The sequence below is a fragment of the Tenrec ecaudatus genome, chromosome 15, assembly GCF_050624435.1.
Source record: "Tenrec ecaudatus isolate mTenEca1 chromosome 15, mTenEca1.hap1, whole genome shotgun sequence".
Taxonomy (NCBI): domain Eukaryota; kingdom Metazoa; phylum Chordata; class Mammalia; order Afrosoricida; family Tenrecidae; genus Tenrec; species Tenrec ecaudatus.
The window spans coordinates 99,209,481-99,281,569 of NC_134544.1; the positions used below are offsets into that span (position 1 = coordinate 99,209,481).

At 40.7% G+C, this 72,089-nt stretch overlaps 1 pseudogene; it reads right to left on the reverse strand.

Annotated features, from left to right (window-relative positions):
* Positions 1 to 19,088: 19,088 nt before the first annotated feature.
* LOC142427635 (small ribosomal subunit protein RACK1-like) lies at positions 19,089 to 49,366 on the reverse strand (annotated as a pseudogene).
* Positions 49,367 to 72,089: the final 22,723 nt, after the last annotated feature.

Consider the following 72,089-nt stretch of genomic DNA (forward strand, 5'->3'; position numbering starts at 1 on the left):
GTCCTCAGGAACCCTTATTCTACTTATTGTCTCTGTAGATTCACCCATCCTGCACTACATAAATTGAAAAACATAGAAAAAGATATCAAGAGTGTCAAAAATGCTACCAACAATGACTAAACACAGCAGAAATAAACCCTAAATATAGCAAACAAAACTAGAAAATATTAAAACCCAGATTAATCACAAAGTATATTAAAGGGGAGATCAAATGACAAGCTTCTAACCATCCAAGTCAGATGTGTCATTTTGCCCTACTATAGTCATCCCTCCAATACCCTCTCTCTCTGACCACCAGCTTGTTCCATCCCTCAGTCATGGTTAGAGGGAAATCACTGGAGGTGTATTCCCTGTGAAGATCCTGCAAATGCGTTTGAGCTTCCTCTGTCATCCACAGCCTTCTGCATGCCAGAATCTCACAGTGTAAGCTCTGACACTATTCCCTCCTTTGGATTATATAATTCTCAATCCTTGTAAAACTCTAGAGAGCCTCATCTGTCTCCCTCGGAATGGCTGGTGGGTTTTATCTGCTGACCTTGCACTTAGCATCCCATGTGAAATCCTCTATGCCACCAGGGAGAGTGGACTGTTATATAACATTTATTTCTTTACAGTATGTATTTCTTATTTATTGCACTTTGCTTTCCTAATTATTTGCAAGGCATATAACTATAACTAAGAAATGGTATATTTATTGTATTTAAAATGTTAAATAATTTTAACAGTTTTTAAATGGTATAATTTATGATAATTTTGGTAATTACATGTGACTGACCAACATTAATCTCAATTTTCTGCACCTCACTCCATAAAAGATTTGCGGGGTGCTTTTGAGTCAATTTGACTCACAATGGTTCTGTGCACAAGAGAACAGCTAACCTGCCAAGTCCTGAACCATCCTCATTTGCTCTTAAGTCTGAGACCATGTTTGCAGCCACTGTCTGTGCATCTAACTGAGTGTTTTCCTCTATTTTGGTGATACTCTGCCAAACAGGATGTCCTTCTCTAGGAAATGGTTCCCCTAATGACCTGTTCAAAATATGTGAGAAGTCTCACTACTATCAATTGAGAATAAAGAACATTCTGAGATATTAGTTTGCAATTTCCTCCTCTTGAAACTCATTTGCTATCTTTTGGAATCAAGTTGCCCTTCCAATGAGTATTCATTTCATTGTGATTCCAATGAATGATCTTACTAATGACTCTGCCCACTAAGCAGGTCATTCCAGTTCACCTGTTCCCAATGTCATGGGGCCCTCTATGCCTGGAACGCCGTTTCTGCATACAGGGAGACAAGGGGTACCAAGCATCACTAAGGACACATCACAAATTTAGATCCATATGTCTCCACAATTATTTTCTCAGACATAGAGAACATGAGTCAACCACTACCCACAGTGCACAGGGAATAATGCAGACAGACACCTCCAGAGACCAGACCATGCACTGTAAGAGCCATGAGCTCAGGGCATTTAAAATCATGCATTGCCTTCATGAATCTGTACATGCCTGCATTTCCTTGTCAACAGATTTTGAGTCACAGAGAGTGTGAGAATGATGATCTCTTTCTCACAAAGGAAACTGAGGTTTATAGGATGAAAATGAAGGTCAGCGTCACTTTTATTATTGGTACTGCAAACAGAGAATGCTAGTTCTTCCTTCCAATCTTGCCGCAAGGAGAACATTTAGAGAAAGAGAAAAAAGAAAAAGACAAATTTTTCTCTGGGGATGTTGAGAGTAAGGAGAAAAGGCCCTCATTCTAACAGGAAATCCTCCCTGCCATCCATCTGTGCCTGTCTAGGGCTGGGTGTGTGTGCTCAGTGGGTCCTGCGCGCTCCCTGCTGCCCAGTGTCTCCCTTGCAGGGGAGGTTTGTGTCTGGCCTCACACTGACTTCTCACTGTGTTTCCCTTGTGCAGTAATAACACGACTGCGTCCTCAGTAGTCATGGAGCTCAGCTGCAGGGAGAACTGTTTCTTCGATGTGTCTCCGGTGATGGAGAGTCAGCTTTGGAAGGACGGGTTATAATCTGTACTACCCTCAGAGCATATCAATCCCATCCACTGCAGCCCCTTCCCTGAGGGCTGGTGGATCCAGTTCCAGCAGCTACCAATGCTTATGATGGAGAAACCAGAGATAGTGCAGGGAAGCGACAGCTTCTGGGAGGGCTTCCAGTCCAGGACCAGACTTCTGAAGCTGCACCTGGGACAGGACACCTGCAAACAAAATAATATTGTCCTTGTCAGTCACCTGAAGTCATAACCATCCCAATAGACCCAGGTCGCATATCTGAATTTCATCTTGGGGAACTATCACCAGGCACAGGAGAACACACAGAAATAGCATCTTTAGACCACAGCTCTGATTCCCAAGAGACCTACAGCCCTGTCTAAAGAGAACTGATAGCTTTCCCAGCCTAAAGGTGAAATTGTGCGGTTGCCTGAGAATAATTTGCGTGTGAGGGACCCTTGGCCTTATACATAGAAATTGATAGAGAACAGACTCCCCTCTTCCTTCGGAGCCATGCTAGTGTAACCCTTTGTTTGAAATCAAAAGCATGTTAGTCTATAGTGAGAGAAGATTTTCCCCAAGAGGTGTGTAGGAAAGGTAAATGGAAAGCCAAGGATTTCTGAGCCCATTGTTCTCTCCTTCCAGCCCCTCATTGCTCCTTCCCTGCCTTGGGCTCTTATGTGTTCTATGCCCTAGAGAGTGGGCAGGATATAGTTTGTTGAAACCAAAAATTGGAAATTGGACCCCAAGATATCTTCAAACCTCACACTTTCCAAAATCTCTTATATTATTCTTTTACACCCAAGTAACCTCCTCATAGCACTTGGTAGTTTTCCTTGTGTGGAAGCAACATCTTTGAGAAGCATGAACTTACAGATTAGTCCCAAGGAGTTAGGGTTGATACTTCCTCAAAGGTCCAACTCTTCTATGAAGCCATTCAGTTCCGATTCCCACCCCCTCCTCCCTTGAGGAGATCCCCTCATGCTTCTGGGTTCTGCGAATCACTGCAATGTCCAACAGAAATTCATGAAAGTTTGAGGAAATGAATTATGTGGTGGTGGGTTCTGTTCAGTCCAAATTCTGAGGGTCAGGAAAGGGTATACCAGGCACTGGGTCCAAAGGACACGCTCCATTCTTAGCTTTGCATTTTATGTATGCAATATGACCAGAAGCCTCTGCAGAATGTTTCCAGTCGGCATTGTCCCCTACTAATCTTCTTCAGCCAGGATTTTTCTGACCTTGGGCCATGATCATCACCAACCCCACTGCTCTTATAAGCAATACACACACTCCATCCCAGAGCCTGACGACTGAGGTCAACCTCAGGGCAAGTAAAGAGATTCGTGTCGTAGGGTCTCAGGGAAGAACGTGCCACCTAGAAAAGTTGGGCCCAGACAAGACTGTATTTTAACTCTGTAGCCTCTAAACATGCAAGATTCTGAATAAAGACACTGCCTTTGTTTGCTGGAATATCCACAAGAATGCAAAATCAGCAAAATCAGAGTCATGATTTTCAAGTGCAAAGATTCAGGAGAGCAGTAAGTGGAAAACAACCATTTAAAAACAGGATCAGAATACAAATAAGAGCCAAGAACAATATTTTACATCTTGAATGAAAAGACATTTTCTTGAGACCCAACGGGCACTCTCCATTAAAATTAGGTCCATCCATGCGGCTGACCCTCAACATTCAGAGAGTGAGTGCAGACACGCTTGTAAATGTTCCTTACCCAGAAGGCTCTGCTTCAATTGAAATGTGAGCATCTCCAACCAGAACAGCCTCTCCATTTGTGCTCTGGGCACAGCCCCATCACAAGTGCTCATGGGTCTCACCTTAAATTTATTCCCTAAACTCAAAGATTATCTAATTTTGGAAAAATTGTTCATATTATTGACTATAGAAGCTGTGACACTATTTCTAAACATACAGTTTTAAAGCTCAAACCCCATTCTGTTTCCTTCCTCCTAACAAAGTTAAAACATTTTCCCCAGTTTTAAGACTGACACCACTCATTTCCTGGTGAATTAGAATCTATATATTTCCAAATGAATATATATTTTTACAATGGGGAAATCCAAGCACAAGGTGTTGGTCATGTGGACTTCTTTGGCCCGAATTTGGTGAAGGGAATGCGCCATTGCTTTAAAATGAAGACACATCGATTTCACTAAATCCAGGGGTTCAAGCACAGGACACTCGCATTTTTCGTTTGGAGATCATTGAGTTGGTTCACTTTTCACATGCACACTGGCAGAGCATCACTTGATCCTGTTCATTTCACCAAACCCCCATCTCACTGTCTGCTCTTGGTGCTTGTCTGACCGACTTAAGCTTGAGACCGTGATGTTGCTGCACACGAGTTCAGGTCACCTCCATTTCTGAGTATGACTACCATGATCATCTCATAATTTCATAGCAGTGGTTGCTAGAGGTCTTAAGTGTCAACCTCATGACAGTATCCATCTGCACATCACTTTCCTAACAGGGTTGGTACACATGTTCCCAATGAGCTCCTGAGTGCTCCCTGCACTCTGAAGCAGAACACATTGAGATCTAGTGCAGATGTTCTGGGTTTGCTTTGCAGTCCCCCATCTCCTGGGGTTGGGCTTGGTCAGTCACGTAATCAAGGTGCGCTGTGTCTCTCAAAATTCTGAAAGATGGAAATGATAGAAAATATGTCCAAGGAAAATGCAATCATATTTGCTGCAATTGTCTATTGTCATACACTCAATAGGCAGACAACATTGCAGCTTAAAATTACAACAGTTCTTCATTTGCTTGTTTTTATTTGTTGCTTGGCTTCTCTTTTACTCTTTTGATGCACATAAATCTGATTTTTAGAAGGTCACTCATCCATGTTGTCTTCTTTGTGTGTACTTTCTTTGCAATGGGGCTCTTATTTGTATGCCTATTTCCTTACAGATGGTCTTTATAGATCTGGGATTTATATTTAGGTCTGTGATGATCACTTTGTGTTTGATTTTGTACATGAGCTGAGCTTTCAGTTGTCTTTCATTTTTCTGAGGGTGGCGACCCAATTGTGCCGGCCCCATTGTTGAAGAGAAGGTCGCTCTCCATTATAAAGTCCCTTGGGCCTTTGTTGAGGATGAGTTGCCTGTATGTGGATGGGTTGTTTATTAGTCTTCTATTCTGTTCCATTGGTCAACATACCTATCATTGTACGAGTGCCAGACTGTTTTGACTGCTGTGGTTGTGCAATAGTTTTGAGGTTGGTTTGTGTGAGGGTCTCTCTTTGTTCTTTTTTTTTGGGGGGGGAGGGTCCCTTGATTATTTTGGGACTCTCCATATGGAGTAATCATTTTTCATTTCTTTAAAGGATTATGATGCCATTTGGATCAGGACAGCATTGTATTTAAAGATAGCGTTAGTTATGACATTTCCTTAGTATTGAGCGTCTTTATCCATGAAAATGGCATATTGAGAATGTGAACAGACTTGCATTGGGAAGCATAAACATTCATGAATCATGTCATCTTGATGAACAAGAGAGACAGAAAACAGATTAAGACACAAAGAGAGTTCGGACCAGTGCTGAGTCTGACCTGCACACTTCCCACTGAAGATGAGAGCCATAGGGGAGCCACATTCTGCTTTAATGTGGTTTGTTCCCTACCTAGCCACCTACATAACTCTAACCTATAACTCAATGTCACAATGGGGGAATTCTATGGAAGTCTCTGCTCTCATTCTGTCCTTTCAGCAGCACAGCACCGTCTTTCTCTTCAGGCATCATTTGGAGAGTTTGAAAAACCGGTCTTTCTGATCCAATTCAAAAGCTAACCTCTGGCAGCACCCACTCACTCCATCTTCTCTAAATCTCATTAGAACAGAACCTCCAAGTTTCCCTGAATTTCTTCTGGAGCCTGATCCTTAGAACCACATGCTGAGTAATTTTCCTCCCATTACCAAACAGACTTATTTTTCTACAGAATGTTTTCTTCTTATAATACAACTTTTTAAATGTATCAGAGATAGTCATGGTAATATTAGAGAGATTCTCTGAGGGAAACCAAGACATGGAGAAGAACACCAATACCACAACAGGAAAGCAGTCCTGAACCTCCCTCCATCTGCACCTGCTCCTGGACCTGAGACCTGTGCTCTGTGGGTCTGGAGTGCCCCTGTGGGGGCCTGTTTTCTCCCTGCAGGGGAGGCTTGTATCCCCGTTGAATCTGAATCTCCTCACTGTGATGGTAGCACAGTAACACAAAGGCATGTCCTCGAATTTCATCCTGTTCATACACAGATACAATATGTTCTAGGAGTCGTCTTTGGAGATAGTGAATTGACCCTTCACAGAGTCTTTGAATTATATACCACCACCCCAGTACTAATTCTTGAGACCCACTGCAGATGCTTCCCCAGAGCCTGGTGGATGCAGATCATGGCATAGCTATTTGTAAGGTGACCAGATGTTCTGCTTTTGGTGGGACAGTCCCGATTTCTAACAATGTGTCTGGCGTCCTGTGGCATTTTTTAAAAGTCCTGATTTTTGAAAAGAATGCACAACAAGCTAGGGAACAGCGGGAGAACGGGAAGGGAATATACGGTTTTTGGCTGCCATGTGGCTATTTCGCCAGGATATGAGTTTTATATTATTTTTGTTAATTTTATAATGTTAAACTTTAATAATAACAAATAATTGTTGAGAACTGATTATCAAGAACTGCTTATCAAAGTTCGCATTGCTGATTAGTTGTTAGAATTCGACCACCATTGTTTGGACTTAATGAACAATGGCATTTTTGCCATTGGCAACGATGAAAACATTTTGTAACTGTCGTGATGTCAACAAATTAGATATGCATATAATTTAGGTAATTTATTTATTTCAATAAATACATACATTTTCTTGAATTTAGCAGAAAGTACCCGTGTTATTTATATTTTATAGTGGCGGCAAAAAGTCTAGCGCCAGCCTTGAAAGTGACACGACTTACGTTACAGCAAATTCAGAGAAAAAATAATACAAGTTAGTATTGTTATTATTTAGAAAGAAATATAGGATTAAAATTTAAATAATTTTAAAATATAGTTACTTTACAGCAATCAAATTAATTTAATTTATAACCTAACAAAATATGTTCATGTAATTATGTACCTACTTGCTGTGTTTTTAAGCAATATGTTTATAATGTAATTTTAAATTATTTTTTTGGCAAACAATGCAATCCCATTAGTTTCCTATATGTGCTATGCACGCTATATGCACATACATATTATGTGCTTTGACATGTGACATGTGAAAAATATGGTCATCTTGAAACCAGTCCTATAGGTGATGCTAAGTTTCTTTTTTTAAAGGTAGAGCAGCATTTAAAATACACACTTAGTTGCCATCCGTGCTCAAAGAACAATAGGCAGCGCCCATCTTGTGTTTGGCCATCTTGTCGTTGGTCTTGTGGTTCTGGGAGGCACTAAAGATTATGGTCCCGGCAGATGGGACTTTAGGTATTGGTAGAGCAGCAGGCTCCTCCTGATGAATTTTAAGTTAAATACTATACACAGTGTGTGTTGAATTCAGGGAAACAGAGTTCCATGGGAAGAAACTAGCATCCGGGGCCATTCATGTAAATATGAGAAAAGTTATACTTTTGCAATAAACAGAGAAACCACCAGAAAACTAGTTGCTGTCCAGTCGACTCTGACTCGTGGTGCCCCCATGTGGGTCACAGTAGAACTGTGCTCCAGGTGGGTTCTGACGGCCAGATTCTTTTATCCAGAAGTAAACCACCAGGCCTTTCTTCCTAGACACCTCTGGGTGAATTCAAACCTCTAACCTCACAGCACTGAGTGTAAGAACTATACACTCCGATTACCCCTAAATCCAAACAACAAGCAGGAAAAACACCCATCTACAACAAAAAACCCACCACCACAAAAGCCACATCTGACTTCTGGCACCCCATGTGTTGTCAAAGGAGTACTGTGTTCCCAAGCGTTTTCTTTCTTTCTTTGTGTTCCCCCAAGCATTTTCAATGGCTGATATTTATGAAGTTACTCATCAGGCCTTTCATTAAATGTCCCCAATAGGGAAGCATTGCTCTTTGTTTCGTAGAAGGCCCCATCCCTGCTGTATGCGTCCATTGACCATAGTTATGGGGTCAGCCTTCTGCCAAACTCTCAACTCTTTTAACTTCCCAACCCCTTAGCTTCTGTGCTTGTCATATCTGCTTCCTGCTGTGCACAGGTCTAAGCATGGGGACTCGTGCCCTTCTTCCTTTCCTCCGGGCACGTAACATGTGCCTACTTCTGAGCGCTTCTTCAGTCTCTCTTGTCTGCTGAGTGCCAACACACTGCATCAGAAAGTTGTGCAAACATCTATCTATGTAAAGTTCCTTTGGGTGCTAGAGGGGAAGGAGAGGAAGACAAGGATTATTCCTTCTGTTCTCAGCACCCAATCAGCAAAGATGGAACAATCAGATTATAATTGTGCGAGAAAAAACAAACCACTTACCAAGAAAATTAGGATTAAGAACAACTCTCCAAATCTGGCAACAGACCTTCAAGGAATAATCTAGAAAAACCTATGTCTGAGGCTCTTAAGTTACTGTTTTAGGCTGAAGGGTAATTCAAGACTCATCTATGTGACTGTTTATTGGACGAAGATCATGTTACTTTTTCAAAGTTCACTTGTTAAAAGGGACCTGTTTTGATCTATGGACTTATTAGGGAACACCCATTTCACTACTGTCAACTTAAAGAAACAACAAGAAAACAGTGACAGAATCACCCCAGTCTGGTTTCTCCCCCACCTCTCCTAGTTGTCCTGGAGACAGTTGTTGAATAAATAAGATAGAATATTTTTTGTTTTTTGTTTTCCCTAATATAGCTGTGAATAATAATGGCCACCTATGTTCCAGCCTAGCCAAACACATCACATCCCTGCAAGTCCCAAAGGCAGTTTGAAATTCTAAGAGGGTCAAGTGGAATGGCTGGGGCTTCTGCCAGCATCGCATTGAATGATGTGGGAACTCAGGTCTCTCCTGCCAAAATATGTTTTTAAGCAATATGTATATAATAATGTATAATATAATTTTAAATTATTTTTTAGATTTTTAACATAATGAGTAAGAAAAGAGGATGCAAATACAATGATGATCTAAGAAGTGAATTTCCTTTTATTAAAAAAAACAAAAGCGATTACCTGGTAAAATGTGAGAAATGTAATGGTGAGTTTTCTATTTCGCACGGCAGGAAGAATGATATTTCAAAGCACTTGGAGACACAGAAACATAAAAGATATTTAAATACTGCTGCATCTTCCTTCAAAATACAGGAAATTCTTTTTTCGGAAAATAACTTATGGAGATGAAGAAAAGAAATTAGCATTAGCAGAAGGACTTATGTCTTTTCATGCTATTAATCACAATCATTCCAAAAAGTTGTTCAACAAAAATTTGCCTGTGCTAGAACAAAATCCGAGGCAACTGTGTGTAATGTGCTTTCCCCATATGCATTTTCAGAATTAAACAAAAATATAGAAAATAATTTTATATCCATATATTCTGATGCATCTAATAAGGATATAAAGTTATTTCCAACAATTATTAGATTTTTTGATTCGGAAACTGGAATAAATTAAAATTTTAGATTTCGTTTCTGTGCCTGGTGAAACTTCTGAAATAATTTTCAGTTCCATTATTAATATTTTGGAAAAAAAAACAATTTAAAACAAAATAATTCAATTTTGTGCAGACAACACAAACACAAATTTTGGAGGAAAAGTAAGAAGAGGAACAAATAATATTTTTTATAAATTAAACAAAAACCTTAATCAAAATATTGGTGTTGGTTGTGCAGTGCACATAATAAATAACGCCATTCAAACAGCTGCTGATTTGTTGCCCATAGATGTGGAAAATATTGTTATTAAAATATATTCTTATCTCTATATATACACTGTGTGCGTTGAAACACTTAAAGAATTTTGTGAAACTGTGGAAGTCGAATATCAGAAAATACTTGGATACAGTAAAACACACTGGTTAGCTCTTTTGCCAGCTGTCAAAAGAATTTTGAAAATATACGATCCTTTGAAGTCCTACTTTCTATCATAGGATAAATGTCCTAGAATTTTAGAAGAGTTTTCTGAAAAAGAATCTTCAAAAATTTGCCTACAGTTGGAACACAATCAAGCAGCTCTTTTTCAAAATGCTATAAAACTTACTGAGGGTGACAAAATTTCAGTAATCGAAGTAGCAAATGAAGTTAATAATTTAACATTTCAATATCAAGAGCAGTTAGAAAATAATTTTCTCCCATTAATTATCCATAATAGTATAAGCCAGCTAGAAGAACAAGGTGCAATAAATCGTGCAGATATAATGAATCACGTTAAAAAGTTCTATAGTAACTGGATAGATTACGTAGAAGACTGGATGGTACATTTCAGTGATATTGAACATTTTCATTGGGCTACATTAAAACAACAACTTAATTGGAATGATGTGCAAAAATCATTCGATTTCGATCATATTACTCAAAATTTCCCATATAGTAATATTTCAAAAAATGATCTTTTAAAATAGGTATCATTACTTTAAAAATAAATTGATAAGGAAAAGATTAAATATGGGCATCAGCAAAAATCACAAAAGAGAACAAATGGTTAGAAATATTTTATCAATTTGAAACAAACCATGTTCCATACAATAATGCACTAAAAATTGTGGAATATGCGGACGCTGTCGTTACCAGGAACTAATGCTGTGACTGAATGCGTTTTTTTCTACAGTAAATAAAGTGTGGACATCAGAAAAATCGCAATTAAGTGTTGAGACATTGAAACCATTTTATGTGTGAAATATAATTTAACGAATTCTTGTGAAAAATTTCATGACCTTTTAAACAACAGCAGCAATCTACTAAAAAATTCACTCAAATGAGAAATATGCCAAAGAATAAAATACTATACATAATGTTTAATGTATTATATTTGTAGATATATTACAAGACTATTTTGTGTTCCATGCAAATTATTGTTGCTCCATATAGACCAAATTTTTAATCAAGAACACCCGCTCCCCCCCCCCCACCGCCCCTGTCAATGATGTTCTGCTTTACCAATGTTAAAACCTGAACACCTTATAAAAAGAGTAATACAGAACCCACAGATTGTGGGGAAATAAATCTTTAGCAGTGAGGAGAGGGAGAGAGCAGGGGAAGAGAAGAAGAGGAGATGACAACTGGACAACTGTGGCATTTTCAGGAATTCCCCATATTGATGCTCACCTGAGGAGACTTGAGTCTCAGTGCTGCAGCACTGGGAGCAGAACCTGAAATCAGTGTCTGAGTTTGAGAGGCATTCAGGTGAAAACCAGGAGAGAGATGGTCAAGTGGAGCAGATGGCATCAGATGCTGTCAAGTGTGCGTGTCTGTGGCCCTAGCAGCTGGCTTGTCAATTGGGGAAATTCCACTTGGATAGCATGCCTTCCACCCACCACTTTTCTTTTTTTGTTTTCCACCATTTTTCTTTCAGTTCTTCTTTCTGTCTGGGCTTGTGTGTTGTTGCGATTCAAATGCAAATGTGTTTCAAATGCAAACAGAGCCATCCAAAGAGAACAGGTGTCAGCAGGGTTTCCAGCCTAAAAAGATTAAGAATGAATCCATTGCCACTCCAGGCCCTGAGCCTCACCTCTAGGCCCCTCCCTCCACGTCTCCCTCAATATCTCCAGGCCCCACCCCTTCTCATAGACACCACCCGACCCCCCTCCCCAAGTGATGCAATTTCCTGCAGAACTCACTTCTGAGTGAGAAGGATCCGAGTGAGCATCCCACGACTTCCTACGGGTGAGTGAGTTTTTGTTTCTGTGCTGATCCCAGGCGCGGAATCGCCCGCAGGCCTGGCGTCCCCAGCTGTGTCTGGGTTCCTGCGGACGTTATAGATCCCGCACCTGGTGTTCCATTGTTCCAGATCGCCACGACCCCCTGGGACATTTCCAGTTAAACCCTTTCTGAGCTGGCTACAGGCCTCTGCTTTCGGGCCCGGGAATATTCTGGCTGAATTTCTTGCTCAGAGATCCTCCTGCACCCTCACCTCACACTCCAGAAAGGCGTCATTGGGGGTGGGTTCTTGCCAGGGCCCGGTCCCTTCAGTGTCAGGTCGCGGGCATGAGAGCATGGGGACCTTAGAGTGGCCTTTACTGAAAGGAGAGGGCAGCCTTGCAGGCATCAGGTCACCCCCTTGGTGACTGAGGTCTGTATTAGAGTTTAACTTCTCAGCACCTTGTTTTGCAAAAGGGTGACAATAGAGTGACAACCCCAAATAGCAGTGACAGCCCCAAATCTCGGCACAGATTAAGTCCTCACATAGATTGCAGTCCCCTCAAAGAGTAAGCCTCCATTGAATGGTTTCTGCCGAGGAACAAAGGTAGTAGGTAATTGCCCTCAGGCTTTGGAGTGTGGATTACCTTCACCTCTATACAGGCAGCCCAGGGAGAAGCAGTCTTTCTTGGAGGTTTGTCTGCCTGTGTGTGCCCTTGATGGAGGTCACCAAACTGTAGAAAGTACTTGGAGTCTCCTAAACAGCAGTCATGTGCTACAGTCTTGCCCTGACTGCATTAGTCAGGAGGCCCTGGACCCATTTGTAAACCCTCAATCTAAGGATGGAATGTCTGTCATTGTGATGCATTCATTGGCCACCAGCCATGCTTTTGTGAGTTTCCTTTGCCCTGCCCCTCCCCCAATCCCTCTTTAGCTCCCATCTCAATTGTGAATCTGGGAAGCCATTTCCTCCTCCTTTTGGTGGCTTCCCTTATTCAGATGATCTGTTTGTGTCTTTGTGCTATATTTGTCTCATAAGATTTAATAAATGTTCTCTTTAAACTGTATTTAAAATGGGGTCTCCTTTTTACTCTGTAACAGGTCTTGCTGCATGATCCTTCTTAACCATTTCTGCTTTTGGAAACTAGCTTCTGCTCCGTTTTAGACAGTAAAAGGAACTCCAATCTCAAATATAATTTAAGAAGAACATTTATTAAGTTTTAAAAGAGACAAAGAGACTACAAAGACACAGACCTGTCACTGGATGAAGGAGATCGTTAGCACAGTTTAGGGAAACATTCAAGTCGAGAATCTAATTAAGTAAGATTGCAGTGTTGTACATGAGCTGGACCAGAACAACTGAGATGTGAGATTGAAAGAAATAGAAAAGTTTATAAACAAAAAAGAAGAAGAATCAGCGCAAGGACCAGCAGCCTGAAAGGGAAAAAAAAAAAAAGCTTGGCTGGATGGTTCCCTCCTGCTTACAGACTTGGGTTTTTATAAGGTTTCATTAATCTGCTGAGCTGTACAGAAGCAGAACTTGCTGTTAAGCAGCGCAGCTGATCAAGCTGGTACAGAAGCAGACTTTGCAGTTGCACAATTTCTTGGTCCAGGATAGTTTTTTGCTGATTTTAAGAACAAGGGGCTATTTTTTTTTTTTTTTAGAATGCTGTAAGGCCTGTGGTTGCATTTTAGGACTGGGGCAGAATGTTTGCTTAGTATAAATGGCTTTACTTACGCTAACTATTACAGCAGCAGAGGAAACTGTCGCAAGTTTATGATTGGTGGAACTTCAGTACAGTATTGTTATAAATGGGACTACAAAAGCAGGGACAGGACCATAACTGAGCCACCTTCGTTGCCAGATAGAGGATTTTACAAGATTGCTCCAGGGCCATCTGACCCAGGCAGTCAGGGCTCAACTGATAAGCCATGGCTCCTGACTCTAGGACCCCCTGGACTGGCTGGAGATTGGTGAAAGGTATCAACTTTCCAAGTTCCTCTGCTCCTGGGAAAATTTAATCTATATGCTTGCTTAAGGATCAGAAAGAATTCAGTGGAGGCTTAAGCTGCACAGCCATCTATATCCCTTTCCTCACTGGAGTGCTAAGACTTTACTCTCTACTACAGCTCCTGAGATTGGTCTCTGTGATGCTATACCTTTCCACTTGGAGTGTGAAGAGCCCCACGTGGGGATGTTTCCCCTAATAAACCTCCACTCAGAGATTAGTTGTGTGAATGGCTCATCTCTATCAATGCTTTCCACCACCCCCTTTATCATCCCTTTTGACTCTTAGAGCAATGCTGGCCCAGATTTAGTGTCCACTCATTTTATCAACAGGGAATTTTGCTTTCCTTTTACATCTTTTGATTTGCAGAATCCAGAAATTATTTATTTTAGGTCCTTTTTTGTATTAATCTGGAGAAATAATAGGCTTCAGTGTCTTGGTTTTGAAAATCCACAGGGTAGTACTTCTCTGTCCTATAGGGTCACTATGAGTCAGAATTGGTATATTTTCATAGTATATGCTCTCAAGGTCAGCACTTTTTTGTTAATTTGCTAAATTTAGCTTCTATATTTTCCAACTTATGCTTAATTGAGTTGGTCCTCAATTCCCCCAACCCCTTCTCCTCACAAGACTGAGTTTGAAATCATCAGTGGTGGGCCATACATCCACATCCTAACAGCTGCATACTTTGACTGAAGGACATTAAGTCTCATTTGCTAACTTGCTGACACTCTCCTCTCTATTTTTTTATTGCTTAAGCTTGCTATTTCTGCATTGGTCCCCAGACCCACCAGATTCAAAATTTTGGTGGGCTGCTGCCCATGCCCATATTGGATACCAGCAGGAAGTTCCCTAGCTGGTCCATCCCCCTAGTCAGTGTGTACAGCTGTGATTGGAGCCGAAAGTGTTCCCACCCACTCAGGGTGTGTTGCTTTATAAACCAGAATCCGAGTGGTGCTTGGGGCCCAGATGTATTGAGAGCTAGCTGTTGCCTGTTTCTTGGCAGCTGCCTCCAGTAAAGCTTTTCATTTGATGCTTTTCGATGTGGCCCTCATTGGTCTCGAGGCCCGGATATAACAGTTTCTTGGAACCAAATTCAAAGTAGGTAAATACTTTTTATCCTTTTGATTGGTTTCATATGTTAACTGTTTCACCTTCAATTTGTTTGAATTTACTGTGCAAGAACTGTGTCCTACTAATAGCTCCTCATTTTAAAAAATTGTGTCATAACTATTCCTAATAGAAGGCAAGATCCAGACATATAGCTCATATACAGTAGATATGATCGTATTTAAAATAAGCTACCATTTTCTCTGTGCCCCACTGCATGGTAATGCTTGAATGTTGTAGCCTTTTAGCCAAGTGGTCTTGATAAGAAGCTTATTTTATTCACTGTGACCAGATTGCCATCTCATGGGCCAAAACTGCTTTCATTTCATGTAGCTGCTAATCATTTAACCACTGGATCAGTAGGACTTCTTCACTGACTAATTTAGATATGCCAAGTTCTCACCAGGCTTACATGTTTCTTATTATAGACATGGTGATTCTTAATGAGTATTGTTTTAGTTATTTAATTATATTTTCAACATAATGCCAATGTGCATACATAGACTTGAATATGCTATCATGTTTAATTTTCCCTTTGGTTTGGTACCTTGGAGCTAATTCCATCTTGTGGAAAATTCATGTGTTATAAAGCAGAAAAGTTCCATAGTGTTTCCAGAGTGTCACATTTGTGGAAGCAGATCTCCAGTCCTGTCTTCTTCCACAGTAATGCAGACTGTTTAACCCATCAATCCTCAGTTGAACAGTGCAGTGCAAGCTGTTTGTAGAACCCTTCATTGTTTCTGAGCCCCAAAACTAACTCACTGCCACAAAATCAATTCTGACTCACAGTGTTCCACTATAGGTGTCTGAGATTCAAAATCTATACCGGAGTAGACAGTCTCGTTTCCTCTTACAGAGCTGCTGGTTGCCTTGAAGTGCCAGCTTGAAGGTAGTGAATGAAGCCAGAATTCTCTATCTCTCGAAATGAAGCAAACCAAGCAGATGCCATCAAATCCACACCAACTCCTGGAGGCTCCATGTGTGTCATTGCACAGGGATGTTGCAGAAGGGGTTTCAGTGACAGGTTTCTCAAAGTGCATCACCCAGTCTTTCTTCCCTGGAGACTGAGTAGAAACAAACGTCCAATCTTTCCATGAACACCTATCCATGTTAACCATTTGTAATGCTCAGGGACATAAAAAACTAAACAAGGCACACATGCTTGCTTGTACACACACTTTGAAAAGACAGTACTGTGGTTGCTTTTTCTTTCTTTTTAAAATAATTTTATTGAGGGCTTGTACAGCTCTTACCACAATTCATACATACATTCATTGTGTCAAGAACATTTGTACATATGATGACATTATTGTTTTCAAAACATTTTTTTCTACTTGAGGCCTTGGTATCAGCTCTTCATTTTTTACCCTCCTCCCCTCATGAACCATTGATGATTTGTACATTGTCATTATTTTTTCATGTGTTACACTTACCAGTGTCTCCCTTCACCCACTTTAGTGTTGTCTGTCCCCCTGGGAGGAGGTTACATGTAAATCGTTGTGATCAGTTCCAAGGCTGAGTTTTTTAACTATAACATGAGAAACTACACACTTGAATCTGTCAAGTTTCAAGACTCAGAAAAATAAAGTCCTTCTGTTAATTTCCAGCTCTCACAAGTTTCTATGTGATTTGTACAGATATACTGTAACCTAACTGGACTCTACAGTAACTTGAGAATGAAATTAATATCAACTTTAATAGATCTTGAAGTGAGATGCTATATGTAAAATGCTTAATACTCTGAGTTTTCATGGAAGATCAAAAGGCATCCCAAAGATTTTTAAGATGTACAATATTTGAGGAATTATCAAAGATTTATTACATTATTCTGTTTAGCATAAAATATTAGGAACAGATATGCAGTGAATTCAAAAAGTTCATGGATAAATTCCATAACCTTTACCATGGAAGGGTCATGACCTTTTTGAAGGCCTTTTGTGCATTCGTGGCATAAAGGATTGGCTACCAGTAAGCTCCTTGTATTTTTCACTCAGGTTGCGGGCTGTGTAGAAACTATCATATTAAATGGAAAAATTAAGGATGTATCTGAGGTTGGGCTGAGCATGAAGGCTGGAAATCAACTCACTGTCGTCTAGTTGATTCCTACTCAGCAGCTGTTGAGAGCTAGGGTGAAAATTGCCCGTGTGTGTCCAAGGCTAGCGCTCTTCGTGGAGGTAGAACATCTCCTCTTCCTGCAACAGGGATGCACAAGTGAGCAGACATGTGAATCTCCTGTGTAACATGCCTGCATGTTTGTGTCATCTGGGCATGCAACAGCGTTCTTTGGGACTGATAAAGGCACAACACATTTGCCACTTTGCTCTGAGCCTCAACCCAAAGGTGCTCAGTTCCAGCTCCATAGATTAGCAAACCCAGCTTTAAGTGCCCAGAGACACCCACTCCACCAGTGGATTCCAGCTTATAGTGACCCTGAAGGACAAGGTAGAATTACTGACCTTGCAGTTAGCAGCTCACCACAGTTTCCATCAGGGATAATCTAGTGAATAAAAATGTAAATTCCAAGATGAGTTAATCAAAATTTAGCTATAAAAACCCTCTGAAATAAAGTTTTATGAAAATTGGGAGTTTTCAGGTGTTATATTATTTCTTTTATATTATACTATTTTTAGCACTTTTATTGTCAACTATGATAAACAAGAGGTCCATAAACTATCCATTCTTCATTTATAGGAAATGAAATCCCTGCTAATACATAGAAACCATTAGGGTTTTTTTGTCCTTCCAGTGTTCTACTGTGATCACATTTCTTACCTGCTTGGAGATTATGATTATACGCCTTTGAGAAGTTTTTATTGCAGTACATTATTATTATTATTGCTCTTATAATATGTTTCAATCTGTGTTAGTGCTGGTGGACTAGAGAAACAAATTCATAGACACTCATGTGTATAAGAAAGGTTTATATACAAAAGCAATTGAATATTGAGAAAACAGTCCCAGCCCCAGTCCAGATCAAGTCCATATGTCTGACATTAGTCCATATTGCCCAATTCCAATTTATAAAGTCTTCTTCAGACTCACAAAACACATGGAATGACACCGAATGCAGAAAGATCATAGGCCAATGGGTAGGAAGTCTTGTCGATCCCGTGGCACTGTAAGCATCTCAGTGCTGACAAGGGGTCTCCACGTGATTCTCCAGCTCAGGGCACTAGCTTAGTTCCATGAGTCTTCTCAGCTGCAATGTCTCCCAGGGAGTGAGCAGTGAGAGAGTGTTTCCACCTTAAAGGAGGAATACCAGGGCTCCCAGAACCAGGAGAAGGCCATGCCCACACAGAGGCCTCATTGTCCTGATTGATGGGCTAGACTCCACCCCTTCACCATTAATCTTCTCAAATTGATAACAGATTCTATAACTACCACACATTCAGAGGTTTTTGTTTGCTTGTTTGTTTTTACCATTTGACTATTTTGGTTTTTCAGTCATAATTTAGACAGCAGTGTGTTTTGTCACTCAACATTTTCTACACAAATTGTTCAGTGACATTGGCTACATTCTTCATCATTTGTAAAACATTCTCAGCATTTCTGTTCTTATTGTTCTCTTTTAGTTAATCTAGTTTCCCTGCTCCCTTTCATCCTCACCTCTACTTAAAAATAATTGTCCTTTGGTCTCATAGAATTAACTTTTTTAGTGGAGGAAAGTACTCACAGGCACTCTTAAAGTACTCTTATGAGCCAATCCATTATTTAGCTAAAAGGTGACTGCAGAGGCTAGTTTGGGTTCAAGGTTTAAAGAGTGTCTTAAATGATTTTTTAAAAAAGTGTCTCAACTCATTGTTTGTTGGTTTGTTTACTTGTTTTTCTTTTTCAGGAATTTGATATACTATTGGACATTTTACTCCCATTCTGTCCAGAACTTAATTAGAATGATCTGTCATGGTAACCTGCACAATCCCATCTAGTTCTGGTTTCAGGGTAGATAAAACCAGACTCGATAATGTAGACTAGATTCTTCATTGAATCTTTGACTTCTATCTTTCACTTTAATGCCAGTTGAGTAAAGACCAATAATTTATCTCAGATGGCCACTCACAGCTGATAAGATCCCAGACATGACTCTCCAAAGTAGAATGTAGAATATTACACTTTTGGATGATTGACATATATATATACATATATATATATAAATATATTTTTCAGAAAGCCAGTCTTTGAATTTCAAAAAAGCTGTGCCACACATTTCTACCGGGTGCCGATGGTCACCTGCCATACTCGCACGAGGTTATCTGTGTAACCTGCAAACAGAGTCTGGCCATCAGCAGACCAGGTCAGAGAGGTGCACTGGGGTGGTTCGGCCTTGCTGCTGGTGCTGATCACTTCTTGCTTCAGCTCATCAACAATGATCTTGCCCTCCAAGTCCCAGATCTTGATGCTGGGGTCAGTGGCAGCACAGAGCCAGTAGCGGTTGGGACTGAAGCACAGGGCATTGATAATGTCTCCTCCATCGAGGGTATAAAGGTGCTTGCCTTCATTGAGATCCCACAGCATGGCCTGGCCATCCTTGCCTCCAGAAGCACAGAGGGATCCATCCGGAGAGACTGTCACAGTGTTCAGGTAGCCTGTGTGGCCGATGAGGTTCGTTTTCAGTTTGCAATTAGCCAAGTTCCACACCTTGACCAACTTGTCCCAGCCACAGGAGACGATGATGGGGTTGCTGCTGTTGGGCGAAAAGCGCACACGGGACACCCATTCAGAGTGGCTCTCGTCCTATACGGTGCACTTGCAAACGCCCAGAGTATTCCACAGCTTGATGGTCTTATCTCGGGAGCCTGAGACAATCTGCCGGTTGTCAGAGGAGAGGGCCGCACTCAGCACGTCCTTGGTATGGCCAACATGGCAGCGTGTGGTGGTGCCCGTTGTAAGATCCCAGAGACGTAGTGTTCCATCCCAGGAGCCTGAGAGCGCAAACTGGCCATCAGAAGAGATGACCACGCAGAGCACGTTGGGGAATGCCATAGTTGCTCTCATCCCTCGTGAGCTTCTACATGATGATGGTCTTATCTCGCGAAGCAGACAGAATCATGGCGGGGAACTGTGGCGTGGTAGCGATCTGCATTACCCAGCCGTTGTGGCCCTTGAGGGTGCCACGAAGGGTCATTTGCTCAGTCAGGGTGGCAGCGGGTGCGGGGGTCGCAGCAGTGACATGGATGGCACCGGATAGCTCCGACACCAGCTCCTGCTGCTGTTCAGCGTGGAAAAAAAAGCTTGGATGATATTAAGACAAGTAACCTAGCTATCCCGTGAGACTATTTTATGTCCAAGAAATATTCATAACTGTGACACCCATGTCTTAATCCATAAACTGTGCAGTTTAGTTTTGCCTCTTTTGAGCTTTCTGTATATTCCATGATAAACTGTGTCTGGGTTCTCATTGATTTATTTTCTTCAGAATGCTTTTGAGTTTTTCACATGTTGGTTGTTTTGTCTTTGGTCTATCAGTGTTGACTCATACACAAGTTTCCAATGTGTGATTGGCCCAGGCTATACCTACCTATTGTAGCACTTTAAGGATTCAAGTGGTTCAAATGTAATTTTACTCTTGTGAATGTTACTGCCCTTATTCTCGTCATTCCCTTTCTGAACTTCTGTTGCTCTCTGGAAAGCACTTTCTGGTGAGAGGAAATTGTTGAGTTGAACATCATATCCAAGTTAAAATTTAATAAAAGAGCCGAAGTATTTAATATATTTTCCTGCCCAAAATGTGCATGTATAGTTATTCCATTTGCTTATCTGATGAAGTACTTTGAGGGCTTGTGATCCACGTGTACAGTGATTTCTTAGTTTGATTTTGTACTTCAAATCTCTTAAAACTACTACCGAGAAGACTTCTCATATTTTTGCACACTTAGTTTATTTTTCTCTGACAACTTACAGCAGATTTATAAACTTTGTAAAATTGCCTCAGGATATTTGTATCTTCTTTTTTATTTTTAAATTGTCTTATTTGGGGCTTGTACGACTCTTATCACAATCATATACATGCATCCATTGCATATCTTACTCTTTTTTGTTGCCTTCTGGTAAATTGTTTTGAATGTTAATACAGATGAATTTTTCAGTCTATCCTCTTATGTTTTCATCTTAGTTTTTCTCTGTCCTGCTGTCATTATTTTTTAAATTCCAAAATAGTATAGTTTTACATGATCATAATTATGTTAATCTATTTGGAGTTTATATTTGCATAGGAATAGACTCTCCAAATTAGATAATAATTTGATAAATATCAGTCATTTTGCCTACCACTTAATTCCATATGGTGACTGTATGTGGTTCCAGAGTAAAACTATACGCTGTAAGGTATAGTTGGAGTTGGTTGCCATATCTTTCTTCTAAGGTACTTCTGTGTTGTCTTCATCCTCCAATCTTTTGTTTGGTAACTGAGCACTCAGCTGTTGGTGAGTTGGTACTACTCAGGAACTTCCATTTAGGGACCCACACCTTAAAGTGTGAGTACTTGCTGTCAGAGCCTGATGTGTCATGAATTAGCTTCCCTTACAAATTGGTAGGCCTTTTCTAGGGCTGCTTATCTTTCTCTGTTGGCCTTTCATGTGTTCCTGTATTGATACTTGATTGGGTAATGTGTATAATATATGAACAAAGGAGCCCTTTTGTCCAGTGGGTTACACATTGAGCTGCAAATGTGCAGGAGAAGATGAGTCTGCCTGCTCCAGTAAAGATACACTGGCTTGGGACTCCTACAGGAAGCTCTACTCTGATAGCTATGCCGTGAGTTGTACTAGACGTGATGGCAGGGAGTTATGTGTGGACCAATCCAGGCCTTATTCTTTACCATTTATTGTTATTTAGGCTAAATGCAATTAAATCCACATTTTTGTGGACTCTTGTGAAGTGCAAGAAATTTTTGTGTGTGACAGTTTTGGAAACTAATCAGTTTGTGGAGGACAGTTGCTTTGGAACATGCTACCTTTTTATTGACTTCAGTCTTTTTGTATTCATTTCTTCATTGAAGTCTCAATCATACCTTTCTGACACCATTCATCCTTATTAATATTTATCTGATCATCCTGAGATTTGACTATCCTTAAAACATGAAATATACTCTTTCCTGATCCCCTGTGGTCAGATATTGTCCCCTCCTGGAACAAACTCTTTTTGGCTATTCCCTTAGTTAATTCCATCACTGTTTTCAATGAATTCAATTAATTAGACGACTAATGGCACAAGATGAAAACCACCACTAGACAAAAGGATCCTATAGGCAGATACACAGCATGATAACACAGTAGAAATCAGGTGAGAGAATACCTATGTGTGCCTCCCCTCATTTTTAGGACAGTTGTTTATTCTGGGTGCTAAGTAGACCAATTAACTAGAGTAATTGAAAAGAAAGCCTTTCTTGTTGTTAGCTGCCATCTAGTTTCCTCCAATTCATAGCAATACTATGCACCCATGGTGATGTAGTGTGTTATGCATTTGGTTGCTAACCACAGGTTCAGAAATCCAAACCCCTAACTGCTCTGCAGTAGAAAGATGAGGCTTCCTACTCCCTTAAGGAGCTGCTGTTTCAGAAACAAACAGGGGCTGTTCTACAGTGTATATGGGATGCTATATGCCAGAATTGGCTCAGTGACTGATTATTTTTTTTTAATGTACAACAGAACAAAACCATGCACTGTGATCTCAGTACTCTGAATTCAATATGGTCAGCATTTTCCTTTGGGACTGGAATGGTGGCTTTGGGCTCTTCACATATTGATTATAAACTTGAAAGTCCTCATTTGCATTTCTTGTAACTATTCCCTTTTTGGTTTACTTTGTTGCTAGTGCTTCTTCATGATCCATTTATTTTTCCAGTGTGGGAATTTTCATGTAAACTAATTGCTAATGAGCTTTTCATTTGGTGAGTGACAATGGAGCTTTATTTTGCCCTTATGTTGAGAATGGAAGTCTGAGCAACTGAAACCTAAATGTGTTTTTGTTGTTGTTGTTTACTATAATCTTTCTTTTAAACATTTTATTAGGGGCTCATACAACTCTTATCACAATCCATACATATACATACAGCAACTGTATAAAGCACATCTGTACATTCTTTGCCCTAATCATTTTTGAAGCATTTGCTCTCCACTTAAGCCCTTTGCATCAGGTTCTCTTTTTTTAAATGTGCATTTTTAAACTCATCACAGAACCCTTCTATGTTGTTAGAATTTTTTTTAATCAAGCCAGGGTTCATGGGCTAGTGTGTCTTAAAGTGAATGATCGTTGTGTTAATCCGTACACAAGCTCCCTAATATAAATATGCATGTGTTACTGCTTAAGCTCCATCTCTGTTGCATTTCTCATACAATTGATAACCATTTAACATTGTGGTTTTGTTCTTGTTCATTGCTGTGGTGTCATTTTCAACTCATAGTCACCTCATGTGTCCAGGGTAGAACTCCATTGGTTCTGGAATGGTGTGCCCTCTCAGAACAGATTGGTCTTGTTTTGTTTTGATGTGTTCAATGCTGTGTCTGTTTTGCCTGGGTGTTAATATTACCTCAATCAACCTAATAATGCAAGAGCCAGATAAATGGGCCTGAGGTAAGCAGTATTATCTGAGATTCATGGATTTTCCAGGGAAATGAGTTCTAGTTGTCTGAATTGAATAGGCTGTTTTCTTTGTTTCCTCTTTGTACTACACAGAAGACCTCTAGATCATCTCTGTAATTGTAATTTATGACTGACAGAATAACCAACTATAGGCATATGAACAGAAATGTAGTTGCCAGGAATTTAATTGTAGACACATGGGCCTGCATGCTGACCCAGTTCAACAAGTTACCATTTGAGCAATACTGAAATTGTGATTAATGTTGGTGACTTTCTTCACCTGTTTCAATTGGAAGCAACATCTGCTTAAAAGAGACAAGAGGACTAAAAGCTAGTGTGGCAAAATCTTTTTTGGAAATTGCTTCAAATTTGTAGAGGCTGAATAAGTGCAATGTTTTATCATGAACTGTTGTGTGGAAGAGACCCTATTGATTCATTGGTTTAATTGATTGGTTGCTGACCATACCCTCTGTGGTTCAAGCATACCAGCCACATCAAAGGAGGATGATGAGGCTGTTTGCACCCATGCAGATCTTCATTCTTGGAAACACTAATGAGCAGTTTCACTCATTGTTACATGGTCAAAATGAGTTAGAATTGACAGCACTATATTTGGGATTTTTTTTCATCGTAAAGGAATGGAATTTAGACTTGTGGAGACTTTAAAATATGTCACCTGATGCATTGCTGTGTACGAAATTCTTGAAAGACTTATTGGATCTATATCTACATTACACTGTCACAGCAGAATTGTAGAGTGACCATGGCAGCTCGTGTCACTGTATGATATATTCAGTTGGCTATGCTGTGAACTGTTAGCATCAGAGTACAGCCTTTTCTATGTTGTTGTTAGGTGTCATCATGTCCATTCTAGCTCATAAAACCTTTTATATAACAGAAGGAACACTGCCCTATCCTGCACCATCCTCACAAATGTTCCCATGTGTGAACCCATTGTTACAGCCCCTGTGCGAATCCATTTTGTCAAAGGCCTTTCTCTTCTTCGCCTCTCTCTCCCTTACTAAGCATGATATCCTTCTCCAGGGACCTTTCTGTCCTGAAAAAATGTGGGAACAAATGTATGACAAGTCATAGAGTTCAGTCCCACAACTGAGAGTCCCACATCATGTTCAACTAATTGCCTTCCATGTCTGCAAATGTGAAAAAATCTTGGAGTGGACCATCTCAAAGCCTGGTGTATAAGTCCTAGGATCCTTGCACAGTTTAACAGTACTATGCATTTAAGTTCAGTCAACTTATAAGAAAACTGGAATCTAACTACAGTTTCTCAATCAGAAAACAGAAGGGCATGCTATTGTGATACTTTCATTCCCTGCTTTTTTTTTTCAGTATGTAACCTTAGTGTGTATTCATGTGAGTATCCAGGTACTTTTTGAAGGGAGCGGTCTATAATAATTGCATTACAGTAGCTTTGTGTCTCAGAGTGGAAAACTTTTGATGATATCTGTATTCTATTGTTACCTATCTTTCACTTTGCTGTTTCTCTTTTCAATACCATGGCCTGTCTCCATGAAGCTACAAAATACTCAAGAGTGCAACCATACAGTGACTGAAATGTAGGTGTGTAACAGAAACACTACAGAAATTTTCATAATTCCCTCAATTAATCATCTCTTTCATGAGGTAATGTGTCAGCTTTTAGTCACCTAGAATTCTTCAAGAGGATATCATAAATCCAGGGCCTTGAGTTGCTACTTTGTTAGTTCATACCAGAAGTTCTCCAATGGCTAATGAGAAGCTAAAAGGAAAAAGAGAAATTCTGCAGTGTTTCCTAGTTGTTGTTGTTATTGTTTTAATCATTTTATTGGGGGCTCATACAACTCTTATCACAATCCATACATATATCCATTGTGTCAAGCACATCTGTACATTTGTTGCCATCATCATTCTCAAAACATTTGCTTTCCCCTTGAGACCCAGTATCAGCTCCTCATTTCCCCCTACCCTTCCCACTCTCCCCTCCCTCATAAACCCTCCATGATTCAAAAATTATTATTATTTTGTCATATCTTACACTGTCTAACTTCTCCCTTCACCCACTTTTCTGTTGTCCATCCCCCAGGGAGGAGGTTATGTGTAGATCGTTGTAATCGTTTCCCCCTTTCTACACCTTTCCTCTACCTCTAGGTATCACCACTCTCACCACTGGTCCTGAAGGGGTCATCTGTCTGGGATTCCTTGTGTTTCTAGTTGCTATCTGTACCAATGTACATACTCTGGTCTAGCCAGATTTGTAGGGTAGAATTGGGATCGTGATAGTGGGGGGAGGAAGCACTTTAAGAACTAGTGGAAAGTTCTATGTTTCATCATTGCTACCCTGCACCATTACTGGCTTGTCTCCTCCCTGCAACCCTTCAGTAAGGGGGTGTACAGTTGCTTACCAATGGGCTTTGGGTCTCCAGTCTGCACTCACCCTCATTTACAATGATATGATTTTTTGTTCTGATGATGCCTGATACCTGATCCCTTCAACACCTCAGAAGCATCAAAGCCCACATGGAAGAAGCACACCAGCCTTTGTGGTCACAAGGTGTAGAAGGGACCAGGTATCAGACATCAAAGAAAAAAATATCATATCAATGGGTGCCCACCTTCCTGATATGATCACTGAATACAAATGTGTGCATAAGCAAACGTGGTGAAGAAAACTGATTGTGCCCGGCTATCAAAAGATATAGCATTTGGGGTTTTAAAGGCTTTAAGATAAACAAGCAGCCATCTAGTTCAGAAGCAACAACGCCCACATGGAAGAAGCACAGCAGCCTCGTTGTTACCTTGCTTTCACTGTTTCATATTTTGATAAATATTTTGGTTGGTCCTGTGCAAGGAGGTGAATTTCTCCCCTCCAATGAAAGAGATGATTCGAATGTGGAATCGGGGTTTTAGTTTTGATCATTTGTCTGGCTTATGTTATGTGTTCTGACTGTTCTCTATTCTGAACCATAAATATAGAAAGGAGCGAGATTGCAGTTTGTCCCAGACAAACTGCAGAGATAAGCTTATTGTGCTAGAAGAATGCAGTACTTGAGATAGCGTGTAATTAGTGAGTGAGTCTAGTGAGTGAAGGGATGAGCTAAACCCTGATGGAAATCCTTAGTAGAATACAGACCCATGTGTCTAATCCCCATGTGAAGTCTCAATTTCCCAGGATGGCCATCTTCCCTGCTTTCATATTGGAGTGCATGGAACCTTGCTGAACCAGAATATATGGGATGTTATAGGACACTGGATGTTTGAGAGGTGGTTGTGGACTTCTTGGAAGAATGGGCATTGCTCGTCCTTTCTTAGAGGAAACTCTATAGTCATGTGATGATGCAAATTTTTAACAATCTGGCCTCAGTAGGTATGAATATTTTTATTAAACAGAAATAAGTCATTCTCATCAGTGCTACTCCAATATTTTGGGCTCAGTAATGGGAATACTTTCTTAAATAATCAAGTGGAATTTTCTCTCAGGGGCATGCATGTCATGCCTTCCCCGTGAATATAAAGCTCTTAGTATCACACTAACTTTTTATATCAAGTGTGACTACAAGTCTACTAAGTTTCCTTACATGTTTTAAATGTGTTGACCTTCTTTAGTTCAGAGAGAATATGTGTACCTTGTGCCTTGTAAACACTCTTTTTTACAAGTTTAACATGAAACTTTTATTATAAATAAGATTCACACCCACCAAAACATCCACATTCCTACAGGAATATAACATTGGCTCGCTGTCAGGGAAGTGTTGATTATCTTTCCAGACTCCTTGTGATGTGCCTTTCTCCAAGAGCAGTATGTCAGATACACCTTTTCTCCCTCACTTGACACCAGTGTGGTGGGAAACGGTGTTAGGCTGGGTTGTCTAGTAATATGAAAGTATAGATGCTCAGATGCATAAGAAAGAGCTATACATCACAAAGTAAAATTTTATTTTATTTTATTTTATTTTTTTTTGACTGACTCAAGTCTCTTTATTATTTGTGATCAGACAAAAAGGGCTGGTTGACGCTGCAGTGATTAGGGGCAGGGGCAGGGCAGAGCTTGGTGATGAAGTTCATGGCAGGACTTCCCAGAAGGCTCTTCTCTTGTCCCACAGAGCAGACATAATCACAGGGTGACCACTGATTCAGATGAGAGGACATGGAGCTGGCGCTCCTGTCCCGCTGCCATCGGCAGAGGCTGGGAGCACGTCAGTGCAGGGCAGGCAGGCAGCCGGAGGTGGCTCCAGCACCTGGTCTCTGGGCCAGGGAGTCCGAGGGAGCATGGTGATCAAGTCACAAGCCTGCTATGCTCAGTGCCTTCTTTCTCTGTCCCAAGACTCCCGTGGTGGCAGGGGGTTGATGCTGGGGATGTGGGGGAGGCAGCCAGGGGCCTGGAGGCACATGGGGGAAAAGACGCAGAAGTGCACCAAGGACACAGGCTGCATGCCTGGGCTCACAGTGGGCACGGAGCCCCCAGGCCAGGTCCCCCACTCCTGCCACTGTCACACGTCTCCAGGCCTCAAAGTCACATCCCCAGTCAGTTCTGGGCTGTGGTTCACAGTTCCCATATCTCAGGGACAGCGGGAAGTGAGTCCCACTGAGGAGCAGAGTAGAGATGCCAAGATGGTGACCTGGGTGCACTTTGCCAGGGAACTGGGTGCAGAGCAGGAGTCTGGTGCTTGGCTCTCCTCAAGGCAGCCTCCCGTGAGGGGCTGGGCTCCTGCAGGCTGGCTCTGGCCGAGGCTGGGGTGGGGCTGACACCTTGCTCCCATTCGTGGGGTCCAATCTGTGCCCAACACTTGCATTCCTCCTCCCAGCAGCAAGGCCACGGTGGAGGGGCTGACAAGGACGGCAGCAGTGTGGAAGAGGGCAGACCACAGTGAAGATAGACTTCCCGGCTGGCCCAGGGGCATACCAGGAGGGGTGGGAGGGTGCTCAGGAGGTGGGAGGGGTCTCCAGGGAGAGGCAGAGGTTTCAGCAGCAGCAGGAGCTGTCAGCAGCCACGCACTCCGGCCTCACCCAGGCCTCTCCGGAGCCCGCGTAGCACCAGGCCTGCAGCTGAAGCAGGCTGATGGGCTCTTCTCCAGGAACCTCGGGGTTGTCAGATGGCCAGGAAGGCAGGCTCGACAGGGTCCACTGGCAGGTGGCCTCACATGGTTCGGCTGTACTGGATGCCGCCCTTGGCTGAGATGCTGGGCCAGGGCAGAAAGCTAGTAAAATTTTATTAAGAGAACATCCCATCCCAGTCCAACTGAAACCCATGTGTCCAATGCTCGCTGAAGCATCTATGTTGTGATGACTCCCCAACCATAAAATTATTTTCATTGCTACTTCATAATTGACATTTTGTTAGTGTTATGAATCAGGCGACCCCTGTGAAAGGGTCGTTCGACCCCCCAAAGGGGTCACGAACCACATGTTGAGAACCGCTAACTTAGAGGGATGTTTGTCATTGGACAAGGCTTTAAGACCTTAGACACTATTCTTTCTGATAACTGGCCACCATCTAATCTGTTCGCCACACATTGCCATTTACTTACATTGCAGTGATCCATGAATGAGGGATTGAGTATTGAGCAGAGTCACATGAGAAGAACAAATTGTTCTTAGGTGAGGGCTTTGATCAAATGTGATTTCAAGATACTTGCATGCATCTAAGGTATACGTATACATTTATGGTCCACTATAGAGGCAGCATTATCAGCTTGAAAATAATGTAAGAATTTATATGGTAAATTTGGTATTTGTAAGAACAATAACAACTTGGCCAATGATGTAGAATCTGAATTCCTGTAGACTTTTACACTAAAAGTACACTTATTTTTTTAATCATTTTATTGGGGGCTCGTACAATTCTTATCACAATCCATACATCCATCCATTGTGTCAAAAACATATGTACATTTGTTGCCATCATAATTCTCAAAATATTTTCCTTCTACTTGAGCCCTTAATATCTGCTGCTCATTTTCCCCACTCCCCCCACCTCTAAAAGTACACTTATAAGGATTCCAAATTTCATTGGCAGAACACTGTTGAAAACAATATGGATGTGACATACAGGAAAAGGCAAAACCATTTTCTGAACTGAGACATCATAGACAGCAAAGGAAACGTGAACACGGCCAGTAAAAGGAAGTTCCAAGTTGTTTATCATTGTGTAAAATCAAAGCAATAGAGATTTGAACCAATGCCCAGTGATCCAAAGTTCAGGACCTGAGGATAGTAATCCTCTGCTTCCTCTCAAGCTTGGCTGCTTCTGGTTAAAGTCCAAAGGAGTGTTTCAGGGTCTTTTCTCCTGCATCAGGTGTGTTGAAGGCAAAGTCCAGTTCACACAGTGAGGTCCTCAAAATCAGTCTTTTTGATGGGACCTCTGGAGAAAGCTGTATTTCAAAAACACACTGAATGGCAAAATTTGGTTAGCCTACTGCATGTGGCCTAGATCGCTTATAAGCAGAGAAAAAAGTTCTTCCCTAATTACAGGATTGATAACATTATACAAGGTAACTTCTCTCACTGGCAGCCTCTGCATGGCAAGTTGAGCATTTCTCTAAGGGCAAACGTTTGTCTAGGGTTTGTTTCTTAATGAAATGAGACCACTCCCTTCAGACCTGCAGGTAACGCTTTCTTTTCTGGTCATGGGTTTCTATACTTTCTCTTAAATGAATATCGGCTCTGACTGAAGTGAGGACCTCTGAAGGCAAACAGTTCACACAGGATTATTTTAATTTATAAGAAGTGAGAAAATTGAATTCATAGGTCTCAGGACATGGAAAATAATAATAAAGAGATGTTCCCTAGGGGAAAATAAGAGATTGAGAATTCCGTGAGCACAACAGGAAACCCACCCTGGCAACTCATCTGTACCTGCCTCAGAGTCTGGTTCCTGTGCATATTTGATCCTGAGCACCCACTACAGAGATTGAGCCTTCTGTGAGACAGTCTTCAGGAAATGAAATGAAAGCCCCCAGGAAACAGGAGCAGGATATTGTTTGGGAACATTTGTAACTAATACACATAAGAATGTCACTAATGAGGAAACATTTCTTTCAACCTAATCCAGAAGGAAAACCATCCTATATATCTATGTATCTTACTAGAAAACATGAACACATTTTCATATATAAAAATACAACAACATGATAAAACCTAATAATGTAATTCTACTCCAACCACAATGAGCATAATGAGACAATGAAGAAACATTGCTTCTAAATTGCATCAGCATGTTTGTGCGGAGAACTGGAGTTCTCAGGACTAGCCAAAGCGCAATTCAAGACTAGTATATAAACGAAGCACAGGAATTTGTCTATGATAAAGGAGGCGGTTCTCTAATGGGTGATTTCGTTTTGAGGTAACCTGGTCAACTTACTGGACATCTGTTGGGTTACACTGACATTTAAGAAAGTTTTTCCTACCTCTCATTTTTTGTTCCTTTTCTCAGGGTAAGATTGGCGTCTTAGCTGAGTGATCCTCCAGCCTCCATGGTATTCTCTGCACTTTCTCTCTTACAAACATTTCCCCAATTAAGTGCATGCACTTAAATCTCACTGAGGCAAGCATACACACTTAGTACAAAGTTATTGACCATAAGAACACATGCAGACATGTTTTCCTAAATAGGGTATGTTAGACAGGGTTTTCTAGAGAAACAAAACCAGAACACTAATAATTTTATATATGTATTTATGTAGATATAGAAACCATAAGAAATAAACTGTTAATTAATCTATAAAGCAGTATAAATGGCACAGTGCAACTCACTCTGGTGAGACAGCTGTGAAACACTGGCAGTTCTTCAAGTTTTTAAGGCCGCTGGGTAGTCCTCTGTATAGCAGTCCAGGTTACCTGGCCACAGACAGCAAACAACAAGGCAGGTAGGTCACCAACAGTCAGCCAGATGACAGTGTCTGGTAGTCCCCAGCTCAAGAGATATAAATTCCAATAGTGTGGCAATACAGGTCTTGAGGGAACCTCAAATTAAAGTGACACAGTCTATGGGTTAGGTGTCCCACAGGTTGTGTAGCTTGCAAATTGAGGCACAGAGCAAGCAAGGCAGCCACACACTGGTCCGATGATCAAAAGGCAAGAGACAAGAAAGGCGAGGCTTGCCGAGCCATTTATCTTTCCACCCTTCACTTAATCCCACATGCGTTCATTAACCATGTTGGCACAGTAAACGTGTACTGTCTCATAGGGTATTCAATGGGATTTCCAAACTTGATAGTGGGTCATCAAAGGGAGTCATTGTGGTGGTTAAACATGGTTAAAGCTGCTGCCTTTAGAAGGCTAGAAATGTTTTCATAAATTGTACATCATTTTACTCACTCATTGTAATACTGTATTTATTATAGGTGCTAAAATATACTCATAGATTACAGCCAAATAATGGGAGGATTAAAAAATTACCCACGGATTACCTTAATTCCAGTTTAAATGTAAATTTTAAGAATTGTCCTGGCGTCAATCTTCTTAAAAATTTTTAAACTTGGTATTACATATTGACTTAAAAATTTCTTTGAACATGCCAATAATACTTATACAACTTAAATGTTTTCTAATTTGGAAAGGAATTCTTGTTTAATGTGGAAAGTATAAGGCTTAAAATATGTGTTTTATTTATAAAGTATATTGCTCTGGGCTTTCTTAGTGAAAAACCCCACAATATTTACATGTTACTTATTTATACCTTATGAATAAACATATCCATTTTCCCAGAAAGAAATCTTGGAGGACCCCTAGACACTGTTGACATTGTGAATACAAAATAACCTACTATTAGTTGTGAATCCCCTTAATTAAAATATCCTCAAATAAGCAGCACACTAAAAAGACATAATTAAGCCAGTACAACTTTATAATTAGTTAATTGGTTTTCATTGGTTATTATGCTCTGCCACATGTTATAATTCTCTCTCAGTACTCATAAATTTAGAACATGACTAATTTTAAGCTGTCCAAGCCTGAAGAGAGAGAAGCCATATATAAAACTTAAGGGACAATCATGGTCGATCAAGGAAGAATAAAGTTAGACAAAGAATTAATTTACTAACATACAAAATTAGTCTGATAATGTATATAAACAGAAAGAAGCTCATCAAAGATTACATTTTCTAATGGAGCAAATATTCAGAACACAATGTTAGGCTGTGGGTGGTAGGTGTACCCTTATTTGATGTTAAATATTATCCATGGTCTCTTACTCTCACGTAGCTTCCTGATTCTCTCTGGTTAAGTCCTTGTTTTTTATCAGTTTAATGAGTGTTTCCTGCGTGTGAGTGTATGTGTGAGCAAAGGTGTTCTAGGACTTCCTTGTGTTACCTAAGAAGGCCTCTCTGCAGCAACCTAAAGCAATCTATATGAGGTCCACTCTGCTTTCAGCTGGACTCACCCAAGGATGGCTATTCCAATAAGCAAGGTTCAAGGAAGATAAATCCTACTGATTTATTATTAATCATGCTGAAGTAATTACAAGTGATTGCCATTTCATTTGTCTATAGCCTTTTCTTCTTGATTTCCCAGCTTACTCTCAGGACCCAGGTAGACCTGGAGGCAGGATCTCAAAAAGAAGTGTAGTGGATCAACCTTGTTTGGATGTTATGTGCTTCCTGGAAGGTAAGCGGGCCTGGAACATGGGCAGGGGGACTTATCTCAGGGGAGGTATCCTCAGCCAGTATGTATGCAAGACAGGCTCAGACAGGAACCCTGCCTTTTGCCTCTGGAAGCTCAAAGGCATTCAGTCCTGTGCCAAAAGTAGAGATAATGAAACTCCCACTAATGACAACTTAGTTGCTGATTTGTCCACATTTGGTCTCCCTTGCATTTCAGGATATATTTAGATATCCATGCACCCAGGATGTCTCCCCAGCATTTAGCCCATTAGGTGAGAGAGGGATTGACCCGCTGTTTTTATCATGAGTAACTTTTTCAGGACTTCTCTTTTCTCTGAGTGGAGAGCCCCAATGTGCTGGGAGAGAGGGACTTGTTGGCTCTGGACACACAGGGTGTATGTGGGATTGACATCTTTCCATTTGGGGGTGAAGATACAGCACCCACTTGTGCAGGATGTCTTGTGAGGTTAAGTTCCTGGCTCACAGGAATCTAGAGCCATGGACACAAATATTAGGGTTGCCAGCTCAAACTGAGAGGGGATGTACAAAGTATTCCTGTGACCCTTTTTCCTAGGTCTGAGTAAAAGGTAAATTGTTCGTTTTGAAAAATGGAGACAATGTTTCCAATGTAAGCACCTTTAATTTGCTACCTCTTCCATCTTGTGAGAATAGGATCACCTGGGAATAAAGGGATGGAGGGTTTCGATGGATGATAGAATAACCGGTAATGAACTTGTTTTCTTTAATATGAGCTTCACCACATTTTCCAGGGAGAATACAGTTGTGATCTACAAATTAGTAACATAGTATAATTGAGCCCTTTGGCACCTTGCTTATATGGGAACACATCCCTGCATATGTCTAATAGCAGAGAAGGCTCCTTGAGGGCAGGACACAGTAAAACAGGTCCACACGAGAGCTTTGAGAACCCTTGGTCATGATATTGTCATATTTAAACATTTATATACTACTTTATTTTGCCAAGTGTAATGAACCATATGCAAATGATATAAAAGTTAACTGAGAAGAGACGATATATGTCTGATTCCTGGGTTTGCTTGTCTACCTACAGCAGTTCACTTCATTTAGGTAAAACGTGAGAGAGGAGACACCTCCACAAGCATAATTCACAACATGAGTTTGTTGATGGGTTTGGTTTGGGGTTCTTTCCAGGGATTTAGAGTGCTAGAGTCAGCGTCTGTACTTAAGATCAGAATCTAGGTCCTGGGATTAATCACTGTTCCCAGTTCAAGAACAGGAGGCAAGGGATAGATTTGGGAGATAAATATCATGAGTTAAGAGGCAGGTGTTATGGCCAGTTTAAAGGGTTTTATCATTGGTATACATGTGGTAAGCTCTTATGTGTACCAGTGTACATGGTCCTGTGTAGCTCAAAGTGAAAGGCAAGACTGGGGCCATGATAGTGGAGGGTGAGGAAATCTCAAGGAACTACAGGAATAATGTGTTTCATTGGAGCTATACTGCACCCTGGTTGACTCATCCCTTCTTTGTGACGCTTCTGTGATGGGATGTCCCATTGTCTACAGATGCGTTTTGGATCTCTATGTTTTGTTTGTTTGTTTTGGGTCTTCTGATACCACTTAGCTGATCCCACTGACACCTCAGGATCACACAGGCTGGTGTGATTCTTCCATGTGGGCTTGTTGCTTCTCTGCTTTTTTAACTAGTTGGTCACCATCAGCTTTCTTCACATTTGCTTGTGCACCCATTTTTTTTCCTGCAGCAATCATGTTGGAATGATGAGCATCACAGAATGCCAAGTTGTTAAAACAAAGTGTTCTTGTGTTGAGGGAGGGCTCCAACAGTGGTCCAAAGTCCATCCACGACCTCAGTGTATTGCCATATAAATACATGTACATAGGCCAATACCTCTATTTTTACTAATTAATGTATTACATATGTACACATTAATTTATGATGTATAGGGAATTTTTATTTCTTCTGCTTCAAAGTCGTTTTTCTTTTTTTTTTAATGATTATTTTTCTGATTGGCCTAGCTAGAACATACAGTATAATTTTAAATATGAGTGTTGAAAATGAACATGTATATTTGTCCTGTTTCTGAGGTTGGATGATATTTTTATCTCTTTCTGCTATATATGACATTTTTCAAAGTCTGTTTTGTTATGAGTATATTAGCATATGTGTAAGACCTGTTTCATGTTAGATTTGTGTTTTTTCCTTTTAATTTGAAAAGTCATGCTTTGTTTAGTATATATTCTGTCTCTTTAATTGAATAGTTTTCCCCCTATCAATTGGTATATTTGAATGCTAATTTTTTGTTTTTGATTAATCATGATATATACCGTATAGACTCGTGTATAGGTCCAGTTTTCTCAGCACATTTTTAATGCAGTTTTTGTGGTAAAATTTGGTGCCTTGGCTGATTTTCGGGTCAGATTATTCTCAAGTGTATATGATACTTAGTAATATGTCTGACTCAGATTCCAGTTCTTAAAGAACTTTTTCATGCAGATCCATTACCAATATTGATACAATTGAATATTGTATCAAGAATGAATGACTCAATGACTATTAGTCTACAATTTTCTTGAAATAGCTTTATCTGACATTGGTATCAGTTTATTTCTGGTCTCATAGAAAGTTAGTAAGTGTTCTTTCCAAACTAATGTTGTTTCAACCCAATAACTCGAACTTAAACAACAAAACAGTAAAAAGGTGTTTAATAAGGGGTCTGATATCGAGGAATTCAAGAATAAAGAAAATATTTTGAAATTGACTGTGGTAGCAATTGTACAATACTGCTTGATGTGATTAAGCTATGTTATGATATATGCAAGCGCCCCCAATGAAATGATTTTTTAAAGGATTTATTCAACATATCTGAAAACTTTTGTCGTTAGCTACCAGATCTTCAGTTTTCATTTATCTTACAGTTAGGCTACAAGTTTCTCACGAAATTTTCTTTTGACTCAACTGAATAACTGTCAATGGAAACCAGCCTCTAATAACCGAGGCGTCTACAGGTACAATTGTATGGATATAATATATAAAGATCATAGTAAAGTTAGAGAAGATAAGAGAGAGAATAAAATAAAGGAGTCGGACACATTTTGTGGTAGCATGCTCACCTCAGCTTCTCTTGCTGGTCCACATGGAGTTTGGAGAAGAGATAGGAGAGAGAGTCTTTACTATCTTGGGATATTTATAGGTAGCCATAATATATGAATACTCAGTAGTTACATCCATCACAAGGTGGGTGGCAACCACAATAAGGTCTCTAAGCTCACAGGTGAGAAAACCTAATACCTGCTTCAGGGCGGAAGGAAAGAGGGGGATGGGTGCCACAGCAGGAGAAGATAGCAAAGGAATGTCCACTTGTATAGGGAGATAGAATCAAACATGTGCTCACTTTAAGGAATGATGTTTAATGCAGGATAATGTACTTGGGCATTAACTTACCAAAGTGGTGGCTTTCCTACCGTGGAATACTAGCTTTCCAGATACCCTCTGTTATAAATTAGGGAATATAGTCCTAGTCATATTTCCCAAAGTGTTAATTTCCCACAATTATTGACCTTCTAAACAGCCTGAAACAGTGATTACTATGGATCCATAGCTCTGTTGGACCTTCTGATTTTCCAGCTGACACCTCAGTGTAGAGGATTAAATAATTTACACTCCATTTGACAGACAAATAGCCAGTCACACCTAAGTGTGTGTTGCCATCACAATAAAGCCCAAGTTTGTGAAAATGTTCTGCCTTGTGTCATGCTGGGTGGACCTTAGACAATTTCCTTCAGCTAACCTCCAGAGGAATGGTTTAATGAAGTTTAGGAATTCCTCATTGATTTTGTAGTCACTTTGTTTGTTCTAATTTTTAACAAAAGAAACCCATCCCTTTTATAAATTAGAGAAATAATAACTTGTAAATATAACTAGCACATTAGCATGTCTTTGTGTATGTCTAGTGTGATCATTAGAGGTTTCTCAGTCTGTTGTTATGTTAGCTATCATTGAGTCAATTCCAACTCCCAGGGACCCAGTGCATGACAGAAAAAAACACGGTCCTCTTGTGCCATCCTCTCAATTTAAGATGAACCCATTGTTGCAGTTTGTTAATCCATTTAGTAGAGGGATTACTTTTTTCACTGCCCCTCTATTTTACCAAACATATTCTTCTTCTCCAGGTACAGTTCTCTTCTGATAACATTTCTAAATTATATATTAACCCTCACCATCCTTACCTCTAAGTAGCACTCTGACATTACATCTGCCAGAACAGAATTGTTTGTCCTTTTCGATGTCCATGGTACTTGGGATATTCTTGACCAGCACTGCAATTCAAACTTATTGATTCTTCTTCATCCTTCCTTATTCGGCGTCCATCTTTCACATGCATATGAAACCATTGACAATAGCATGTTTAGGTCAGGTAAACTCAGTCCTCAAAGTAATATCTTTGCTTCCCAACACTCTAAAGAGGCATTTTCCAACAAATTTAATGTATCTATTGATTCACCATTTGTTTTGTTTTTTTATATAACCTAACCTTTTTTTTGCATAAACTAACCTTTTTTCTGGAAGGAATTAAAACTTAGATTAAAAATGTTGATCAAAGAGCCACCTGGTATTCAACCTTACTTTTCAATCAGCCTGCCTAAAACCTCTGAAACTGAAACCTGGATTTAAGACCTAGGGGAATGGTGCACCTTATATTCCACATATGCACGATGACTAAGCATGGAGAAAGTTGAGAATTGTGTGTTTTTCTACAAGCCTAACTTGCAGATTAGTTCTATAGGGGCACCAACCTACACCACTGTCAAGTAACTGCCACCTCACAACTCCCTGCCTTCAGAAACTCACGGGCTTGCAAAAGAGCAATACCAGTGATAACTATGTAGCCATTCAGGCTAATGCCTCCCTACTTTATTGCAGCATAACCTCTTTCCATCACATTTATTTTGTCTTCCTACCCTTCCAAGCTCCTGGTGAAGCATGCTTCACAAGCTCATGCCTAGACAATAGCAAATAAACAAGATGCCAGTCTTGGTGTATTTCTTGATTGTTAATATTTCTATGTTTGCTTAGTCTATAAAGAAATATATTTCATTTTTCCTGTGGAAGGTGTTTCCCCTCCCTTCATAAACACACAATAATACCACAGAAAGGGAGAGATATAAAGAGAGCAAGGACATGATATGGAATATGTTGTTTATAGTAGAGAATTTCTGAGCTATTATAAAATCTTAAGTTAGGATTAGAACAGAGTCAGACAGTCCAAGTGGGAAGTGATGGGCTTATTATGTTATAAACTTGAGGAGACTTCACAAAGTGAGTGGGATAAAGTGGAACTAAAGGTAATTAGTGGAAGTTTGTTACAAAAATATTGAAGGTTCTTCATATTGATATGTCCATGAGATGAGATGAAATCTTTTGAGAAGTAAATGTATATGGTTAGAGAATGATAACAATGAGTAAAGCCTAATAGTGCTATGGAACTCATACTATGTGTCAAAATCACAATGAAATGAACATCCCTCAATATTATAAGCCACATCTTTCTTTTAACATGTATTTGATTGCTTAGGATTCAGATTAAAGAGATTATGTGGGCTCTTTTAGGACTCAGTGACTGATGTGGATGTTACTTTGGATTTTACCGCAGAAGAATGGGCAATGCTGGATGTTTCTCAGAAGTGACTCTACAGAGATGTGATTGTTGAAAACCTCACAAACATAGCTATTGTAGGTAAAAAGAACTTCATCATTTCAAATTAATTCCTTACTTACCAAATATATACAACAATGGCTTAGGAATACCTGGTTAGATATGCCAATTAAGTTAATTTTCTCTCCAGAACAATTATATCACAGGCTTCCCATGATCACAAATATCTACATATTGCAGTCTACCATTACTTTGTCTATTTGCCACACTGTCAAATCTTGCATGTTGTTATTCTGGAATCGACCCAACCAATATTTCAATTACTACCAGTATTATAAGGAAAGATGAGCAAATATTCAGGAATTAAATCCATGTGGTAAAGATGACTATGTTCTCAGCTAATAACACAAAATAGCCATCAGAATTTCCATTGAGTATGGGGGAGAAATATTTTGGTGATCTCCTTCAATTTTCCATGTAAGTCACTATGAGCCAAAATTGTCTTATCATCTAATAATATTTTACATATATACATATAGTTATGTTTATATATTATACATAAAATCAATTGTTATGTATGATATATAACACATCTATCTGTGCACAATCAATGCATCATCTGCACATCTTCACCCACTGCTCGTTTGTGCATTTGAAATCATAGTGACAGCATAGTACATGGTGGAATTTTGCATAGGATTTTTTGAGGATGTTAAACTTAATGGAAGTAGATCACCTCCTCTTATGTCTGGATAGCAGCTTTGTTTCAACAGCACCATCATTTAGGAGGCCAACACCTAATTCATTGTGTGTAGTGCTTAATCATTGGCCTGGTAAGCCAACATTTTCCTGGGGAGAAAAATAAGGCCTTCGTCCACAAGAAGCTATAGTTTCAGAAAATTACAGGGCCATTTCTGTATGGTCCTATAAAGTAGATATGAGTCAAAATCAACTCAATCAAAGGCAATTTTGAAACATATGCTGGGAGCATAGAAAAGATCATAGCAAATGGAAATTTTCCACATTTTGATGCCCCTCTTATGTATTTGTAGATTAATGTAATATATGTGTTTATATATTATGAACATGTAGACAGAGGAACATGATCCTGGTGGTGCATTGTATTAACCATCTGGCCTGTAACGGAATGGAGAGTGCCTCTAGCATATCAGCAACACCCTATCATACATATGATGCTGGCTATTCTTATAAAAATCATATTTATAGTCTATCTTATGGGGTTACTGAATAGAATGCAGTTTATATTTCTATCTATATTTACATGTGTGTAATTTCTAAGTATGTTCGTAATTATACATATATATGTATGTAGATAAAAATATATACCCTGTATGTATGACTTTGGTTATACTTTCTTTGTTGCATATCTATATATGATTGTGTGTGTTTGAATTTGTGTCTATCAGTAATATGTTAGCTTACTGCCACTATGTACTTGTGAATTATATTATGAATATTTGAAATATGTTTCTCTTATGTTCATATATAGAATCACTATATATTTCATTAACCCTGTGACCATTATTGTTGTATCACACTCAGGTATTTAAATAATGGTTTACTAGACAATTGAGGGAGAAAATTGAATGTTTAGTATCCATGTTAATAATGAAATGGTAAAAAATGTCTTTTTAACTTTGTTTTCAACACAAGATATTTTCCAGTAAAATCTAGGGGAAGATATAAGGAAAACACTCTTCATGGAGTTTCCAGTGTTATGAATATAAGCAGTGTGGTAAGGCTTTTTCTCAACTACACATGCCTCATTCAACATAAGTGAATTCACAAAGAAGAGTGGCCTGGTGAATGTAAGGAAATGTGAGAAAACTTACTGAAATGACTAGCCACAATCAACATATGAGAACTCAAAGTGGAGAGAGGCCTTATGAATGCAAGGAATGTGAGAAAACTTTTACTAAATCCTCACACCTCACTCAACATATGAGAATTCACAGTGGAGACAGGCCTTATGAATGTAAGCAATGTAACAGAGCTTTTACTCATTCTACTACCCTCAATGTACATAAGAGAATTCACAGTGGAGAGAGGCCTTATGAATGCAAGGAATGTGAAAAAACATTTACTCGATCCTCACAACTCACTCAACATAAGAGAATTCACGATGGAGTGAGGCCTTATGAATGTAAACAATGTAACAAAGCTTTTACTCAATCGACTACCCTCAATGTACATAAGAGAATTCACAGTGGACAGAGACCTTATGAATGTAAGGTATGTAAGAAAACTTTTACTCAAAAGACTAGCCTCAATCAACATATGAGAACTCACAGTGGAGAAAAACCTTATGAATGCAAGGAATGTAAAAGAACTTTTACTCAATCAGCCTCCCTCAATAAACATAAGAGAATTCACAGTGGAGAGAGGCCTTATGCATGTAAGGAATGTGAGAAAACTTTTACTCAAATGATCAGGCTAAATGAACATATGAGAACTCACAGTGGAGAGAAGCCGTATGAATGTAAGGAATGTAAAAGAACTTTTTCTCAATCAGCCTCCCTCAATAAACATATGAGAATTCACAGTGGAGAGAGGCCTTATCAATGTAAGTAATGCAAAAGAGACTCTTCTCAATCTACTACCCTCAAAAATCATGAAACTTCACTGTGGAGAGGGGCCTTATCAATGTAAGGAATGTAAGAAACCTTTCCAGCATTCTGTTTAGCTTCAGTCAACATAGTGGAATGCTCAGTGGAGAGAGGCTTTAGGAATCTAAGAAAACTTTTACTCTCTCTAATTGCCTCAGTGAATATATGAGACGTAAGTGGAGAGAGACCTTATGAATATAAGGAAAATGAGGGAACTTTTACTGTATTCTCACTGAACATATGAGAATTCACAGTGGAAAATGGCCTTATCAATGTAAGGAATGTGAGAAAACGGACTCAGTCTGCTAGCCTCACACAAAATATAAGAATTCACAGTGTCCTGAGGACAATATTGCTCTTCAGAGAAGCCAAAGCACAGAGAGAACTATAGGGCCAGCAACACTACAAGATATGGCATCCCTGACTGACTCCCCTCACTGACCCATACAGCTTCAGGGGACAACACTGGAGACCATGTGGGAATTACATCTGATCTGACCCCACCACACTGAGATGGAACACTAAGGGCCTACAACAGAACAGCAAGGGGAACAGAACAACAAAGTGACCAGGGAATACGAAAAGTGCCTTTGGGGCCAGGGTTTGACACCCCATGAGACTCCACCAGAAAAAATTCCTAAAGATCAACAAATGGACTTTGAATTATTTACAGGCTTTTCTCTTTTTTCATTCTGTTGTTTTTATGATTTTGTTTTCTTTTGTTGCTTTGTTTTCACTGTCTTGTTTTTTGTGCATATTATCTCTGCAGGCCTATCTAAATAAGGTAGGTGGGATAAACAATGGGGAGGAGAAAACAATGGGACTGATGGTTCTAGGGAACATGGGAGAAGGGGAGGCAGGGAAAAGGAAGTGGGTGTTAAAATCCCAGGGACAAGGGAATAACAATTGATCCAAAATCAATGGCAAGGAGGGTATAAGAAGCCTGGTAGGGCTTGATTAAGGCCAATGTAACTGGGAGGAATTACTGAAACCCAAATGAAGGCTGAACATGATAGTGGGATAAAAGCAAATAGGGGAAAAACTAGAAGGCAAAGGGCAATTGTAGAGATCTAAAAACAGATATGTATATGTGTAAATGTATATAGAATGATGGGGAAATTGCTCTAGGTGCATATATGTATAGGTTTAGTGTTAAGGAAGCAGATGGACATTGGGCCTGTACTCAAGTACTCCCTCAATGTAAGAACACTTTATTCTATTAACCAGGCATTCCACAATGTTCACTTTCCCAACACAATTGCTGAGGACAAAGTGGGTGCATGAGCAAAGATGTTGTTGCCAGGCTATCAAACAATAAAGCATCTGGCTGATAAGCAACAAAGTTCACATGGAAGAAGCACATCAGTCTGTGTGATCACAAGTTGTTGATAGCCTCTATAAGTTATCAAGGGTTCCTGAGGGAGGGAGCATGGAAGAGGGAGGGGAGAAAAGCAAAGAGCTGATACCAAGGGCTCAAGAAGAAAGAAAATGCCCCTTCCCCCAGAAGAATTTGTTTCAAAGGATGACATTGATTCTGCAGCACCCAGAGAGGGACATATCTCATCAGAGCACATGGCAGCAGATGAACGGGGAGGAGGAGAGACTGGAGAATGGCCTGGCCCACCAGACTGTGAGGATGATGTTCCTGATTGGAGCAGCCAGTCCACAGAGAGGACAACAAGGCTGGCCCCACTATGAGACACGATGCCCCTCACTGACCCATGGCGCTACAGGGGACAGCACTGGAGACACAGTGTGGGAATTGCGTCCGACCTGATCCCACCACACTGAGGCAAAGCACTGGGGGAGTGCAGTGGAACAGCAAGGGAATGGAGCAGCAAGGTCCCCAGGGAATGCTGAAAGTGGACTTTGGGGCCAGGGCGTGCTGCCTCAACAGACTGGACTGGAAAACACTCCTAAAGCCAACAAATGATCCTTGAACTAACTACACGCTCTTCTTTCTTGATGTGTTTTGTTCTTTGTCAGTGGTTTGTTGTTGTTTTGTTGTATACTGTTGCTTTGTTTTCCTCTGTCTTGTTTTTGTGCATGTTATTATCTCCACAGATCTGTCTAAATAAGACAGGCTGGATGAACTATCTGGAGGAAAAATAATGGGACCAACAGTTCCGGGGGACTTGGGATAGGGGGAGGTGGGGGATAAGGAAGTGGTGATAACAAACCCAGCAACAAGGGAACAACATGGTATCTAAATTGCTGGTGAGGTGGGAGTGGCAGGCCTGGTAGGGAATGATCAAGGGTAAGGTAACGAAGAGGTATATCTGTAACCCAGGTGGGGAAGGAGCATGATAGTGGAGTAGGAGGACAGTCAAGGGAAATAGAGGAAAGAGCTAGGGGGGAAAGGGCATTTATAGAGGTCTAGACAAAGACATGTACATGCAAATATATAGGAGGATGGGGAAATAGGTCTATGTGCCTATATTTATAGGTTTAGTATTAAAGTGGCGGAAGGACCTTGGGCCTCTACTCAAGCACTCCCTCAATGCATGAATACTTTTTTCTATTAAATTGGTATTCTATGATGCTCATCCTAACAACCACTGAAGCCGAAGCGGGTGAACAAGCAAATGTGGTGAAGAAAGCTGATGGTGCCTGGCTATCAAAATATTTAGTGTCTGGGATCTTAAAGGCTTGATGATAAACAAGCGGCCATCTAGTTCAGAAGCAACAAAGCCCACATGGAAGAACACATCAGCCTGTGTGAGCACATGGTTCCGAAGGGATCGGTTATCAGGCATCAAAGAACAAACAATTCATATCATTGGGTGCACACTTCCATGATACGATCGCTGAGGACAAACGGGTGCATAAGCAAATGTGGCGAAAAAAGCAGATGGTGCCCGGCTATCGAAAGAGATAGTGTCTGGGGTCTTAAAGACTTGAAGGTGAACAAGTGGCCATCTAGCTCAGAAGCAACAAAGCCTACATGGAAGAAGCACACCAGCCTGTGCAATCACAAGGTGTCGAAGGGATCTGGTATAAGGCATCATCAGAAAAAAAAATAACATCTTACCATAGCAAATGAAGGGGGAAGTGCAGAGTGGAGACCCAAAACCAATTTGTCGGCCACTGGGGATCCTCCCACAGAGATGTCTAGAGGACGAGATGAGTCAGTCAGGGTGCAACGTAGCACTGATGAAGGATACAGCTTTCCTCCAGTGCCTAAATGCTTCCTTCCTCCCCTGCACCCCCCTCTCGCCCCCACTATCATCTGAATTCTACCTTGCAAGTCTGGATAGAGCAGAGGATGTACACTGGAGCAGATAGGGGCTGGAGGCACAGTGAATCCAGGATGGATAATACCTTCGGGACAATGGGTGAGGGGCGATACTTGGAGGGTAGAGGGTGCGTGGGTTGGAAAGGGGGAATGGATTACAAAGATCTACATGTGACCTCACTGGGGAATGGACAACAGAAAAGGGGGTGAAGGGAGATGCCAGATAGGGCAAGATATGACAAAATAACAATTTATAAATTATCAAGGGCTCATGAGGGAGCAGGGAGGGAGGGAGAATAAAAGGACCTGATGCAAAGGGCTTAAGTGGAGAGCAAATGCTTTGAAAATGAATAGGACAAAGAATGTACAGATGTGCTTTATACAATTGATGTATGTATATGTATGGATTGGTTTAAGAGTTGTATGAGTCCCTAATAAAAGGCTTAAAAAAGAAGAAGAAAATGCAGAAACTTGGTGAGTTTCAATAATCAAAACAAATGAAAATAAAATTACTAAAAATGGAGACATCGGGGGTAATGTATTTAAATATTTACTTTAAATAAAAAAACAAAAGGAAAAGTCATTTAACATTAGTAAACCAGCACAGTAAGTGGAAAACAGTTTCAACAAAAACAATAAGGTATCAACAATGAGTACTATTCCCTTAGCTCAATCAGCAACCAAGCTAAAATGTAGAGTTAAAATCCTTCAAAACTGGATTCCTCATCATCATCTGTATCCCAATGCAGAGCTTCAGCTGGTGTGAGGTCATCATAGATGCTGTCCTCACTGAGATCGCCATCATCACTACTGCTGTCATTTTCATACAAAGCAGTCTTCACTGCCATCCAAAGCATTACTATTACTACATTTCTGGAAGGCACGTCGCACCATGTCTTCTGGAATGTCTTCCCATGCATCTCGAACCCACTTTGTTGTTAACTCTGTTAGGATTCATTGGATTTCCTCCTTTTGTTAATTGGGCTTCACCAGATGACACCCATTCATGCCACATCCTTCGCACATGGTCTTTAAAAGGCTTATTCAAAGATACATCCAGAGGCTGCAGTACAGATGTAAGCCCACCTGGAATCACGGCTAAAGTAACTTTACTAGATTTTGCCAATTTTTTTATGTCATCCGGTAGGAGGGCTCTGAAAATATCCCAAACAAATGACGATGGCTTTTTCTTTAGGGCTGCTCCTGGTCATTGGTTCCAAATTTTTTCCAGCCATTTTTTTCCCATCTTCATCCATCCAGCCTTTAACATGTGCATGCACAGAAATTTTTGGTGGGAAATTGATCTTTTTAGGCAAGGTCTTTTAAAAATAATGACAGGACGCAGCTTAGTTCCATTAGCCAAACGTGATAGAACAAGGGTAAAGTGTTTTTTTTGTTTTTTTCATTTCCTGCGGTTTTGAGAAAAATGTTTTTTTCTCCTTAACTTGCCATAGTTCTGTTGATTGGAAGATCAAAATTCATGGCAGTTTCATCCATATTCTCAATATCTGCCAGGTCATAATTATAAATTGTCGCGCGCCAGGTCTTGCCAGCAAGAAAAGACACGCAACAACAGGATTCTTCCACAGGCGTTTAATGCGGGTTCAATTTTCAGACCCCGAAGCCTCAAACTGCTGCTGCTTATATACGCTCTGTGGGGACGTGCTGTGCATTGATTGGTGCGTTCGCCAGAACCTTCGTTTGCATACTCCAGGGTGGAGTTATGACTACGTCATCTCAGCAGCGCGCACACGCTAAGTGGTTGTTTACCACTTAACTGGGCCACCGCCCTGACTGCCCGGCGCCATCTTGTAATGGCGGTGAGAGCTGCGGCTTCCCACATCTCCTCCTTTCTTATTTATTTTAAGCCTAATCCATCGATCAATCCCGGAGCCTCCAGCAGCTCCAGGAGATCAAGATGGATATAAGAACCCAAATCTGGTCACCCTGATGCGTGCAATGAGCAAAGCTCCACATGGTGCAAGGGCTGACCAAGATCCAATTTCTGTCACTCTTCCCAGTGCAATGGGACAATTCCCTTGGGGTGCAAGAGCTGACAACTTATGGGGGTTAATTTTCTTTTAACAAAGAAAGCCAAAGATCATGGGAACCACCCTGCTCAATCGCTAATAATGCCTGCATAATGATGACTTTGTCACATTTTTTCTGGGCCTTAAGCTTGCAGAGCAACCATAGCAACAACACTCCTCCACAGCATATAATTGCAGGAAATGTAAATACTCCCACCCACTCTTTAAAGTAGGAAAAAGCAGTAGAAAGCCAAGAAGTAAAATCTTCAACAGTTATAGGTTTCATTCGTGTGCCATTAAGAGTCGTAATTTGCATCCGAAGTTGTTCTTGAAGTTCTTCTAGCTCAGCTGTCCATTGTCCAGTAAGGTACTGGGATATGTTCTTGCTGCTAAAAGAAGACTCATTCAAGAATTTTAAAGGTGTTATGCACAAATTAGGTGTGGAAGAAATACAACTTAATTGCACCATGCTAGTAAGAGTGTCCACTTGTTGTTGTAGTGAATCAACTCTCTGATTCACTAGCAGTATTCCAGACATTAATCAAGCATCTGTTTTCTGAGCTGTGGATAACGCTTCTGATGTAGATTGCGTAATATTATTAATGACATTTGCTGTCATTACTTGATTAGACATAGCCAATCCTGCTGTAACCGCTGCCACAGCTGAAACCGTAATGGCTGTGATAATTGCTGCGGTAATGCCAAAATCTCTTTTTCTTCTATAAAGTGTGGCAATAGGAAAGGCATTAGGATCTGCTTCAACAGGTATGGGTATCATAGTGGGAATTTTTACCATCAAAGCAAATGGCACAGAGCCATTCCAACATTCAGCAAGCCAACACTGACTGCTAGAGCTATTACATGAAGCTTCCCAAAAACTATTATTACTGTGACTAATGTTGAATGTTATCAAAAAGAAAAATGGGGCCTGAACACAAACAGGTGATGGCTTAAATTGTACCTTTCATATATTAACCATAGTTTTTACACTCAACTTCTTTGTACTGGTATTGTATATGCCTGTGACATTATACAAAGTATCATTAATTCCAAACAGTTTTGCAAAAGGAGTTACTATTGTAGATGCTCCACGCTGATTATACAATATCCATTCATACGGCCAAGTATTATCAGAACCAGTGGTATTAGTGCTACTATTCCATTTTGCTTTACCTAAAGCTGGAGTCATATCAAAACCTGGTATAATAGGTTTGTTCCGATAATTTGGAGACTGACACTGAGTAAAAGAAGGCAGAAAACCTTTTTCAGGTGAACAACTAGGTAATACGGCACGTCTGGTCACATTAGGTGGCGCTACTGATTCATTAATAGGCCCAGAGGGCCTGGATCCTTCACGAATCACCATGAGTGTTGTTATATTCACAACTTTTCCTTTCTCAGAGGTACCATTTCCACCTGTAGCCCCTTGTACAACTTTCGTAAGGGTAGATATAATATTATTAAGTGCAGAGTCTCTAGAAGGATCCACCCAATTGACTAAAGATCCATTTCTTACATATATACAAGGTGCACTAGTATTAATGGTAAATAAATTCTGCACACTTGGCGCACTGCAACACAATAGTGCGAGCCTCTGCACGAGTAATTGGAAACTTAATGCGTAGGGTGGCAGCAGGCACATGATACAGCGCATGAAAGTAGCCGCCAATACTGCAGCAGCCAGTCCTGCATTTGTCAAAGGACCGCCAACTTCCCTGCAAGCCTTCATCCATGCCTGCAATCCTTTGGACTTCCCTGGCGTTATAACTGTTCTACATTCTTTAGTACACTGCTCAAAAACTAGCTGCTCAATGAGAGGCATGGCTGTGTCTTGATCTCCAAAATTTTTTCCTGCTGCTTCCAACATTCGTGCCACAAAATCTGAAAAAGGTTCGGTAGGTCCCTGTACAATTTTTGTTAAGTTGCCCCTAACCTCTCCTTTATTAGGTAAAGTTCTCCATGCTTTGCTTGCAGCAGAATTTATTTGCTGATATACTTGCAATGGATATGCTGTCTGATTATTAGCCCACCTCCCTTGGCCTGTAAGCATTTCAAAATCCCATGCTGGCTGCCCTGCCACAGCATTTTCTCTAGTCTGAGCTGTTAATAAATCCTGCCATAAAGATTTCCATTCCAGGTATTGCCCTGTGGTCAATACTGCTTTTGTTACAAATGTCCAATCGGCAGGAGTCATAGCATGGCCTGTAAGCCTTTCAATTAAAGATTGAGTATAATTTTCACTTACCCCGTAAGCTCTCACAGCTTCAGCTAAGTCCTTCACTTGTTTGTGTTCTACGGGTGTATGATAACGAGCATTATTCTGGTCCTCAAACACTGGATACATTTGTTGAATTGCTCTACGGGTATTGGGTGGGCAGAAGGAGTAGCCACACCCTTTCTGCTTGTCTTCCTTATAAGGAGGTGGTGCTGACGGGCTCACAGCTGTCTTCCGTAGAGCACTATACTGCCCTCTTTTGGTCGCTTTTAGTGCGTCATACCGACCTTCCTCATAGCGAACAGCTACCTCCTCTAACTGCTCCTCCTCCTCCTCTGATAGTTCCAAGAGTTCTAATTCTCGCCACGGATATAAAGGCTCCGAATGGCAGGCACAGTTTTTCTTTTGCTGATCAGCTTCCTCCCCTAATTTTATCTGCGCAGTTTCTTCCTTTTTGGCAACTCTGTGCTGCCTTTTCCGAGTCTCCTTAGACTCGTCCCGTTCTGTTTCTGACATGCTTTCCTGAACGTCCTCCAAAGCCTGCTGTCCCTGTTGTAATGGCTGTCTACACTCTTTATCCTCAATACATGCTTTTATTAACTTCCAGATGGGTCTAGTTCCCGATTTCAATTTCCCTTCTTTTGCAGCTCGGTCTACATCCCAGCCCAGTTTATTCCAACTCGCCAAAGTTAGAGAACCTGTAGATACAAACCACGGTGCTATCTCATCCACATTTGTTACAAACTTACGCAACGTTGGCTCTGAAATTTTTAATCCTCTCTTCCTTAATAAAGCATCAAGCGCTGTAACCATGGTGTTTATTGCTACGTTCCCCATATTCCCTACTTATGTAGACAAGAATTTAACACACAGCTTCACACGGTTTATGTGCAAGATAAGAAGCAGCAGGCTGTCCGCCGTTGAAACCGAAAGTGAAAGTATTAGAATGCATACAATAGTTTGCAGCTTTAGCAATCGTTCAGGCTCATATCTCTCAGAACTTACCTCTATAATTCCGTGTGGTTCTGAATCCTCCCTGGTGGGGGGTCTCCGCTCCTGCCTTAGATGATCGTAAATTTCGCGGGTTCTCGGCACCAATTGTCGCGTGCCAGGTCTCGCCAGCAAGAAAAGACGCACCACAACAGGATTCTTCCACAAGCATTTAATTTAACCATGGTCTTTATTGCTGCGTTCCCCATATTCCCTACTTCTGTATACAAGGATTTAACACACAGATTCACAAGGGTTTATCTACACCCGATTTAAAAAGCGGCAGGCTGTCCGCCATTGAAACTGAAAGCGGAAGTGTTAGAGCGCATACACCAGTTCGCGGCTTTAGCAATCGTTCAGGCTCATGTCTCTCAGAACTTAACCCTACAACCCACGCCGTGTGGTTCTGAATCCTCCCTGGTGACAGGGGGTCTCCGCTCGTGCCTAAGGTGGCCGTTAAATCCCGGGTTTCGGCACCATTTGTCGCGCGCCAGGTCTCTCCAGCAAGAAAAGACGTGTAACAAAAGGATTCTTCCACAGGCGTTTAATGCGGGTTCAATTTTCAGATGCGGAAAAAGACCCCGAAGCCTCAAACTGCTGCTGCTTATATACGCTCTGTGGGGAAGTGCTGTGCATTGATTGGTGCGTTCGCCAGAACCTTCGTTTGCATATTCCAGGGTGGAGTTATGACTACATCATCTCAGCAGCGCGCACGTGCTAAGTGGTTGTTTACCACTTAACTGGGCCACCACCCTGACTGCCCGGCGCCATCTTGTAATGGCGGCGAGAGCTGCGGCTTCCCACATCTCGCGAGAGCTGCGGCTTCCCACATCGCGAGAGCTGCGGCTTACCACAATAAATCCTTCTTTGTTTTATAATCAATGACTGGAATGACATACAGTAATTTTTTCTTCAGCGTCTTGTGGCAATTTCTGGTAAATCTTTGTTCTTTGTCTCAAACATAGGCCAAACCTATTCAGGAAGTGGGTACACTATCCTGCTGATGCAGTAAATTTTTCAATGCCTGGTGCTTCATGTTTGTCATCCTTAGCCATTTGTAAAGCACGTATGCAGATTAACATGCGTGTTACACAGTAACCATTTTAACGACACTCCATAACCCATTTATGCAATTCACTCTCTAAAGCCCCATAAAAAGACATTAATCCACTACGAGCTTTTTTAGCTTTTGGAATCTGTTCCATTCAGCCTTCATTTTCCACCACTCCCCCACTTGCTTTTCATCAACACAGAATTCCCTACTGTTATTGCTCTCTTCTGCACTTGACACAACCTTCATTTTGAAACCAGCCTCATATGACCAGTGTTTTGGTTCAAGAGTATCCATTTCTAATAGGATTAAAAAACAAGACTTTGACAAAGAACTTTCATGGTAATGCAACCCCCCTCCGCGACGTGTTAGCCAGGAGGAGGGGTGGGGAGTCCGTGTGGGTGGGGGATGCAGGATGTGAATTAACACAGAGACCAGAGGGGAGAGATGGAGGGCAGCCACAGACACATCCTTACCAGTTCAGCTGCTGGCATAAATGAATCATTACGGGTGCTTCTGCGATTTGGAGCCATCCACGTCATAAGATGGCTTTGATTGGTTAGATGTGAGTAAGCAAACATTTGAACAAACATTTACTCTCGATTTGTTTCTCTGGTACCTCACTCCTAAGGTACCATAATGTGTTAGTCTGGGTACTTGAGATAAACAGATCCACAGAAACTCATGTATAAGAGTTTTATATACAGGTTAACTGAACATCAAGAATACAACAACATAAATTTTCTGACTTATTTTCTTTTTAATTATATCGGCATTTTATTTTGGTATCTCATCAATATATTGGAATTTTGAAATGATTGATCCATTATTTTCTAACATTTTCAATAAAGATGTTATTAGAAAGTCAATATCACTTATTTTCTGAACATACAATCTTTTTCATGCATTAATCCTTAAGAGGTATATGGCTGCCATGTGGTACATGTATTTATTACATAACGATGTGTCAGCTTGCTTTTAAGGGCCTGTGGCAATCTGTGCTCCCATCAGTGATATTTCAGTGTAGTTCCTTCTAAAATAGCAGAGGCTTCTTTCTAGAAAAACACAAACCACTTGTATTTTATGTGATACAGGAGAGGGAATTCAGTTAGTAAATCACTGCACAGGGAACTTCATACATATTGAGGTGGTGAAGTTGTCTATAGCCAGCTTACATAGAACAAAGTTCAATGTGCTGTGGTCCATCAAGGATACCACCGCCAGCCTGGTCTGAAATCAGGCACATAAGAACTTTTCTGTCTTGTTTTTTTTCCTCAGGAAGTAATTATGCTCATGCACTATACAATGGATGTAAATCCTACTATAAACCACAGTTCCCGATATCATGTCTTATACACTACTGCTGTTAGGGAATAAGAGTTGGACATGTTTACCTGAGTCAGAGATAATCAGCCATGTATATTTCAGTATCCTAACATATCTGAAGTAAGTTTTATGTTCTTGGCACTAGGGTAATCTATATATGGCCATGTTTCAGTGGCAATTGTCCCTTAGTGTATAATGGGGCTCAAAGTTTCTGATCCAATCAGGAGAGTCTTGATGCTCCATTCAAGATCCTGGCTTTATTTTATTTTGAATTTCTTAGGCCTCAACTTGTCCCCAATTTTTAAATCATCACTTCCACTTAGTTCTTGGATACATGCATTATATTCGTAAAAGTGAGGGGTACCACATCATCTATTGGAATTTCTCCATCCTAAACCTGTAAAATATTTGGATCCTTTCTCCTGACAGACAAATCACCTATCTTTCTTGTAAGGGAGATTCCCAACATTGCAATGGTCTTTATTTTGTCTTTTTACTGTTCTAGTGTGTGAGGAGAGGTCAAACACTTACAGATATCCTCCCCAGGGCAGTTAGTCACCAGACTACAGGGTAGGTCTCTAGGGCAGTTAATCAACCAGACTATATGGCAGGCCTGACTCCCTGCTACTGGGGACAATAAACTATTCCTCCTTGAGGCCTGTGACCAAGCGTTCTCACCCTACCAATAATGATCTCTATCAACTGAGTCAGTGAACAGGCCAAACTGACTCTGTGACATGTATTGCATGTATGACCCTAGACCACCCCTTCTCATTACTGTATTACCTATGGCATAACCCCTCTCTGTGATGTATGTACTCATCTGAAATTAGGGGCTTGCATGTCCCCAGAGAATGTAAGAAGCCTGGGCTAGCATTAAAAAAGGACTCTCTCCCTCCACGTGGACCATCGAGAGGAGCTGAGGTGAACATGCTACCATGAATCGTTGTCTGACTCCATTTACTTCAATACTTCGCTTCCATCTCTCATGCTCTCTATAACTTTACTCTGATCTTTACTTATTATCGCTGTACAATTGCACCTACTGGACCCTTAATGATGTGTTAGGGGCTGGCTTCCCTTGACAAATGGTGCCCATTATGTGGGGCCCCGTAGGAAAAGACCTCTTTTGAGTTATATCCCATGTAACAATTGTATGGCCTCATCGGACAGTGAGGGTGAATCGGGACTTTTTTATTAGTTTTTTTTTTTTTTTTAGTTTAGTTTTTAAGTTTGTTTTAATCCGAGTGAGATATGGGTCAGTCAAAGAGCAAGGATACAGAGTATGGTATCACTCTTTGCCACCTCTTGAAGAAACAATGTAGTGGTAAAGAATAAGAGAATGAAAGAGTTTCTTGAATTGGTAAAGAAATTTAATCCTTTTTTCCGGAGTCAGGAACCTTCGATATGGAGGTCTGGGAAAAGGTAGTCATTAACTTAAGAAAAGCTCACAGGGAAGGACAGAACATACCCATGGAGACCTGGGATCTGTGGGTGCAGATTAAAGCAGTGTGGGAGCCACTGCAAGGTGAGAGAGCAAAAGATGAAGACCAGCATTGTAGTGAGAAACCTCTAAGCTATGCAGACTTAAATCAGTTTAGAATCAGACAGAATGAGTTTCAGGCAGATGAAAAGAGTTTAGGTGTAGTTAGGAAAATGAAGTTTGAATCAGGAGATAGCAGAGTAGAAGCATCTGCCCCACCAGAGTATAACGCAGGGAATCACAATACTATCAAGCAAGCCAGTGCTGGAGGAAAGAGATTAGATCCAAAGGAATGCAAATAGAGAGATTTAACCTAGCAAGTGAGGCTGGGAAAGTGAGAGGCAAAGCACCTTTGCTCTCACGGGTGGAGAAGACTATAGCTCAAGAAGCAGACTTAGAATTCAAATAGCTTATCCTGTTAGAATTATAGACAGGGAGTCTGACGAGCAACACCTCAAAGGGAGTCAAGAAAGGCGACATACTGCCTTTCCCTTTAAGCTACTGAAATATCTCAAGCAAGCAGTATCTAGTTATGGTCCAGATTCACCATTTGTAATTGGTATGATCAAGAATATGGCAGATATGGAAAACTGGATCCCAGCAGACTGGAAAGCTTTGACGTAAGTGTGTCTTTCCCCTTCAGAATCTTTGCAATATCAGATGCTATGGAATGAGGCAGCCCTCGTACGAGCATGCAAAAATGCCGAAGTGGGCATAGATATAGGAGTTCATCAGCTGCTAGGAGATGAGAATTATATCACAATTGAGGCACAGTTAAACTTTGATAAGCAGATTTTTACTCAAGTTCGAGAAGTTGTCTTAAGGCCTGGGAGAGATTAATACCATCAGGAAGCAGACGGCCTAGTTACACAACAGTCAAGCAAAGGAATGATGAGCCTTACAAAGATTTTATATCCAGGTTGCAGGATGCTGTCCATAAGAATGTAACAGACAAAGGGGCAGCGGATAATCTTATTCTTAAATTCTTAAATTAGCATTCAAGAACTCAAATACGTATGTCAGGCTGCCATACGTCCTTTCATAGAACAGAGCACACTGTTAGATTATATCAGGCTTTGCAAGGATGTAAGGACAGATGAGCACAGAGCTAACCTTATGGCTGCTGCTTTGGCAAGCTATGCCAGACCCAAAGGGAGATGCTTTACGTGTGGTGCAGAGGGACATTACCAGAGAGACTGCAGGAAGATATCACAAAAGAACAGGACGATTCACAGCGGAAAAGACCCAGGGAAAGAGTCCGAGGGAGCTGGACTGTGCCCCTGCTGTGATAGAGGTAGTCACTGGGAAGACTGTGGGCATTCAAAGTTTAGCAATGGAGGACATTTACCTGGAGGTAAGGCCCTGCCAAAAACCGGACAGCGGGGCGTGCTCCGAGCCCCTTTGAATGGAGCACAGGGTCATAGAGGAAGGAGCTTGATACAGATCCCACCTACCAAAGCATGGGAGGCAAGTTGCCGGCCTGCCAGAGCAAAGATCTTAAAGAGAAACTGCAGGCATCCCCCAGTCTCACCGCAAGAGAACAAAACTAGTCAAACAGGCAAAAACTCAGCCCCTGTTCTGGCTGCTGTAACCTTGATTAACCAAGAGGAAGCTCAGAAGCCCTCACAGCAGTTTGCTGATTCTAAAGAACAGGAGCCTCTTATTGAAAGAGTAATACAGTTGTTATCAGGAAGTTTTAACCTAAGTATTCAAGAAATTAAAGTTGATACTGGAGTTGATCAGAATTGTGAAGTAAAGTCAAGAGCTGTAATTGAATCAGAAATTAAGAGCGGTTATTGGGGTTCGCCACCTAAAAGAACTATGAGATGTTTATTAGGAAAGTCTAATGTAAATTCTCAAGGTGTTCTGATTGTTGCTGGAATTATTGAACAAGATTATGAAAAAGTTAAGGCAGTGATGAATTCTGATATATCATGGTTTATAAAAGAAGATCGTTTAAGCCAATTTTTGCTTCCTTGCATTCCTAGAGTAAAAATGTATGTCTATCAGGAAAGAGTACTTGAGAAGTTCGACCACCCTTTAAATCAAGGTGTCTTCTGGAATGCTGTTGTGGGGAAACACCAGCGCCCCCACATGAAATTAGAAATTGAAGGGAAAAGGTTTTTAAACTTTGGATACAGAGTCATTGCTTTAGGGCATTCAGGAGGGCCTAAGACCCTCCCATTAACTTCCCCTAAATCCAGCTTGGAAGGAATGAGTGAAGTTAACCAAGAGCGACGATTGCAATGTTGTAAAATCATACAGTGTAAGAAGCCTGAAGGACAAAGCAGCTTAATTGAGCCTGTAACCTTATTGGTAAACTTGGAGAAAAAATGTCTGCTTGGCAAATTAAAGAACAGCTGAACAAATTTATTAAGAATTTTTTCAGTCTTTCAAAGTATTATAAGAAGTTCTCCTTAATTCTCTGAGAGCTGAGAGGGAAAGTTTAAATATCAATGAAGGCTATATAACTAGCCCTTATACTGAGTCAAAGGCTAGCAAGTTAACTGAGATTGCTAGCAATGCTTTAATATTTACACTGTCAAAACAGACGGGGAAAAAGAGGAATCTTGTGTGTGACAAAGTTCATTTAGACATTTTAACCAAAAAAATTTTCTCCTTACTAAAAGCTTGTAACAAAATTAGGTCAGATAAACACATTTTCACTTCTACAGAGAAAATTGATCCAAAGAAATCCGATGATGATGCAAACCATGTTTGGGATCCAGGTCCATTCACCTGGATAAAAGGCTATGCATTTATGTTTTTACAGAATAAAGTTGTTAGACTCTCCTTAGAAGGACGCAACTACGTTTGGAGAAAGATGGACAAGGAAGAGATGGAAAAGCCACCCAATATTAATCACAATTCCTTTTTCAGGTTAATTACACGCCAAAGAGAGGGGCTATTTTGTTTATATTTTCACAGGCAAAGGAGATAGGTGGATTTCTCTTCAGCCAGCAAGGCCCAGAAGAAAGCAGGGAAGCTGATGTGTGACCAGACCCTGTCCTGTTACTGAAGTTATCCAAAACATCAAGAAGACCTCGCAGATTCCTGAGAATGGCGATTACTGATCATTGAGATATTTCTTCCTTTGCTGATGCTTTCTAAGAGAAACTGTGGGACTCTATCATAGCAGAAGTTTTTACACAATAGTGACTGGACTATTACTGCAGACATTTGCTGAAAGGTCAAGATTTTGAAATGAAAGTGCTCGCAGTGCCACTTGCCACAATTGTAAACTGTTCACTTGCATCAACCACACTCTGCTTGTAAACCTTTCAAAAGACAGCATCCTCATCCTAAAGAGCAGAATGGGGGTGTGGATCCTGGTGGAGATGAAGTGCAGATGGGAGAGCAGTCCGGAATCGTCCTTCTTGATGCAAGTGGTGTCGGAGATGCTGAGGAGACCTCGCCAATTCGTGGGAATGCTGGTCGCAGCTATAATTGGACTCATAGCCATTGCCACCACTGCTGCCGTCACTGGGGGAGGGCTACAGGAGTCCATCAAAACTGAACATTTTGTGCAGAAGTGGCACGTGGACTCACATCCGCTCTGGGCCACTCAGGCAAAGGTGGATGATGAATGGGAGGTGGGGGGGAAGTAGCGGAGCTGCAGCAAACTGTCCAATGGTTGGGAGATCAAATCATGGACTTGCAACATCAGTTAATGTTGAAATGTGATTGGAATGTAACTGACTTCTGTATAACCCCTTATCCTTATAATAAGACTTTGCATGATTGGGATTTGATTAGGAAACATTTGCAATGGTTTAAGGGAAACATTCCGTTAGATGTTGATCAGCTTAAAAAGATATTTTCTATACATTCAAAGACAGGCTTGAGCCTTCTCCTGGCTCTGACATAATTAAGCAGTTGGTGAATGGCATGGAAGGATTGGACCCCTGTGCTTGGGTTCAAGGTATTTCTCATGGCCTGGGTTTCAGCCTAACAGTGCTGCTCATTATCACAATTTTTGTCCTGGCTATCACGTGTTGCTTCTATAGAAAGCCAAGGCATATGAAGGAGAATCATATGGCCTTTATGGCACTTTTGAAGTTTGAGCATAAGGCAAATACCGTGAAGATCAGAGAACGGGAAGAGAGTGTTTAAGGACAAATCCTTCATTGTCTCGCAAAGGAGCCTGGAAGGCTAGGTTTCTAGTGGTAGAGGGGGACCTCCACCCTTGTGAGTTATAGGTAAGTCCTAATCACATTCTCATGGCATTGTCCCTCAATTTACTCTCCTTATGGTGCTGCTCTGAGGTTATCTCTTACAAGCATATAACTGGTTGCTGTGTTGCCAGCAGCTTTAACTATAGAAGCAGACATTCCTATTTGGCTCTACTTCTTCCCGCCACGGCATCCAGCCCTTCGCATGCCTTCCTCCAATACCAGTTGGGCATAAGGGGTATTTATCCCCAGTGCATGGATTCAAAATATTTCTATTAAGCCTGAATTTTTGGCTATATTAATTGGATCATGAAGTTTTGCCTTGACAGCTTTTAATGTATAGAAAATAACCATGTCGCCTATGTGACTTTTGAATTTTGTATATGAGTTAAAAGGGGGACTTGTGGGGAGAGGTCAAACACTTACAGACATCCTCCCCAGGGCAGTTAGTCACCAGACTACAGGGTAGGTCTCTAGGGCAGTTAATCATCCAGACTATATGGCAGGCCTGACTCCCTGCTACTGGGGACAATAAACTATTCCTCCTTGAGGCCTGTGACCATGCGTTCTCACCCTACCTATAATGATCTCTATCAACTGAGTCAGTGAACAGGCCAAACTGACTCTGTGACATGTATTGCATGTATGACCCTAGACCACCCCTTCTCATTACCTATGGCATAACCCCTCCCTGTGATGTATGTACTCATCTGAAATTAGGGGGCTTGCATGTCCCCAGAGAATATAAGAAGCCTGGGTTAGCATTAAAAAAGGACTCTCTCCCTCCACGAGGACCATCGAGAGGAGCTGAGATGAGCATGCTACCATGAATTGTTGTCTGACTCCATTTACTTCAATACTTCACTTCTATCTCTCATGCTCTCTATAACTTTACTATGATCTTTACTTATTATCTCTGTACAATTGCACCTACTGGACCCGTAATGATGTGTTAGGGGCTGACTTCCCCTGACACTAATGAACAAACACTTGGTATACTTTTTGATATGTATGTGTGTGGGTTACTGACATATGATCATTTTTTTCTCATTAAAAAATGTATCAGGTTAAGAAGTTTATGTGTCTTAGTTAAGAGACGTGTGTAAAATAAATATAAATTCTTATTTTATTAAAGAAATTCTCCACTCAACATGGCTCTCTAATACTTACAACTCAGGGGAAAACACGGCTTGTATATAGAAACTCCTAGTGAACTCGACCAATTTCAAGCAGAATTTAACAAGTAGGTGGAACTGAGCCTTGGGAAATCAGATGCTTGAAATGAACTCTGGGTGCTTCAATACTATTTTGACTTAAAAATCATTTTTGTAAAAACCATAAAAGCCTCCCAGACCCCAGAGAACATGAAATGCAGTATAGCAATCAACCTCAGTGGTTTCCAGTCGTCAGCTTAGTTGATTTACCTCATGACCTCCCCCTGATTAACCCCCCCATGGCCCCCAACATTCACACTTCCATTCCTATGGCCTATTTCCTCCCTGGGACCCCTGATTAAGGAGGAAAAGCATGGCAGGGCACAGAATTCTCATATTTACTATTTTCCATATGACAGTCCTTTAAAACAGGGAAACAGATTGTCAACAAAACAAGAAGTCTTTGTTGTAAACCCAATAACATGGATCTGCTTGGCTCTCTATATATGATATAGTGAGTCGATAAATCATTCTGGTAGATTACAAGATATACTTTTCATATCCTCCATACACCACTACCTCAAGACTCGCTCCCCATTCTCAGTCAGACACTTTAACACAGATGAACAAGTACTAGCACACCTCTTAAAATTCCCTTTTCCAATTTATCAAAAATCATTCCTAACCAGAAAACCACTTGTGATTAATACTGTCATATAAACCTTACTTTTTGTATAGCTCAAGTACTCTATTTGAACATTTCAAATCTATTCTTGCCATCCACCCAAACCTATCAGTTCTTCATCATCTCCACACAATATAATTTTCAACTATTACCTGATCTTTCTCCTCTAACCCAAAGAGTCAACCCATTTCCCTCTACACAACCCAGAACACTGCACATCATCCACTACTGGAGCACTATGCCAAACAAGCAACAACCAAAAGCATTAATCATTTAAAAAAATCAAGATAACTTCAAGCTTAGATCACAAACAAACAAACAAACATTGTTGAATGAGGGGGGTCAGAGCAGAGACTCCAAACCTGCGTGCAGACAGTGGGACATCCCTTCACAGAAGGGTCACAAGAAAGGGATGGGGCAGGCAGGGTGCAGTTTAGCACCCATGAAACATACTAGTTCTCGGGTTCCTTGTGATTTCCTCCCCACTATCATGACCCCAGTCCTTCCTTGCACTGTGGGCTAGACCAGAGGATGTGCAAAGTTACAGGTAAGAGCTTAGGACACAGAATCCAGGAACAGAAATGTAAGTAGCGATCCCAGGAGGACAGGGGGGAAGGTGGGGGAAAGGGGAGGAAAGGGAAACCGATTGCAATGATTGACACATAACCACACAAATCCACATATCAAGGGGACAAACAACAGAAACCAAGGAAGAAGAGAGACAGAGGCCAGTGTAGGATAAGAAAATAATTTATAATTTATCAAGGGGTCATATGGTAGGGGGAGGGAGGGAAAAAGAGGGGCTGATAGCAAGGGCTCAACTAGAAAGTAAATGCTTCGAAAATAATGTTGGCAACATGTACAAATATGCTTGATGCAATTGATGTTAGATTATTATAAGAGCTGTAACAGCCCCCAATAAAATAATCTTTTAATTTAAAAAAAATCAAGATAACCAAAAGCCATCAACTGAAGATTACCCCAACCAATGGAATTCGCACAAAAAAATCACCCACTGAATTACCCCAAAGCGAATACAGAAGAATGATGTTTAGGATCATATAAGAGATTTGGGGGTAAATCTTGAAAACAAAGGTAGAAATTGAGATTCTAAGCACCTCACACACAAAAGAAACCCAGAAGTTAAACAACGAGATAACAGAAAATATATGTTACAAAAACTGACTCTTCTTGCTCTTCATCGCATCCATTTCCCTCATGATACCTGATTTCCTGCGATCTAGGGGCAAAAGGAAGCCTGCTTTCTCACTTGTGGGTACCAGCCTGCTCTGTTATCACTGAGTCCCTTCCCAGCCCCTCCCAGGCACAGGACTTCACTAGACCTTGCTCTGAAATCACCATATACCAGGCAAGGAACAACCGATGTGCCCTGTGGGTTGACAAGACCACAAAGCAATGACTTGTCTACTCTGTGAAGTCAGAGTAGTGACAACTCACACTATGTTGTTTGGGGACCACTTGCTCACACGTGTAGGCTGTGTAGACCCTGTGGAGAACTGAGACAGAGCTTACCTGTGACAAAACCTCAGTCATCTTGGGAGGCCTCTACCAGCTTGCGAAGATGGATGCCCTCTGAGAAACCCTCATGGAGTCACTGGTTCCATGACCACTGCGACTATGCATGCCCCCTCTGACTATGAGGGACATGAACCCAGGTGCTAAGGCAAGTCATTCTGGGGCAAGATGGTAATTACATGTTCTAAAGTAGGAGCAGTACAGTCTACCTGAGTTCATAGGGTTTGCAGAAGAGTTGCCTCTGATAGAATGGACTTGCTCCTCCACCTTGTTGTCTATCTTCAATGGTGCCTTAGGCACAGCAGGGCACTGACTGGGACCAGCCATGGAAGGACACTAATCATTGGAGGTGGGCACTTTGCAGCTGTGCTCACCCTGCCCCAATAGTTCATAGGTCAGGAGAAGTTTATGGGTCATGCTGGCTGGCAGTTGGGCTCAGGCTCAGGCTCTGAAGCTTGAGTAGAGCTGGGGCTTCTCCCTTGGTCTCACAAACATGCAGAACCCACCCAGTCTCTGTGAGGACTGGCCCCTGGGTCATTAAAGAGTGTGAGGGACTCCGTCTGGGCTTCTCCATGAAAGGAAAACCTTAGGAGGGCTGCTGCCAAGCACACAGTCTGAGGCCTTCTAGAAGAAAGCCAAGCCCGTCGGACTTCTAAGCTTTGGGGACCCAGGTGGTCTGCAGGAGCAGATTCAAAAGCCAGGACGGACAGGGCACTTGGGCAATGGCCAGCCCCACTGAATCAACACAAAGGACAATCTGCAATGCAACCCTATTTTCATACTCGATCACAACCTTTTTGTTTTTCCTTTTTTAGAGCTGAGTTTGATACATGTAAGCAATGATCTTTGTATCTTTCAAAATCTGTGCCTATTTTACATATCTGGTAAAAGCTACATGAAGTTTACTTAATCTATTTTAAAATTCTATTTCTACAAAGTACAGAAAGAGAACAAAAAAGCAAATTTATGTTGTTCAGAGTCAGGAATGGTTGGGGACCTGAATGGGTTCTATGTACAGTTAGTGATAATACATTGAGCAATACACTCAAATATATGTGCACTTTTCTGCTTGTATATATTGTTTCAAAAAAGAATTTAAAAAAACACAACCAAATAAAACTAATTCCAGAGAAGAGAGCAGTGTTGGTGGGACAGAGTCAGAACAGCCCTGAAGGCTGTAGGTGGTGGACAGGAATCCTAGGCTCTTCCAGAACAAGGCAGTGTGTGTGTGGATGGGGTGTGGGGTTGGGCTGAGCAGAGCCATTACTTACCAGGAACTGAAAGCTGTTTGCGGGTGTTCACAGAAATTGGCAACTCTAACAGCTAGCATTCTTCTGATGCTGATTCGCACCTCTGAGAGAGTGAACCTTTATGTGGAGCAGCCATGGATATCAGAGAAGCAAAGAGGAGGAGCATGTCAGTGCAGCATGATTAGGGGAAGTGCCAGGAACCACTCTTCAAGGTTCCACACAGGGTGGAAGATGGGCCCTGCGACCTGGAAGGTGGCCCACCGACTGGAGGGTGTGGGAAACATCCATCAAAAGCAAGAAAAAATGATAACAGCCCAGAACCAGAACGCCCTGCATATTTGTCTATCTTCTGCAACTCGAGCAGCTCTTGAGGACAAGAACATACACTCGAAGAGCATCTGTCTTGTGTAAATGTAGGGACTTACAACCCAGCTGAACAACTTCTATAGAGATAGACTTAATCCCAGTACGTGAGAGAAAAAGCATGGTTATTCTTAGCATCAGCAACTAGAATAGTTCATATAGTAGTTGATTTATATTCAAGACAACCTAAGTATTAGCATTTTTCCATGATCACAGGGCACATTAAAGCACAGAGATAGTCAATAAATCATCCATTGTCACTGAACATGGCCCCAGAATGATTTACAGATCCAGGCCTGGGCCGCAGAATCAGACACCCATGACAATTTGCTGTATTGATTTTTCTAGGCTCATAATGGATGTTGACAGAAAAGGGATTATTGAGTTATACTTGACTTTTTATTCATTTCTAATGATGCAAATACTTCATCTCCATAACAGAGAAGCAAACAATTCATCATCTATAAAACTCAAGTCAGAAATGTGTAAATGTACACCTGGCAGAAGCTGACACCATGTCTTGCAAGTCTTGCCAGTCTAGGTCGAATGTCTGGACTAGCATGAGTATCTTTTAATAAAAGCTTGAGTTTGTACATGCCTCCCTATTTCCTCAATGAGTTTTAGTTGTTTACTTAATTTCTAACACTAGATTGCATGCATATTTATGAAGATGGTATCCATTCAGAGGAGCTGTGACAAGCTCTTTGAGGACATGCATGAGTGGTGGGCACCACAAATTCCTCCAACTCTGCATCAGGCCCTGGCAGTACAGTCAACAAAAGGGGTTAGCGCCACAACCCTCAGGGACTGTGCAGACTGGGAACAGCACAACGTTCCACCCTGAAAGTCTTTGCGGCCTCAGAGGTAGCTGGATCATGACCACGACAGACAGTGCAGGCTCACCGACCTGCAAGGTATAGCTGATTCCATGTCAATCTGTATTTCTTGACCAGTGTGTGCCTAAAGACACCCCTATAGTCAATCTCTGTATCCAAAGTAGGATCACAGTGACAAATTCTGCAAAGATAGTCCAACTGTAGCACAGAACTAGAGGCACAACTGTTTGTCTCTTTTCTGCAAACCAACCAGATCCCCATACATAGGACCATAAGCTGCACCTCTAAACAGCCTGAACCTCTCTCTGTATATGCCTTACCTCACTCCAAGTCACACTCTGCCCTTGAGACTGCTGAGACCAGCTAGGAAATGTAGGGAGAAAAATGTGTGGAGAAAAGTAGGAAACGTTTATCAGGATGCATAGGATAATACATATTTCAGGACACATTTCCCACACATACCACAACTCTCAGGAATGTGTGGGAAACGTGTTAGGAAAAAATGTGGGAAATGTCTGTCAGGAAATATGTGGGAAATGCCTGTCGAGGGATGTGTGGGACACATGTAATATTTTAGAAAGCACCTGCCATGTTTCCTGTGGGATATATCTATTGGAATTCCTGTGGGAAACATCTGTTAGGATACATACAGGAAACATCTGTCAGGAAAAAGGGGTAAATATCAGCCAGGAGACATGTGGGAAATATCGGTTCAGGAGACTTGGGAGCACATCTGTCAGGAGATATGTTAGACATGCATGTGTAATACCTTTAGGAAACATCTTTCATTTTTTATGTGGGAAAAATCCGCCAGAATTTATATGGGAAACATCAGTTAGTATGCAAGAAGGAAACCAGTCAGGACACGTGGTAAATATCAGTGAGTAGACATATGAGAAACATCCGTCGAATCATGGGGTAAAATGTTAGTCAGGAGATGTGGGAAATATCTAGCGGGAGACATGTGAGAAGATCCTGCCAGGATACATGTGGGAAACATCTTTTAGGATAAATGTGGGAAACATTTGCCAGAAGATATGTGGGAAACCCCTGTCAGGAGATATGTGGAATACACATGTCACCATACCTTTACAAAGCATCTGTCATGTTTCATGTGGAAAGTATCTCTCCAAATTCATGTTGGAATACTGTCTCAGTACAGATGCAGAAAACATATAGACATCAGTCAGGAGAACTGTGGGAAACATATGACAGGAGATATGTGGGAAACAGTTATCATTGATGTGGGAAATATATGTCAAATATGTCAAAATTTATGTGGGAAATGAGTCAGTATACATGGAGGAACTATCTCTCAGGATATATGTGGTATATATCAGTCAGGAGATATGTGGGAAACATATGTCTGGAAATATTTAGGAAATCTCTGTGAAGAAACGTGGGGAGCATCTGTCAGGATACATGTGAAAAATATGTCAGGAAATATGTGGAAAACACCTTTGAGCAGATATGTGGAAAAAAATGCCAGGATATATGAGGCACACACATGTGGCAAAACCGACAGAAATCATCTGCCACGATTCATGTGGGAAATATCTCTCGGAATTAATCTGGGAAACATCTGTCAGGAAACACGCAGTAAATATCAGTCAGGAGACATGTGCAAAACATCTCTTGGAAGATATGTGAGACTATTCTGTCAGAATACACATGGGAAACATCGGTCAGAATACATGTAGGAAACATGGAAGGAGATATGTGGGGAAATGGTGTCATAATACATGTGGAAAACATCTCACAGTATAAATGTGGGAAAGATCTGTCTGGGGATATGTGGAAAACACCTGTCAGAATATATATGGGATATACATGTGGTGATTTATTTAGAAAGCATCTGTCATGCTTCACGTGAGAAATGTATCTCAGAATTTATCTGGGAAAAACACCTGTCAGCATCTATGTATGAAACATCTGTCAGAAAATATGTGGTAAATATCACTCAGGAGACATGTGGGAAACATTTGTCTGGAGACATGGATAAACAATTGTCAGGAGATGTGTGGGATACACATGTCATGATACCTTTAGAGAATGTCTCTCATTTTTCATGTGGGAAATATGTCAGAATTCAAGCGGGAAAAATCTGTGTGTGTGTGTGTGTGTGTGTGTGTGTGTAAAGATGCTGCTGGGGCTCCCAAGCGTTAGCTAACAATGTCTCCCTGCAGCAACTTAGAGCAATCTACCTAGAGTCTAATCTGCTTCCAGGTGGACTAAACCAAGGATGGCTACATTATGTTGATTTACTAATCATGCTGAAGGAGTTACAGGTAACTGTGATTTAACTGCTTTATTTCCCAGCTCTCAGGACCCAGGTGAGGCAGATAATTCAAGGTGCTGAAATTGGGGTATATCGATCTCAGATTAGGCTGTGCTGTGTGGAAAGACAGTGGATCATCCATGCTTGGATGCTTTCTGTGTCCTAAAGGTAAGAGACCCTGGAACCTGGGCAGGGGGACCTATCTTAAGACAGGTACTCTCAGCCAGTAAATATGTAAGACAGGCTCAAGGAGTGTGGGGATTAGACCAGCTATCCCGCATAAAGCTGGGTCCGAAATGAGGCGTGCGGATGAAAGGAAAAGAAAGAGATATATACAAAGTATGGGATCGGGAGAACTCCACTCTGATGGAATGGAGTCTCCTGTATATTTGAAGCTTGGTTTTTATACTCTTCTTACACAAGGGAATTGGTTACAAAATAAACATCAAAGAACTTAAACATTCCTAAACTCTTATCTATGCAAATGTTACTTAACTAGTCAGTTTCTTAACCTTAGAATAAAAGCACTAGGTTCAAAGACAATCACACAGATATGCAAGATTCAAGAGAGCCTCAAAGAGATCATAAATAACTGAGTTATCCCTCAATGCTTTTAGCAGCAAAGTCACAAATAACAGTCATTTCACAATGCTTTTGTCTGCAGAGATGCAGGGAACTAAATAGTCACCCATTAGTAAACACCTTGATCAGCCAAATGCTTCCTACATATCCCCCTTCTATATTATTAAAAATGAGCAAAGCAGGACTGCGTCTGTACTTCCAGTCCTTCAGACTTTGCAGAGGGGGGTAACTCCATGAACTCGATTCAGCTCAAGGCTGTTCAGATGAACTTATGCTGTAATTCATGCTAGCATGATTTGAAGATATTGCAGACAAGGTAGTAAAATGCAAAAAACTTCCAAAAATTAATAATAATAATAACATATTCCTTATATTCATGCAGAAACAACCCAGGGTTAATTATCTTATTGTTAAGCAAGCACATTTGATACACATAGCAACTCTGTCTTCTGCCAAGTTAGACATCCTTGAGAAAATTAAAACACCTCTTTTTCCAGACCTTGCATACTTTCTTGTTCTTGACAGCCTGTTCAAAACTTTAAATTACAGAAGAAATCAGCAAATACTGACACAAGTCATGAGAATTTTCATCCGTTTTAAGGCTGAGTCTTAATGACCTTCAACATCTTTCTCCCCTCCCCCCTTTTTTATATACTTTTGGCAGGGAATAGTACTATAGATCGTGATGATTAACATTTCCTTACAGTCTGAAGGAAGTGTCCATAAGCTTCACATTTCCAAAGTAGTCTCTATTTTCCATTCGTCAGTATTTTTTTGAGTATTGTCCTGTTTGCTGGACCAATCGATGATATATCTCTCTTTTGTGATGTTATATGGTATGGGCTTGTCCATGAGGACACGATCTCCACAATATGGTTTTATTATTCTTTTGAGTCTCTAGTCCACAAGAAGAAAAAGACTGCGGAGTGGATGAGATTACATTTCCTTCACCTTGTACAGGGAGGGAGGGAGTCATTAATCCACACTATGATTTCCAGACCTCCCAGATAGCAGGATGTAAGAGTGGTGGATCAGGAACTTAAGCGGAATACTGCTCACTGTGTGAAGTCCTCAAAGCACTTGGAGGCAAATTACCATCTGCATGGTTTCCAAACTGCACCAACTTCTCTGGCAGTCACCTTGCTCCATCAGCATCCTGTGGGAAAAACACAAACATGCCCTCACCCCCAAATCAGGAGGGAGCTGGCTTTTGCTATTTTCCATTAAGTAGATCTTTCCATTTTACATATGCTTTGTCTTTATGTTTAGGAATCTTTTTCCAAAGGCAGTCAGCAGCAGACTGACTGTGTATATCCAAATTTAAATTTTTTAAAATAAAGTATGATTAATTAAATTGCAAGGAGTGGAAGGGCATATCTCCCCCTTTTTCATTTTTTTTAAATGTCGCTTAATAGTCCCATTAGCAGGTTCCTTGAGGATTAGAAGAGATTCCAGTTATGTGTTTAATTCAAAAAGTGACACAAAATTGAGTAAATGCTTTACTAATATAAGCAGATCCATTATCTGTCTTTAAGCATTTAGGTACACAAATTATAGCAAAACAACGTAACATGTGTTGAATAACTAAAGACGTTTTTTCACCAGTCATAGGAGTGGCCACAATAAATCCAGAATAAGTGTCCACCATAACGTGCAAATAACCCGATTTACCAAATGAAGGAATGTGAGTAACATCCATCTGCCAAAGATGTAATTGAAAAACTGCATTGACTGCATGTAGCTCAACTAAGTGCAGATTGAGCTGGAAAATTTTTAAACATAGTATATTCTTTATAAGAAATAGCTGCAGTTCCAATGGAGGAACCATCAGTAAATATTGTAAGGATATGAAGTAAGGGTTTATTTTTATAAATACTGGGGAAAATAAATAAATGTTTTTTAACAAATTGTAATAATTTATCTGGAGGATAAATATTGTACACCAATCTACAAAACTCAGCAAATGCTAATTCCCATGAAATCACAACTTTCCCATAACCAAGAAGTTTTGGGTCTGTCATAAGTTATGACTATAGAATTAGGATCTTTTTCAAAATATTTAACAGACTCAGATCTATCTTTCATCACGAATTCGGCTATTATTTAAAAATAAGGATTTAGAATTCTTTTTCTTGAAGAAGCTAAATATACCTACAATAATGGTCCTTCCTGCCATAACACACCAGATGTAAAAGTACCAAGGTTTACCATAATTAATGTACATAATTTGTTGTTCTAGAATACGTAAATTTACTAAATTTAAGGTTTGTTCTGCTAATGGGTAAATCTTCCGAGTCGAATTTGGATTAGGATCTCCTTTTAAAACATCAAATAAAGGCTTAAGCTCTCCAGTACTTATTTTTAAATATGGTCTAAGGTAATTAAAATCTCATAATAATTTTTGAAAATCATTTAAAGTTTGTAAGTGATCTTTTCTTATTTCTATCTTCTGAGGTATCACAAAACCTTTCTGTAAAATATGTCCTAAATACTTGTAAGTTTCAATAACTTGTACTTTTTCTTCTGCTATAACTAAAGCCTTTTTAATGCTTCTTGTAATAAGTCAAAAATAAAGAGAACCACCTTTTGGTCCCTATGAGCCATCAAATATAGTGAAGCCATCCATATAGTGAATTTTATACACCGATGTTTCAGAAGTTCTTACTGACTTTATAGCTACAGTTACAAACTTTTGACATAAGGTGACGCTATTAGACATTCCCTGACATAAGACACTCCACTGATAATGCTCCATACGTTCTTTAAAATTAACACTAGGAACACTAAAAGCAAATCTTTTATACTCTTTGGAATCCAAGGGAATGGTATAAAAACAATCTTTTAAATCTAAAATGATCTGATATGTATTGGCTGGAATAGCAGAGGGGGAAGGGAGCCCAGGCTGCAGGGCTTCCATAAATTCCATTATATCATTAATCCTACTTTACTGATTTTCCTTGCAAAGCAACTGCTATAGCAAGCCCTGAGTAAAGAAAGGTTTAATGTCCCGGCATAATCTGATATAATCAGACAACTTGCTCTTTATTCTAAAAGGTCTTAGCACTACTTTGCATTTTAAAAGCCAATTGTTTAATTTTTAATACAATTCCTGATTTTAATTACACAAAGGGATAAAAAATTAGCACATACTTGAAGGTTACACATCCTACAAATGATGGCAATATTTTCCTTGAGAGAGTAGTTTCATTGGTATAATTATTTGTTAAATACTCAAAAAAGACAACTTTAAGCAGTAATAAACACAAGCAAAAGTGATTCTACCCTTAAACTAAACACTTAGAAAACCCGTTTTGCACATACAACTGAAAGAGTATGTAATACTTACACACACACACACACACACACTTTGTTCACACAAACAGCTTATATTTGCTGTATTTTGAAAACTCTCAAGAAATTGATTTTCACAAGTCATCTCTTCCGGACAAACACGCTTGAGCCAGCTGTTATTAGTCTCCTGCCCAAAACACATTCTCTCCTATCGTGGCTTCTACTAACTTCATAGCAAAATGAGCCACAGAAACATATTGAGAACAAGCAGTTTTTAAATCTTATAGTTTCGAATGAAATGGGGGGGAACATTCGCCCGTCCTTGAGCATTCTGTCCTCTAACTGGATAACATCCTGGAATTCCAAAATTTACTCCCTGTTATCTTGCTAATGACTCATACTCTTGCTCCAAGTCTACGGCCTTTGTTTCATCCCAGCAGGACTCCAGAGTCTCCTGCAAGGGGTCTCAGGTTGAAGCTTCTCAGAAAAGGCAAAAATTCCTACGTCTTCATCATAATAACAATGTACTAACTAGTCATCCAACTGCTCCGACTCGTCCTCTGACTGCTCGGCATGCCAGGATCAAGGGGTTCCTCATCCTGGCTTTCAAAAGCCTCAGATTCACTTTCCAGTGGCTTCAGTGGTGGAGGGGGAGGAGCTGGAGGCTCAGCAGCAACTTTTCTTTCAATTTTGTTTGAGCATGCAAACAAATTATTCTCCCCCACGAAGTCCCTCATGCCTAGCTAAATTCCACAGACTAAACGTGCCTCTGGGAACCTTACTAGGTCCATTAGCAGTATCTTTCAACAGTTGCCCTATTTTTTGCCAAGTTACAATATTTACAGTCCCTTCCTCAGCAAACCAAGGACATATCTTAACCACAAAATCTGAAAACTTCTCTGATCTTTGGTAGTTTATTTTTGTTCCTCTGGCTTTTAACATATTTTGAAGCATATTTACATACATTTACTAGAAACCTGTCCCATCATTTATTACGCCCGACTTTTCACCACTTACCCTTAATTTTCTCTGTAAAGTTTCACGACCTTGCTTCTCAGTGGTGTCCATCACGGGATCCTCGGTTTTCAAAGCCCCACGTTGGGCGCCATTAATTCGGAGATTAGACCAGCTATTCTGCATCAAACTGGGTCCGAAATGAGGCTTGCGGATGAAAGGAAAAGAAAGAGATATATACAAAGTATGGGATCGGGAGAACTCCACTCTGATGGAATGGAGTCTCATGTATATTTGAAGCTTGGTTTTTATACTCTTCTTAAACAAGGGAATTGGTTACAAAACAAACATCAAAGAACTTAAACATTCCTAAACTCTTATCTATGCAAATGTTACTTAACTAGTCACAGTTTCTTAACCTTAGAATAAAAGCACTAGGTTCAAAGACAATCACACTGATATGCAAGATCCAAGAGAGTCTCAAAGAGATCGTAAATAACTGAGTTATCCCTCAATGCTTTTAGCAGCAAAGTCACAAATAACAAGTCATTTTGCAATGCTTTTGTCTGCAGAGACACAGAGACGCAGGGGACTAAATTAGTAAACACCTTGATCAGCCGGATGCTTCCTACAAAGGAGGAACATTGCATTTTGCCTCTGGAAATCCCTGGGGTTGAACTCAAAGGTATTAATTTCCAGGCCAGCATCAGAGAGAGTGTGGCCTGCTGTTGTTATCAGGAGTAACTCTTCGAGGACTTAGGTCTTCAGAAGTGGAGAGCCCCAGTGTGCTGTGAGTGGGAGTTCCTGTCACTGGACACACAGGGTGTCCCTGGAATTGACCCCTTTCCAGCTTGGGGATGAAGATAGAGCTCCTACTTGTAGTATGTCTTGTGAGCTTAAGATTTTAGCTCACGGGAATTTCCAAGAGACATGGACCCAAATATTTTTTTATTTAAATAATTTTATTGGGGCTCATACAACTCTTATCACAATCCATACATAAATCAATTGTGCAAAGCTCTCTTATACATTCGTTGCCCTCATCATTCTCAAAATTTGCCTTCCGCTTGGGTTCCTGGAATCAGCTCATTTTCCTTTTGTCCCTCCCCCTCCCTCATAAACTGTTAATAATTTATGTTATTATTTTTTATCTTATCTTAAAGTGCCTGGTGTCTCCCTTCACCCACTTTCCTGTTGTCCATCCCCCAGAGAGGAGGTTATAAGTAGATCTCTGAGATCGGTTACCCCTTTCTAGCCCACCTTCCCTCCTGGTATCACCACTCTCACC